At 40.1% G+C, this 59584-nt stretch overlaps 2 protein-coding genes across 5 annotated transcripts; both read right to left on the bottom strand.

The window, feature by feature from the left end:
• Positions 1-1071: 1071 nt before the first annotated feature.
• On the bottom strand, positions 1072-26888 carry LOC126651948 (ADP-ribosyl cyclase/cyclic ADP-ribose hydrolase 1-like). Its single transcript, XM_050338419.1, has 8 exons — positions 26598-26888; positions 12111-12240; positions 11307-11442; positions 10443-10525; positions 8652-8728; positions 7838-7930; positions 5362-5448; positions 1072-2761 (listed from the first exon to the last, which is right to left on the bottom strand). The coding sequence occupies exons 1-8, from the start codon at positions 26834-26836 to the stop codon at positions 2680-2682; spliced, it is 927 nt and encodes a 308-aa protein (XP_050194376.1). The 5' UTR covers positions 26837-26888; the 3' UTR covers positions 1072-2679.
• A 2336-nt stretch (positions 26889-29224) lies between these two features.
• BST1 (bone marrow stromal cell antigen 1) lies at positions 29225-58546 on the bottom strand. Of its 4 annotated transcripts, none has more exons than XM_050338415.1 (9): positions 57191-58546; positions 53344-53473; positions 52188-52323; positions 51631-51713; positions 50449-50525; positions 47171-47263; positions 45136-45222; positions 44588-44647; positions 29225-30664 (listed from the first exon to the last, which is right to left on the bottom strand). In XM_050338415.1, exons 1-9 carry the CDS (start codon positions 57358-57360, stop codon positions 30637-30639), a joined length of 864 nt encoding a protein of 287 aa, XP_050194372.1. In that variant the 5' UTR covers positions 57361-58546; the 3' UTR covers positions 29225-30636. The 4 variants fall into 4 exon arrangements, with proteins under 4 accessions (XP_050194372.1, XP_050194373.1, XP_050194371.1 ...); XM_050338416.1 differs by lacking the exon at positions 29225-30664 and adding an exon at positions 35826-36574 and having other exon boundaries at positions 57191-58545; XM_050338414.1 differs by lacking the exon at positions 29225-30664 and adding an exon at positions 38401-41704.
• Positions 58547-59584: the final 1038 nt, after the last annotated feature.

Below are 59584 nucleotides of genomic sequence, written 5' to 3'. Positions count from 1 at the left end.
TTCTATAATTATGTGCAATCAAACACAAGGGCAAGAGAGGGCTATCAGGGAGAACAAATATTTCTGTATTTCATTTGTTATCTAATCTCATAAATTTCATAATTGCGGGTTCTTGTCAGGTTAAGTGCATCAAAGACTTGGGGAGCAGCAATGCTGTCACAATAGGGTCATAGCTTCCCCGGTGCTGCGTGGTTATGGGAGTGCATAATGTTGATATCACCTTATCACACAGTAACTCAGATTCCTCCTGTGTTTCTGGGCAGTGCTCTTTGGTAGCATTTGCTGTGGGCCTGGGGAACAAACCAGTCCATTTACCTTGAGCAAATTATAGCAGAGTTAGCTTTCTTGGACTGAAAGCACATTTTCAAAACCCAGCCTTTATCAAACCATATTACAAAATATTTCTTCCCTTTAGGGGGGAAAAATGTATAGATTATTTTTCCTTTTATTTAGTTCTCTGTGAACTTGGGACAGTTTCTATTGGTTGGGGACGTTTTTTGGTTTATAAATTTTAAGCAGAGCAATAGGACTTGGAAGTATACTTGGCTGGTAGGGCATGTCTGCATAGCATTTCGAATGTGGGATCATGCATGATAAAGAAGTTTGTTGGAAAAGAGATCACTCATGTTCTGCCATGTATGTAATCTGAGCAGCACAGACTTGCCAGCCACCTGTGTCACAAAGCCATCACTTACCCCAGCACAGTTGCCTGTATTAAGTGTGCACCTCAGCTTCCAAAACCACAATAGGCTTCTTAGTATCTTACTACTTAACCACTGATAAGAACAATCATCTTTCTCCACTATTATGACCAAGAACAACATCGATATGTATATGGATGTCTGTAATCCAGATAAAGACTCAGGATGTTTCCCTTCCAGCCACCTACAAAGACCATGACAGATGAAGAGTACAGTCTGTGGAGGATGTGCTCTGTGACCTTCCTCTGCTTTCCTGGGCAAGTGTATGTGGTGTTTCACACACTGAATGAATTTCTGAGTTATTTTTAGGAAGTGGCTTATTTTGGTCTTCTGAGGATCCTTCTTTCTTAACTTCCAGAGTTTAAGTAGAATGTGAAACTGAATTAACAACATTTACTATCAGCAATTTTATTACAGATCTTGATTTTACAGTCAACATTTTGTATTACAAGAGAAGAGGTACGTACAAAAGTGAGCATGAAGACAAACTCTTCACTGATAGTCAGAAGTACCCTATTTAGAAGTATTGGTATGTATCTGTGTTGATGCCTCTAAGTAGTTACATAACAGAGTGCAAATAAAAATATATTTCACTTAATATAAAAATTATGGGTGAGGTCTTGGGTGTGGTCCAGCCATACTCAGTGCAGGCCCTCTATTGCTCTTTCAGAGAAGAGGTTTATGCAGAGATGTTCGAAATTACACCAGCTTGTGTAGCTCCATAAACATGCTGTGCACTCTGGGTAGTCACTAAAACATATGGCGTTATAACCCTCTGCCTGTGGGATCATGGAAACCTCAGTCTGCCTAATGGATTGGCAACTGCTGGTGACAACACTGGCACCTCAGCACTAGGAGCATCCCTGTAGCAAAGCCTGCTCTGTTCTCTTAGTGTCACTGGCACTGCACAAAGGCACTACAAAGGCGGCCACAAGTTGGCCTCAGGTATTTGTTTGGTTATAAACACCGCATCTGACTATGCACATGAGACTGCTAAAATAGAAATCAAAGGAAATCAGTGAAACCTGCTGCTTCAGTGTACTATAGCAAGTCTATGCTTGTGAATTATACACCACAAGGCATCACCTTTCACCTCAGAAACTGAGGTCAAGAGAGACTCCTTATTGTGGCAACTGTTTGATGTTTGTTTCTATTCCACTGGATGCCCAAGTTGTGGCCTGAGGGACCTTTTATCAAAGTTGGAAGGCTTGCACTTACTGCTATATTAAGAACAAAATGTAATCTGAACTGCAATGATGTTTCCAGCAGGATTTAATGGGGCTATCTGAATCAGTCTCACTATTTTCTCTCCCAGCTGCACACTCAGCAGTTCTTACAGATGCTGGCAACCCTTCGAGTAGTTTCTGGTATTTTCTTGGCTCACCTCAACCCAGCCATCTCTCCACCAGCTGCTTACTGTGATACCCATTAAAAGGCAAGAACACTCTGTAAACCGTTGCTTGTTTTACCTTCTCAGAGGTGCCATAGTTCCTGGGAGAATACCCTGTGCCGCTGGGCAATGTTCCCTTTGGGGAATGTTGCACCAGGGCATGTGTAGCATGCCCTGATTATTTCCTACCCAGCCTTCCAGCAGGGAGGAAGCTGAGTTTGATCTGGGCAAATTCTGCCTCTGCTGGAAAGCCTCTTTCTTCTCCGTGGATGCCCCACAGAATTCCTGCTCTCTGCCTCTGGAGAACTGTACAGGAGGGAGTAAACTAGGGCACAGCTAGCTCTGTTCAGCTCAGTTGCTAAACATGGCTCTGACCCTTCTGAAATAGTATATTTGAATGCGTGTGTGTACAGTATCACACCTTAAATATCATCTCCTGCTATTTGCCTGTTAGTATCACAGCAAGGATTTCTGGTTATGGACTCGGTACACACCACGCTACTATTTATCGCTCTAAGCTATGTAGTCACATCTTTTCCAGCTTTACACACAAATGATGAAAATCTTCATATCATGAAGGCCACCCTTTCATGGAACTGCCGTGCTATTGGTGCAAAGTCTGCAGTCTGTGTGGTCAGGGTTTTGCACACACTGAAGGAGCTGAACTGGCCTGAGATAAGACACAAAAACAAACAAATATTTAGTAATCACTTTGCAAGTACAACAGAATAACTTCACAGTTAAAAGCAATATGAAAGTCAAAGTGCAGGTTACACCTGTGTTTATCAAGCAGATATCTTTTCTTAGGGTAATTCTCTTTGATCTTGCTGCGGAAATGTAACTTTGGTGTTTATAGGGACAGGAGCAAGCTGGCACAAAACAAAGTAGGATCTGACCTCACAGCATGTCAGCTCTGCTGCAATATCAAACATAATTATGAAATAGAAGTAAGATCTTTGGCACAGACTGCAGACCTGCTGCCATTCTGGAAGTTCAGTTACTCACTGGTAACCCCTACTGATACAACATAAAGCTCTTGCTATCAATGTCAGATATTAGATTTTTTGCTAATACATCCAGTAAATCTTTTTTTGGGGTTACTTCTGGAAGACACTGTAGACATGGACAAAAGCAAGAGGACATGATCAGCATCAGTTGCCACGTGGCATGAAAAGCCAGATGCTGATACAGACCCACGCAGTTCTGTTTATGATGACTGCAGGGGACTGAAGCTAACTTGCATGATCTATCCTAGCTAGTTGATGTAATCTTTTTGGATTCTGGTAAAGCATTTTATATTGTCTCTCACAGGATTCTTGTGGACAGAATGTCCAGCACACAGCTGGATAAACACATCATGTGTGGGTGAGCAGTTGTTGCTCATGGGTCGAGCTCAGAGGGTAATTGTGAATGGGGGAACATCAGACTGGCCACCTGTCACTAGTGGGGTTCTGCAGGGCTCCATCTCAGGCCTGTGCCCTTCAGCATCTTCCTAAATGACTCGGACAGAGGACTGGAAGTGATACTAAGCAAGTTTGCAAATGACACAAAACTGGGAGCAGCTCTTGACTCCCTTGAAGGCAGGGAGGCCCAGTAGACAGATCTGGACAAATCAGAGGACTGGGCAATCCCCAACCATATGAAGTTCAACAAGAGAAAGTGTCAGATTCTGCACCTGGGATGGGGTAACCCCAGATGTTCGTATGGACTGGGTAATGAGAGGCTGGAAAACAGTGCCATGGAAAGGGACCTGGGGGTCCTGGTCAATGGCAAGTTGAATATGAGTCAGCAGTGCCCTGGTAGCCAGGAGAGCCAACTGTGTCCTGGGGGGCATCAGGCAAAGCATTGCCAGATGGTTGAGGGAGGGGATTGTCCCACTCTGCTCTGTGCTGGGGCGGCCTCACCTTGGATATTGTGGCAGTTATAAGAAATATATATGTAAGAAAGATATTCAGCTATTAGAGAGTGTCCAAAGGAGGACAAAAAGATGGTGAAGGGCTTCAAGGGGAAACTGTATGAGAAGAGGCTAAGGGCACTTGGTCTGTTCAGCCCGGAGAAGAGGAGACTGAGGGGAGACCTCATTGCAGTTACAACTTCCTTGTGAGGGGAAGAAGAGGGACAGGCACTGATCTTTTCTCTGTGGTGACCAGTGATAGGACTCAAGAGAATGGCCTGAAGTTGTGTCAGGGGAAGTTTTAGGTTGGATGTTAGAAAAAGGTTCTTCCCCCAGAGGGTGGTTGGGCACTGGAATAGGCTCCCCAGGCAAATGGTCACAGCACCAAGCCTGGCAAAGTTCAAAAAGTGTTTGGACAATACTTTCAGTGTGACTCCTGGGGGCGGTCTTGTGCAGGACCAGGAGCTGGACTCAATAACCCTTGTAGGTCACTTCCAACTCAGCACATTTTGTGATTCTGTCACTCTGTAATACCCAAACAGGAATATATTGCTCTGCCTCCAAAATTAAAGTCCTATCACTTGTTCACTTGTCTACTTTGCAGACCAATTTTTCCTTCCTTAAAACTATTGCCACAAACTCAGTCATTTACAGAAATATGTGTTTACTTTGGAAATGTTCTTATCCAAGTATGAGTCCTTGATACTGTAAAGCTGTTCCTGACCGATAAGACATAAGCAATATTGAATCTTTTCTGCTTTCCTAGTATCACTAAAGAACAATTTCAATCTCTGTGAAGGTCTCTGAATCCACACAGAGAGATAAAGGATCTTAGTATTTCCTCAGTAGGCCGATGGAGATTTCAGGCAAGTCAGGACTTGGGCTGCTGTTCCCCAGACTCCATTTTTCTTTTTCTCCTGACAATATTATAGTAATTAGTAATGCTTATCATGTCTCATGCCTCATTCTTTGACAAAGCAAATGGACAGAAACAAGCTCAAACTAAAGAGAAGGATGCCAACCTTGGTATCCTGCATTATCTGTATGCAGTAGGGAGGAAAGTTGCCTGTCTGTTTTGGATTATTTTAGGTAAAAGCCTGGTCAGATGAAAATCTGGAGGCTGGATTGGTCCTTCCTAAAAGCAAGTGAACATGCTCAGTGGGAGGTGCAGGACAGAGAGCAAGACCCAGACCCAGCAACACCAGGGCTGTAGCCCAGCTGGAAGGCCCTGAGAAGGACACAGCTACACTGGAGTGATGTCATGACAGTAAGGGGGAAGTCTGCTTTCACTTCTTGTAAACCTATATTAAGTCATGAGGTAGATGCAATGCTAATTTTATGTTAGGAAGTTGTCACAGGTAAGAGTGGCTAATTACCTGTAATTGTCTTCACAGATAATCTTAAAGTTTCGCTCTTCTAAGATGTTTTTCAGCCTCTGAATGGAATGACCTGAGCAGGATTCACTGCAAAGAGAAGACTTTTGTTAATTGTGTTCCTTGTGTGTACAAAAAGCTCAGCTAAATTCCACACTGTGTCACAGCTTTATTACAGGTAAGATTCTTTAAAGGCTTCCTCACTAATGTGCTGTAAAGCCCATTGGGTTCATGGAGTTACCACTGGGCCTTTGCTGGTAGGAAATATGTTTTGTTCAGCTGTGCATCTTGCAGGAAGACATCTGTGTGAAATAACTCAGTTCCATTCAGAGTTCAGTGTGTTTTACAACTGCTGTAGAGCTACAGATGGCTTCCATCCACAGGAGTACAATATAAGGCTCATTCAAATCTGTGGAAGAACAAAAGGATCAAGTCCTCTGTGTGATACAGCCAATCACAAAAATCAACAGCTAAGTCCTGGGTAGGAAATAAGATAGGTGGAAACAGATAGAAAACATGGGAGGAAGCAGGCTATGAGCACTGCTTGTTTGACTCAGTCTGTGGCTGCTGCTGCTTTGTTTTGACAAGGGGCTGTTTCAACCACTTTTGCAGTGGTAGGAGCTCTAACTTGTCTATTTCTTTCCCATCCCAAAGGTTACATGGAGCATATAGTCTTGTCATACCTTTGAGATCTTTATCTTTATGCTCAATTTGTGTGGAATAGCCCAAGGGGCCCTAAAGTTGTACTGAGAGAATTGACAAATGTCATAAGCACAGACAGAGACACTGCAAAAGAATTGTTACCTCAGGGTAAAAATCATCTCCTTATCCAGAGTACAGGACCCACTTCAGGGCAACAATACAATACTGGGGTAAATCCTGTTCCTAACATGTGACATTAGTGGAAAGCACAGACAGCTCTTTTTTGATCACTAGATTTGCTGGGTTATCAGTGATTCAACACAGAATACAAATCAGAAGACAAAAGGTATACATGTTATTGGAGTTACCCTCCATCTTTCTCCTTGAAAGTAAGTAGAAAATAAAGAGGAAACTGCTGTGAACTTGGTGCAGGAGGAGAATGTGTCAAGCAAGAGGGCACTGTCTTGTTGAAGCTGTTGATGGCTTTTCTGATGCTGGGAAATCATGGGACAAAGGATCCAGTGCTGTGTCTGGGAAAACTGATGTAAATATTACTCAGTGTGCTTTTCTTCAGCAAACCTCTGTGCAATGGACCACAGGAGTAAGCCTAGTGTACTGACCACAGCACAGGTGCACACCTGTGAGCTGTGACAGATATGTCAGCTTGTGTGACAACGAGACACTTCTGGGTGTTTGGGCTAGGGGAGTGGCTGCAGCACTGCAGCTGGTCCTGTGTCAGACAGAGAGGCTGGCTGAGCAAGGGTCCCTACTGGGCCCACACTCCTTCCTAAGTTGCACTGCATCATCACAACCTGATTCCTGACCCATGGCGCCAAAGCTGCTGTTTCTGCCATGGAGATCCTTAAGAATGGGAGAAACTGTGGCAGTGCATTACAACCATGAGAGCCAGAAAACAGGCTATGAAATTGGGGTCAAAGGCACTGAACTTTATGCTTAGTGCTTGAAATGTGGTAGATCTGCAAATGAATCTGATTGGGATGAAAAAGAGCACCGAGAAAGGCTCAGATGTGGTTTGAGGTCACTGTTCTGCTATGAAAAATTCCATGGCATTGGAATGGGCTGTCCAGGGAAGTGGTGGATTCTCCATCCCTGGAGGTATTTAAGAAGAGACTGGATGTGGCACTTAGTGCCATAGTCTAGTAACTGTGGTGGTAGTGGATCAAGGGTTGGACTTGATCTCAGAGGTCCTTTCCAACCCACCTGATTTTATGATTCTATGATTCTATTTAAGCTATAAATTTGTTATTAGAAATCACAAAATTATTTAGATTGGCAGGGATTGCTTGAGATCATCAAATTAGTTAAACCAATATCAGCTAGGGCAGTTGCCCAGGACCCAGTTATTTTTTGAGTATGTCCACAGATGGAGCCTCTACAGCATCTCTGAGAAACCTATTCCAGCATTCAAAATTATTTTCTCAAAAATGGCTGTGCTCAGCATAATTATACTATTCCTTTGGACAAACCTATTTTCCAGCTGTTCACCCTTGCAAACATAGCCTTCTCTCTGACTTCAGTGCTGCACCCACACCAAAGATCTGTAGAGCTCAGTGGGGTTGAAAAGAATTTAAAGGTCATGGGATCTCTTGAAAGCAAGGAAAATGTCACTGTGCCTTAGCCATAATTGTTCAGCAGTAGGTACAAAATAACCTAAAGAAAACAGCAGTACTAACGTTACTTTTTCCAGTAAAGCAAGCAGCTTAGGAGGGTAAATGTAGAGCAGGTTTCATGAGTTTAGGACAGTGCGACTGTCAGACCTAGGCTGTGCTGTCTACCTTTCACAAGCTGCACATCATTGCGTAGCATCGTGACTTACCTTTGAGGTCCACCGATGTCATGCATTAGCCAAATGTGTACTTCAGAGACTTTATCTGGATTTAGGTTAAAGATCTCAATACTTCCAAAGATGCTGTAAGGATGGGACATGAAACAGCAAAACACTCTTAGTTATCTGAGAAAGATGTACAGAGTGCGGTCCCCAAATAATAGTGATTATTAGTGCTGCTATTATTCTCAGTGAAAGAACATTATCTCACCAATGGATTTTCATAGACTATTTAATTGCCTTATGGTAAAATATTTTCTCCCAATTCTTATTTCACTTTCAGGAGAACTTTTGAAACTCTCTGCAGACAGAAACAAGCTGAAGTTTTGCCATTTTTAGTGCCTCTTCTCCTGTTCAGTTTCTTGGCTATTGCTTTGGCTTGGTGCCAGGGACACGAACGCAGCTGTTCCCCCAGCCAGCATATTCTTCATCTTTCAATATTATTCAAGACTGCACTTACAGCCAGGTAACCCAAGGATGCATCATCTGGCAGGGTAAAATCCAGTCAGTGCCATGAACCCTTAGAAATGTGTCATTCATGTTTAATGAATAAATAAACTGTAACAATAAAGGTACTTTGTGCAGTAAGAGCACACTGGATACCCCATCCACATACACTCTGAAAGATTTCAATTAAAGTTGCTGTACAGAAGGAGTTAAATGAATCAGCTCTACAACAACCAGTAGTTTAGACCCATATATGAGTTTTCCAAAATCCATTCTGCACAAGGACTCACTGGCAAAGGCACCCTCACCAGCATGCAGGCCCCACAGAGATATGCATGGTTGCATGGTGAGTCAATACCTGCTACTTCTGAAAGCTCCAGCTTCTATTGATCCATTGAGCATCACTTGAACCACACCACATGCTGCTTCTGCAAACTGAACAAAACCAATGGGAATTATACTCTGACACTGCATCCAGTGCTACATCAGACTTGGGGCTGGCAGAAATTACTGTGACTTCATTGATGTCATCAGAACTGTCTAATACAGGCAGCAGATCCAGCCAATATTTTTGCAAAAGTTTCTAAAGGCTACATCAAAACTGTGATAAAGCCTCATCAGCCAGCTGTGAATTGAATGAGGTTGAGTGGGACAAGTCAAGGAGACAAAGGAGTACAGCAACTTTGCTGTCACTGCTGGTTCCAGTTTTTATGGGGCTTTCCAGAGCCCCAGCAGCTACAGCTGTCTGTAGTAACTTAGAATAATCCTCAGACTGCTTTAGCTCAGTCCGTGAGGATGACCCAGAACAGAGATACTACTAGTTTAAGGACATACAAACCATCACATATTCATTTTCTTGTGACTCAGGTTCTGTGTTCTTTTGTGGCTTGGGATTTTTCTCCCTAGATATTTTAGCAAAACTCATCACAGTGTTTTGTTTGATTTGATTTTTAAATTACTGGGTCATATAATAACTGCTCTTTTATTCTTTAAAACTCATGCCCAAATATTTAAAGACTACTAAAGTCTATAAAGTATCTACTCTAGATATGTAATCTCTTGGTAAGACAAACAATTTTTAAAAAGCTTAATGCAAGTGACTGTACTTATCAGATCTTCCAAGTCCTCTTAAACAACGTGGCTCAAACTCAGATCTTGAGAGCTCAGAAGTTGCAGGGAAGTTTCATTATGTCTAACTTTCTAATGTAATGAGTTTTAGTAGATCTTAAATTTCTTTGGGTCAGGAAGCCTACAGTTGAGATACCTGACTCTGTATGGTGGTTTTATCCCTCCCAGACTTTGGAATTAGGGAGAATGAATGAGAACATAGAATCCATTTTAGCATTGGAAAAATTATGCACACTAGTTTCCTCACAAAGCAATTAATTATTTTACAGTGAGTAGACTTTTTCTTATGTACATGAGAACTGAAGCATGCAGAAATGCTTGTTTTCCACCTGGGCAGTCATCTACTGAACAGTCATACCAAGAGTGAAGCCTTGAGAGACATGTAAAATTAAAGTGATACAGGACATCAGGTTTTTCTCTGGCAGTTTCCTGTAAAGTGCTGATTTGACAAAGCCAGGCTAATTGCTTAACTGGAACTAGCAGGATCTTGTTCATGTGACAGGAGCTGGCATGATCATATGGGTGGGGACATTACAGGAACCTTGCCAGATACTGATGGGGGAGGATGTGCTCTTCAGGTTTATTCCAGGAACGTGTAAGGGGATTCTCAGCTGCTTCGAAAATTTTTATGCCAATCTGGGCACTGCTCTCCACATTAGCATGCTAAAATGTATTTCACTGTAGCAATTTCATTCCTGTGATTTAATTAAGGTGGTGATAGTTTTAATTACAAGCATTATTTGCAGAGCCTCAGCAGTCTGCCAAGGGTTGTTCTAGATGCTGGCACTCAGTCTCCATCCACAAATAAGAATGCCCAAACTGCAGTGACATTAAATATCGTACGTAAAATATGGAACATATTTCCAACACCATGATTTTTAGCACCCAGAGCTAAAGCTCTTGTGAACTTCTACAATTCTATTTTTTAAGTCCAATCTGCAAACTCACATTTTTTGGCAGTGTCAGGAACTTAATGCCTTTCAAGACTCTTGGGTTCATGAAGATTTATTCTAGATCTTACCATCTTGGATGCCATTTTCCAGAACACGGAGCTGGGGTTGCTCTCACATTCACTTCGTTTTGGACAAGATTCATAGTTGATTCCTGAGAAGATGTTTATAGAATAGCTAAGGTTAGAATAAATATTGTTGCAATGCTTATATGGCTTTGCCAGTTGATTAACAATGGCAAAAAGATTTGCCTACTACCAAAGAAAGAAGGCTACGTGAGGAAAGGGCTCTGGGGGAAAAGGAATTTGCATGTGTTCAAAGGTCTTCCCACTTCACACACGTTTCAGGGAGGGACCTGCAGACCCCATATGACAAATGATTCTCAGAAAACTGAGAAGGGAAAACACATAGTCCCAAATGTGAGAAACAGGCTGGCTCTTTGATAAACACTGATTGCTTTGAAAAATTAAACTTTGTCCAACATTTCCAGTAATTCCATCCCAGTTCAAAGGTTGTAGCCTTAAGCACCAACCAAGGATTCATGTGGGCAGCAATACCCCCAGGGAACCCGAATGCTGCCCTGACACTTTGACTGGCCTATGACCAGGTCCTTTTTGAATGACATTCCTGTTTTGCAATTTGTAACACTGAAGTCAAAGGGAGGAAGCAAGCAAACTAGGTAAAGAGGGTTAGATGTGACTGTTAGTCCAAGCAGCAATTTGGTGTTAAAATAATATCTAAAGTTGTAGTTTTTAAATTAGGTTGAGAAATCAGTATTATTTTCAGTTTTCCATAACATGGTGCATAACAGTCAAGGTTTTAAACGAACTCACCAGAAAATAATGTGAAAAGGATTGTGTTTAGGTGTAGATACACGAAAGAAAATCTATAATTCCAGTGTTTCTATTTGTTTTGCAAAAAATAAAACTTATTACCTGGGGCAGAGGGGTCTCCACACCATGAAATCCTATCAGCCATATAACCCAACAAGGTGTCTTCCAAGGTAAGGAAATTTTGATTGGATTTTGTATAACGATGAACAAGGTCATTCGTCTTGCTCCAAAACAGTGACTGTGAAATAAGGTACAATGTCTGATAAGTCATAGTTATACTAGAGCTGGTCAAAACCTTTTCCTGCAGAAAACCAAAAAGTTCATGATAATGAAGGAGCTTTAGTTTTTACTGAAATGGGGTGAGATCACCTTAGTGGGTCAGTTCTTACTTGTGCAGCCCATGCTCCCATATCCAAAATATTTTTGGGTGATTTTTTTTTGTGGACATGTTCAGCTTGTGAAGCATTTTGAAGGAAAGGTTTTGATTAGTTCTCACAGGATATATACCCAATTTGTTGTTTGTTTTTGAGTCGCGCATGGAAGAGCAGCTTCTTGGAAGCAGCGTCCCTCTAACAGCAAGATCCCATGCTCCTTACAGAGAGCCACATGCTCAGGGAACAGGGACATCTCTGTCACTTCACCAGGATGACCCTTGAGGCAAGCCTTATGCAGGGATGATTCCCAGAGATAGGAATGGACAGAGTTTGGAGTATGGACAGGGTTACTGGGGTCCAGAGGTGATAACTGCAGGACTGTCGCAATAAGTGCAAAAGCAAAATATCATCCTCATCAGCCTACAGACCCTCACAATTGTTATGGACATGATCCCATCACTCAGAGCACAACAGAGACATGGCATCCCACTGCAACTGAACTTTTCCAGCCCACCATGCATTGTGATGTTACCTTGTTACAGGGTATAGGATGACTTGCTAACTCCATTAAAGGCTGATAATCTTCTGATGTGATATTACAGGGATTCTTGTAAATGAACGCATCTTTTAATGATTCCCATATTTTTAGGCAATCCTTATCTCTGCCAAAAGATTAAAACATAGTTAACTAATGTTTATGAGTATTTGTGTCTGTGAAAGGTTCTCCTGTTATGGTCAAACACTATGGATCAGATATTAAAAGAATTCCAACTATGCTCAGGCATCAAATACTTCATCCATTACAAAAGCAGAGTATCTTTAGCAAATTAAGTATGAACTGAGGAATGAACAGTTCCAAAACATCTTTTTCTTTTTCCTGCATTTCAAATTACTATTTATTGCAATATCTGAATGTCATCTATGTTTTTATCTGTTAAAAAGAGCAATGCTTATATCACATAACCAAAAGACCAAATTTCTTGATTATTCATACCAAATCATGAGAAACAAATGGCTTCTCGGACTATAGCTTGTACATTTTAAAAGTATGGCCAAAGGATACTGTTCCTTCAGGTACAACAAGCCAAAAATATGCCACATGTCTCCCTGCAAAGAATTTGACCTTACAAAAATAATATCTATAATTTTATCTAACACAAAAGCAAGAGTCTAGCTGTTTTGGACCTGAGGTTATTTTTATTTATGCACTAATTTTCAGCTATTGACTTTGCTGGAGCCACAGCTGATTTGCACAGGTATATCCAAGAACCACATCAGATGCTTGGTTTCCGTGGGTCCTAATCCTTTTGCTCTCCCTGGCATTGAGTCAGAGGAATTCTGCTGAATTTACATGAGGGATCTGCTTCACACCCACAAGACTCTGTCACCTTAGCCTACACTTGTTTCTTAAGATGCTGCTTTGTCAGCCTAGGAAATAAAGCACCTCTCTGCTCACAGAAGTAGGACTCCTTTGGTACTACCAGGAGGAAATTTCAGCAAACAATCATATCTCTGTACTGAAGAAGTGCCATGGGGGTTGCACCATAAATAACATTTTGGATGGCTCAGGACATTTGCTTTGTTGTTCTTGAGGTAATGAGTGAAAACTCTGCACTTTTAGAATTCATAATTATTGTCTGTCTAGTATGTATTCTCAGGGCTGTCTCCCACATGTGCACTTCCCTTCCTATTTATGTTCCCAGAGTTTCAGTGGCACATGGAGAGCCTGCCCCTCACATTACAGCAGGGACAATAATGCAGTGATTCTGCATCCTTCTCTTCCCCATTTTTATGTAAATTTAAAAAGCCGACTGCATCATCCTAATGTCTGCATGTCTCTATAGAACTCTTTTGACTATCTTTGAGTCATCCACTCTTTCTTCACTGTTTGCAATCACCTCCCACTGTGTTCCCACTAAAAGCCATTTGAAGAATGGACTCTGTCTTGTGTGGAGAAACTGATGCCTTCAGAGCACTATAAAAATAGCACTGATCGATTAGTACTTGACAGACACACAGCTGCAGGCTTTGTTACCAGTTGGTACTCAGGTAACCTGTAGGATTTGGAATCTGATTAGTCTTGAAAATAGTCCTTGAGGAACTAAGAAAAACAGTAGTAACTCATCGAAGATTTCCAAACATTTCCAAGTTAATCACTTGTGTGATTTCATTCCTACTACTGAACTTGATCATGATTTTGACTGAGTGTCTACTTGAGGATCAGAGAGGAAACTGGAATGCAGAGAGCTGAGCTGCTTGTATTACATGGGTCACGCCCAGACTGTGGGACTCAGAACCACTTCCTCCCTGTCTGGACATAAATTGTCTCCTTCCCTTCCTATGTTTATGGAAAACAAGTATCACACAAAGAGGAGGCTAAACTCTGTCTGTGTCCAGAAGAAAGTGAGAGCACTTAACAGCACCACATATCAGAGGGGATTGCCTCTGTCAGACCCACTAAAGGGGCTTGGGGCAGTATCATATCAGGAGGGACCAGGCAATCCACAGGAAGATGTCCTAGACCTTTCCTCTCTTCTGCCTTTATTTAGGCAGTAAAAAATAATCTAATCTAGTGTTATATATGATATTGGTTATTGGGAGGTCATCCCACGAAGGTGTCTACAGAGCAAGTTCTCATGTTCCAGCTTTTTCGATGATTTTTTACAGGGCAATTGTCTTTTATCCAAGAGCCTAAATGCATTTTCAGTTACAGTCACTGCAGAAATAAGAAGCCAAACTGCAGGTGCTGTAGGAAGCAGTCATTGCTTTGCTGTTGCACTGTTGTGTCAGTGAGAATCCACGTTTTACTTAGCAGGATTTAACTTGGGTGTATTAAATTTTCTCCTGGAGGAACCTTTCTCTGGCTGCAGAGTGCAAATAACTAATAGAGACAATACTACAAACTTTGGTACTTTATTTTGGGGCTAGGAAGTTGTAAATACTTCTCCCTGCCAAAAAGGATTTTAACACAGCCACACTCAGTCAGCCAAAGGAGAAGGCTCTTGCTGATCAAGGGGTGACATTAGAGAATAGGCAGCTCTCCCCTTTGCTCTGCACAGTCAATGGTTATCATAAAGATGATTTGTAGGGCTTGGCTGTGAGCACAGGTACATCTCACAGACATTTATATGGTTCACACTTTCTAATCTATCAAATGATTTGTCCTCCTGGCAGAGCTCTTTTTTACTTTTTTTTTTAAGCTACTCCTGAAACCTGTTATGTGTAGCAGTGCTAACAGCCACAGGTGACAGCTGGGTACCTGTTGATCTATACTTTCATATTGCAAAGTTTTTTTTAAGATTGGTCTCAGAAGACAAAATATTTTTCAAGGAACCATAAATAAACCTGGTGGATTTGGGGTTTTTTTTTATTATTTCCAAGCAGAGAGGTAAGTGATAGACATTTAGATAGCACATTTCTGCTGCTGGACTTAAGTCATGGCCACGAGAGGCACAAAGTAACAACCAGTGAGGTGATTCACCATCCTGCTGAGACAGATTGCTGAGTCACAAATCCAAAGCATCAGTTTTCTAGCCTGTCAAGACACCAAACTCATCACTGGATGATTTTTGTCGATGTCACTAATATCTGAGAGAAGAGTCTTTATCCACAGTCCTGGTAGAGCTGAGCCAAACTGTATGTTTAATGTCATAGAAGTTGGTAGGGTTTGGCCTTCAAATGGAGGAAGCTCTTCTACAGCTGGTAATCAACAGGTACTGTTAATTGTACCACACAGAAGAATGATAAGGCATGAAGATGGGCTTTTATGGAAACCAGGCAATTTCAGCATTGTTTTAGAAATCAAAATACACATTCTCTGTAAAAAAATACATACAGAAGCTAAACAGTCATTTGCTTCTGCTGTCCTCACCTATCAACATACAATACTATCAACATGTATATTTTTACAACTGAATAAAAGTAATTCATTGATTTGCCATTGGAAAGCTATTTCTCAGATATGAAACACAAGTTTTGCCTCACATCCCAAAGAGATTACCAGTCACACAGAACTGTGATTTTAGTTTCTATATGAAAAAAAAAAAAGTACTGAAAAGGCTTTAGGACCTGCTAATCCCAACTCCAGGAAGATATGTAATTCTTTCCAGCCTCACTATTGAGGTAGACTCTCTTAATAAAGTTTCACCTGACCCTTTTTCCATCACAGAAAGAAAATATTTGCCTGGTGTACAACATTTAACTTACATGGAGCAGAGGTAAGGGCAGAAACCTATTGAATCTCTGGGCCTCCTGAAAACAATATGAGAAGTTTTCTGGCATGTGGTATGCTAAAAATTCCAGCAAGAACAGCTTCAGGTTGAAACAGGCCCATCTGCCTTGCCAAAAAAATGCCTGAGAAACAAACTGTCCTCTTAAGGCTGCTACCAACTTCTAAGTCACAAAATGTGCTGATTTCAGGTTTTTTCTGCATTTACAAAAGAAAGGCTGCAAAAGAGATCCTCAGTCTACCGGTTAATTAAATTTATCTAACTCAGATAATTCAGAGCCCATGGTGATTACTCTTATGTCCCACACTCTGGTTTTTGTTTGTGTATTTTGGGTTGTATACTAACTAATTCTGCATCCTATCTGCATATATTATCCCTTTATGCACAATGGATTTCTCCCTTTGAGGTTAACTTCATTTATGCGGAAATATTTAAGACCTTTTATTCTACTACAGACTCTGAAATATTTACTCCAGAATCAGTGATAAATAACATAAATATACTCTGTGGTTAATTTTTTCAATTTTTTTTTTTCTAATGAATAGAGTTTGGGGAATGCAAAATGATAGCAGACTTAGATTTAACATTGTGAAACCTGTTGTAAACTTGAAACGTGTAACTCTTTCTCTGGAAAACAAGGATTGAAGAACTTGCCTTAGAACCTTTTGGAGGCAGAGACTCTACCCTAAAGTCAGTATAGCATCAAATAAAGACTGGGATACAAAAAACCATTAAAATTACATTTCCTTGTTAAATCCAAATGTTATACACACTGCAAAGCATATCCTTCATTTGTCCTTACATTTGGGTAGAAGTTACATTTTCCAATAAATTTGAGTATTTCTATCCATTTGCTTTGTATATGAATATCACATTAATCTATCAAATGAAAGCTGGGGCCAAGAATATTTCCATTATCATCTATCCCAGCAGCCAAATTTTAATGTGCATATTAGAAAAATGGACAGTTTCTGCATCATTATTTCTTGCATATCTATACACTAGTTTGGCTAACCTTGAAAGAGCATCTTTACACTGAAAGGAATAAGATGGCATTGAGCTACCTGGTAACTACTGTTCTTACAAATCTTTTTTCTTTGTTTGTAATTTTCTTTCTTTTTCCTTAACTGGACATGACAGAACAAATTTATCCCCACTTGAAATCAATTTCATCTGTATAATATCAAGGATAAGTTTCATCCCTGCTAATTTCAGTTACACCATGAACTTGTTTTCAGTTCAGCACTGGACTGAGTGGATGCTTAAAACATCTTAAGAAAGGCTTTTCCTTGGGCTGTGTTGCCTCTAGTTTTCTACTCAGAAATTTGAGAGAAACGCTTGAAGTGTGGGACCCATTGCAAATTTACAAGTGAAGAACAACTTCCAGGCTTTATTCTGGAGAACTCAATCAACTCTGCCCATGTTTTTTTCAAATCACCCTACCAGTCAGAAATGCTTCCTTGGTGAGATCTGTTCTCCCCTGCAATCAATAATAGCTTTTCCAAGGTCCAGAGTTTTATTTGTAAAACATTACAATGTCTTTAGGCCACACTGAGATTTTAATTGTGGCCCTGTGGTGAGGCTCTGAAGTTACAGCTGGGACAGTTCTCTGAGCCCATGTACCTACCCTTTGCAGGGATCAAACCTCTGCACTTTGTAAAAGAAAATCCTTCTGGTTTGCTACCACCACTAGCCAAAACAGTGATGAACCTCAGCACTCAGACATCTGACTCTTTAGAAAAGTCAGTGAGATGTTTGTGGTTATAACAAAGCAACTTGAAAGCATAAAACCAGTTCACACTCTTCTGAGGGTCTAAGGCATGGTCTTCACCTGTAAAGGCCCAGACATCTGAGGAGAATGAATATCAAAGGAACTAAATGGTGTTGCAACATTTCTGCATTTAACAGACCCATCTTTGCCTGTATCAATTTATCCACTGCATTTAAGTAAACTGTGGTGGCTGCAGACAGTGATGCAATTTACACATCCATATTCAATCTGTTTTTTCATGTGAGTTTATGAGTACCGCTGTCTTCATGGTTTCAAAAGTTATGCAAGGAGCAGTAACTTTATGTCTGTGTTAAGAGGAAATACTCTGAAACCCAGAATACTTTTCCTAACTTTTTTACCCTAAATATTTCTGCTTTTTTCTTCAGCTTTCCTCCAGCCTTACCATGTGTTTGTTAGAGCATGGTGCTAGTAACACCAAGGTTGTGGGTTCAATCCCTGCATGGGCCATTCACTTAAGAGCTGGACTCCATGATCCTTGTGGGTCCCTTCCAACTCAGAATATTCTGTGATTCTGTGTCTCACTGCTGCTTTGGAGCAGGTTTTTTTGGAGCTTCTGCCAAGGATAGCCCAGGCAGCTGTGGTTGGAATTCTCTGCAATCAGCTTGAACTTCGAGCTAAAATCAAGGAGAACACTGCCATCTCGTGGGAGAGGGGACTTGTCAGGAGCAGGAGCTAAATTCAACCCCGAAGGTGAGCAACCCTTCATGCCAATTGACGGCCCAACCCGTCCCAGAGCAGGGAGTTCGAAAATGGGGATGTGCATACAACGGATCGGCTTCCTTCCTATTACTGTGGCACCTAAACCCTCCCATGAAGTATCTTTGTCCTAAAAATTGGACAGATGTGAATTAAGAAGGCCAGCCAAAACACTGTCATCACTGAGCATTTGAGGACACTACCATCTGCTGGTTTTAGCATTAGGATAACAGGGGAAAAATTAGCAAGGTAAAAGATGAGGGGAAGAAAACAGACCTGTCAATCTCAGAGTTTTCAATAAGCACTGGCCTCTCTCTACCCATTTAGTTTAATTATTGCAAATGCTATGGTCTACCACCGTAACATTTATGGTAACTGACTTTTTTTCAACATGAAAATGAAATTACATGCTTGATTTCTTTTGGCATCTTGATTTTGTAAGTATTCCTTTCTGCTAATTATATATTTCAAAAGCCAGTAAAGAAAGCACTGGTGGAACTGACTGGGAATAGAGACAGAGATACAGAACACTGCCTAAGAGAAAGGTAACCTCTGGGAGGTTGCCTGTAGGTAGAGTAATTAAATTCCACATGGCGAAGAGGGGGAGCCTGGAGGTCTGGAAAAAGAAGTACTAGGTGGATTGCTGCTGGGTGCACCTCGGAGCTCTGTATGTTCCTGTATGAGAATGACCTGGAACAAAAGAGAGCTCCTCATCACACAGGTCCTTCACCTTCACCTTCGGCAGAAACGAGAAGATTTTAAAGGCATGAGTAATTGTGGCTTTGGTTTATACCTCCTAGAGTATTTTATGTGAGTCAGGAAGTGATGCTCCAGGACAACACTAAGCCTTATCGCCCTTCCAGGAAGGGCTGAGCCAAGAGGTGGCAGCTATAAACCAGTGAAGAGTTCATCTACATAAGCAGATTTTTTTGCTGGCTGGATTTCAGCCTCCCTGGGTGAATAAACAAGCTGCTTAGCAGATGGTGTTTTCAGAGATGCTCTGCAAGTGGGACAGAGCCTCCAGAAGAGCAGAAGTCTCACCTGGACTGCATTTTGACAGAGGGTCATAGTTGGTCTACAGTTTAAGCTTCCAAGTGAGGGCTGTGTCATCAACAGATGCAGAGGGAACAAATTTAAGCTGGCATTCTACCCTTTGACTAGAAGCAGTATTTTTAGTAAAGTTTTAATGTTATTATTAAACTTGGAAAAACACTTAGACAGCAATGATTTAAATAAAAATATGTTACAGCAGGGAAATGCTCCATAGCTTAATGTAGCTTCATTTTTTTCTCTCATAACATGAATTTGCACAACATTTTGGTTTTTCTTCTTCTTATAGAACTAGAGCGGCTGCAATGTAGCATAAATGCAGTAAGTCAGGAGAAGCCTCTGCTTCAAGTGTGGTGTGTGTCAGCAGGACATGGACAAGGGAACAGATCAGAGATTTAACATAACTGTGAGTGAGCTCCTTGCTAATACCTTATTTTGGTGTCATCTCCTGGGAAGATAGACTGCATCTTTAGCATATTTTTACCCTTGGACACTTGAGATAGACTTTCATTTGACCCTAGAGGGAAAAAGGGTCTATTCCTCCTATCCCTATGGATAAGCAAAGTTATATTTCCCCAGGGTGCTCTGAGGTGTTAAACAGTTCTCGAGTTTTAAACATACCTTAGCAATGACAGCTGAACAACTCCACCTCTGAATATGGGTTTATTTCACTGACATCTCTAGAGATATTACAGGAGAACTGAAGCATGGAAAGATGAGAGGGAACAAGATCCCCCCCTTTGAGCAACAGGCTCATAAAGCCATTTAATAATTTCAGTCCTAGGGTGGTGCTATAATTTAGACAGCCACAAGACACTGCCCCATAGAGCCAATTCTATAAAATCAGTAAACAAGAGAGCAGGCAAAGAACAGAAAACTAACTGACTGTGCACGACTAAATAGCTGCAAAAAGTTGCAGTGGAAAACTAAGCTGGACAGTATTTCATCAGCAAATACTTCTGATTAATGTGTAGAAGGCCAGTGCAGACAAAATAATATTCTCTCTAGTATCTGGGATTAAATCCAAAGAAGACTTTCCCTGCAAGGAGATTTTAATATATAATGGTGGGGTAATGGTGATGGAGTATGTGTAGGCTAATCCAAATGTGAAATCTGGATTATCCAAATTTCAATCCTAATTATTTTAAATACTACAGAATCTTTCAGTAAGAACCATTAAATATCTAACCCCTGTAAAATAAGTGTAAGAAGTTTATGAGAAATATATAGTATTTGAATAATATTTTTATATGATAATAACTCATTATAGACAACTGACAGGTGAGTTCACATATGACTGCCAAAGTGAGAGAAAAATTCAGATCTCAACAGCATTTCCATTCCTCAGAAGTACATTGATCCATGGAGAATGGAGAAAAGACAACATATCTTTTGAAATCTCCTTCTTAAATTTGCAGGATGCTGAGACCTTTGGTTGCTGTTGTCAGTGGAGTTACAGTGTGGGAGGGTAGATTTTCTGCACAGAACTGAGTATGAGGTTTGCACAAAACTGAGTGGCTTTTCACAGCCTGGCATTGGTGTTTATACACCAGAAGAGCAGAAATAAATATGTTGGTGATTAATTGTCTCAAGAACAAATAAATGACAGCTACCCATCCCCATATGAACTTGTCTGTTGCTAAAGAGAAAATTAATTCTTTCTAATGAACTTCCTTTAGAAAGAGATGACAATAAAACCCAAATAGAGTCCTATCTTAAAACCCTGAGTAGTTATGGAAACTAGCTTTAAACAACATGAGGACTCATTTGAAGGATGAACCATAGAGCCAGTAGCCCTGTCTCTATATTCTCAAGTGTTAATAACTGTCCATTTGTGCCTACTAAACATTATATTCCATTTTCCCATTAAAGCTCAGTACAGCATATCTCAATAGAAGTGTACCTTTAAGTAAGACCCAAACAACTGTTAACATTTATAATCATCTTATCTTTGTTACCAAGAAATTAAAAGAGCAATCAAAGTTGTTTGTCAGTATGTTAGAGGAAAACAGTTGTAAAAGAAGACCTTGTTTGAAACATTGAAGAACAGAAAAAATGAGAAACAGAGCATATTTCATACAACAAAATCTAACACAGAAAAGGTATTAAAGTCAGAGCTCTGGCACATGAAATACGGAGGGGAGCATTAACAGCATGAACAAAGGTTCTGACTTGGGTGTTTTAATAAGCAGTGTGTTATTATGATGATACAATGTCCATCTTAACACTGAGAGGTAAAACAGAAGTAACAACAAGATATCAACACCATTTCCATTAGAGAAGAGGTAAAATACTTCTTCATTACTCCTTGTCTTCCTTTCCCAGTGCATTAGGTAGTAACACCATACTCTTAAGAAGACTGACAGTAAAGGCTTCTCTTATGTAAGGCATATTTTCATAATGAAAAAAACAAATCTTGGGTAAGTTTCACAAATGGCTACAAAAAATAAGGCTAGGATTATTTTGACACTGAATCAAGTCGTGGCTGTTGTTTAGTGCCATGTTTGATGTGAAAATGTTAACAATCGGTGAAGAAACAAAAGAAAATGTCTAGTAAAGCATGAAGGCAAAATGCAAAAGTAAGCATAACACAAACCCCAGATTTCTTTCTGGAAGAAATTATGCTATGAATGCAATAGTATCTCACACAAAATCATGTTCCATATGTTCTTTTTGACAAAATATATCTCCATCTCTACAGGCTGTAAAGGAATTGAATGGCAAAATGCATTCATGGTTCTGCAGTCAGAAGACAAAGCTCTCCCGAACATGCACCAACTCTAACTAAATTTAATGGAACAATAGACTGTTAAAATTTGTTATAACAGGATTTGCCACTAATGATAAAAACAACACTGGTTGTTGTTTAATATAAATATAAATATAAATTATATTTAAGGGGGAAATATAACTTGTGGGTCCATACAAGATTGCATGAAAGATGACTAAAGTTCTTTGCAGCTTCATCATCAGGTTTTTGCACTGCTTAGTCAGGCACAGTAGGATTGCTGGGCCTGGCAGTCACATTGAAATGTGATATTGAAACTGCTCCACCTGCGTCCTGGGTGCTCTCTCACCGACAGAAGCTAGACAAAAAGTGACTTCAATCATTTTCAAAAAGTAAGTCCTTGCAAGCTTGTCTGAACACATTCCTGTGCAATGTGCTCTAGGACAATCCTGTTTGAGCAGGGAAGTTGGACCAGATGACCCACTGTGGTCCCTTCCAATCTTACCCATTCTGTGATTCCGTGATTCCGTGATTCCATGATTCTGTGAATCAGAAACTGAGAAGTGATTGTAGATGTGAGGGGCGAGCAGTCACTATCTGGGAATGAAAATTCTCTTGATCTGAAAATGTAAAATCAGTTTATTTCTAGATCAAAAAAAAGAGCATTGTTTATGCTCTGGGATCCGTGACTATGATCTTTGAGATAATGTGCCTTCTCCCTTCCTTCCCCAGGTCACAAAAGTGGTCCCTGACCTCAGCCTGCCATTTCATACCTGGTGAAGAGGAAAACTAAACCAGTTAACTTTGCATAAGCAAATTTCATGCTACACCTCTTGCTACCTGTGCTCTCCCCGGCAGGTACCAAGGTGCAAAACCATCGTAAGCAGCATCCTCTGAGCAAGGGACAAATTATTCTGTTGCCACAACTAGTCTCGACCAGCACAGATCTTCTGACTACCCTGACCCGTGCAGGTGAGCCTGCAGCGCTGTGCATCCCACTGTGCGCCCATCTCTGATTGCAAGGGAGATAAATTCTTGTAAACTTAAGTCTGCATTGCCCGAGACCCGGAAATGAGACTTGCCAGCGGTTTGTTAGCCACAAGAGGGAGTCCGTATTACTGGGAAGTAGAAAACGAAGTCATTTGAGGTCAAATTGTTTCTTCAGACCAAACTGCCTTTGGCATTTATTCAGCCAAAGCTACAATAAATACCAATGGCCACGGCTGATGAGTATGGAATTTTTGCAAGACTAGTGAATACAGAATTCCAGCTTCAGTTAATACTGAAGAAAAGGTAAGACTACCGAGCGGGGACAAACTATTGTTTTGGAGCCAGTATTTTCCAGGGAAGCCAAAAAAGAAATACTGTTCTTTTCTGTTAGTATCTAGGTGCATGACGCTGCGTGCAGGGAACAAACCCCTAAAGCCTGCTGCTTTACCATCCCCATTTTTTCCTAAAAAGGGGGCTAATATTGAAAATGCATTAGTGAAGCATTTGGTATTCCTTGTCTCTTTCTCACGAACTCTGGCATGACAACAGTTTTGCGCAGGAAGACTGAGGAAACTGTATGTGTACAAATGATAAGAGTGATCCAGCCAGCTGCAGAAATAAACCTGAGGACTGTGCTGCCCTCAGCCAGTTAAACAAAATTGTTACTGCCAGATGCTGTATATAGTACAGTGAGCAAGTTCAGTGCAGTGCCTCAATGTTTTGATGGATTTGAAGATAAAGTAAATCAACAGGACAAAACCTGATTGCGTGAGGTGTTTATAAAACCTGACTGCAGACAGCAACAGCCTTTCAGTGGCCATGCTGGGCTTGGGTTCAGCCCACAGTTTGCATGGGAAAAGAGAAGAGCATGACCAGAGCAAGATGACTGCATGGTGTGTGGGGCTCCAGCAAGATGAGGGAGAGAGCAAGGAGGTATCCTCAAGGATTAAAGAGCCGTGATAGTGAAGGTGTGCACTATAATGTCCGAGGCCTTCTCACATGATTTACAGCACACACTTACAAAAGGGGGATGTAGACTTGTGACTTCTGTTAAATCCATCTGTGACAGCTAGAAACAGTAAAAAGTCCATATTCATATATCAACAATCCCCTTTTTTTTTTTTCAAAACATGCCAGTTATTCCAATTTGAATGGCAGTCCAAAATGTAGTAAACATCACACTAACTGCTGCAGTGAGTAGATTTTATGTTCAGAAAATATCACCAAAGGTGGAACTTTGTGGCTCTCATATTAAAAAAAAAAAAAAGTAAAAATATGAGGAACTGTCCACAAGTTTAGTAAAAGCAGAGCTTTTAAACAAATGCACATGTTGGTGTAAGATTAAAAGGGCAAGAACAGAACGCGGACAAATTTATGAGGAAGTGAGAAGATTTCTAACCAAGGCAGCAGGGTTCCCACGGTGGGAGTAGTGGCAACAAGAGTCCTAGCAGAGTACAGGACACAGCTCAGCTCATAAGCCTGCTCATGTTTCTGCAGTTCCCTGTTCCTACTCCTTTTCTTTGATTAAGTGCACCACAGATCTCACACAACACAAGATCCAAGGCCTACATTAATGATGAAAGAGTGCAGGATGAAAGATTTGGGGCTCTCTGATGTGTCTTAAAGGCACTCATGTCATTATCAGAAGTGCCAGGCACAGAAGTGACTGGTTACATGACAAACTGCACCGAGCTCAGTGGGATCACAAACGAGGAATCTCAGGTTGGATTCCCAGAAAAGAACCTACATTTAATTCTCTGTTCAGGAAACCTCTTGAACGTTTTAGATGTACATAAACAAGCATATTTTTCCTTTTTCTGTGCTCTATGTCTCAGATAAATTTACCTCTTCAATAACATAAAACAAAAAAGGGTCCTACTATACAGAAGTCATTTAATCTGAAAGAAAGTGAGCTCATAGTCATGAAGTTATTAAACACTGCTGGATTATGAATAGCACAAAATACTATGCCTTGTATTAACAACCTTTTTAGAAAATTTACAATCACGTATTTGTGATATTTTTAAAAGTATTCTTAAATAACTGCTTAAACAAATCATTCCCAGTGATATTTGTAGTCCAGATTCAGACTGTGTTGTCAGTGAAAACATATTTACACAAAAGTGGTTTCTACATCTTCAGCACTCCATTTTAATGAAACAAGCATATGTAATAAAGGCTGTTAGGCTTCAAAACAATCTCAGATTTGAGTGTATACTTATTTAATAAATTAATGTATGCTTTTAGAAACATGCATATGATTTTGCAAAAACTTCAGAAGCTTTTTAATTTTATTTGTAGAAGAATCCTCCTTCCCTTCATTAAAGCCACTTAGGTATTTAATGTAAAGCATGGGCTTAAGTCTCTGCATGCTCAGGTCATGATTTTCCACGTGATCATTTCCCCTCAAATGCTGCAAATCAGCTTTTTCATACAGCACTGGATATCCAAAGCCAAAAGAAACCCAAATGCAAGCAAACTACAAACAGCTTTGCTCTCATTAACTCAATGTCATGAAAACAAAAGGTGGCAATTGCCTTTTTTAGGACAAATGCCAGGATGGTTTTGTCACCTGGCCAAGGTGTGGGGCAGCCCCACGGCGCTCAGCCCAGAGCGCAGGAAAAGTCTGTCAGTGTGTCAGTGCAGACACAAAATTGGGAAGATGGTGCCACAGAAGTGATGGATGGTTCCCTACTGAGAGACCTTGGCTTCTATGGATTCCTTCCTGAGGGTCTGGATGTTCCCAGTACCTTCCAGGAGGCCCAGGGCATTTCTTATCTCATACTCTGCCTTCCTCTGCAGGAAAGGGATCAGAAAATCAATTCTCAGCCCTAATACATTATTGCAGACCTGGGCCCAGGGAATCTCTTCTGTAGCAGAGGAGCAGTGGGCTGCTCGGAGTGTTACACTGCCTGCTGCAATGGCCTGAGCAAGGACCACCACTGGAGCAAGGTTTTGCCTGGGCTGCTGAGCTGGTACTGTGATCCAACTCTGTTTCTCCATGCAAGCTGTCTGCGTCTCACGCTTATCGCAAAATCTTATTCACATGCTAAAAGCATGTTTTGGATAACGCCGAGATACTTCACAATGCTTTTCTAACGTCTTTGCCTCTTCTATAAATGTGTGCTGAACCTTTTCCTTTCCTTTCTCTCCTGTGTAGTTTTGGTTACACGAGTGCAGTGTCGTATGACAAGATTTTTGGCAGATCAGCTTTACAGCAAACTGCTTCACCTCCACGAACACCTGTTAGAACCCAGCTTTTATTTTAGCTTTAGGGAAGTTGCAAGATCCATTTATGATTATGTTTTGACCTAGGATTAGTGTCACTCATATTGGCTCTGCAGGTAGTTTCCTTAGAAAGCCACTACCAGGGCACTGATGGTTCCTGTCCGGATACTTTTCTACAAAACAGGGGTCTCGCTCCTCTGATTTCTCTCTGCCACTGCACACCCGGTGGAAACGGCCGAGTGCAGGTGAGACACAGCTCTCTTCTGTTCACCTGACACCTGAGGCACGACTGAGACCGCTACTCACCCCAGCTCCGGGTACCGCTCTGTGATGTAGTTGTAGCATCTTCCCACGATGACTTCTTGCAGGTTCCTCGTGGTCCCTCTGTCCTTCCACTTGAGCATTTTGGGGCTGTCCTGCTGTTTCCCGTGGGTCAGGAGAGAGGCCAGTACGACGGCGAGGACGAGGGCGGCCAGTAGGACCACGATGCCCACCAGGAGCACGGTGCGCTGCCGCGTCCGGGCAGAGCCCTGCTGGAACGGCATCGCTGAGGGGCGGCGGCAGCTGCTCCCGCCGCCGAGGGACAGCGGCTTCTGCGGGCACCCCGCCCCGGGCCGGCCCCGGCGGCAGCCCGGGAGGCCGGGCTGACCCCCGCCCGCCCCGGGTCACCGCCCGGGGAGGGCTCGTCTGCCCGCGGGGTCCGGCGGAGCCCGGCCGGGGGCGCAGGGAGCGCTCGGTGCGGCCGCTCCCGTCCCGCCGCCCCCGCCCCGACGGACCCCGCCGTGCCGATGGTTTCAAGAGCAAAACGAGGGCTTTTCGGGGCGGGAAGGTGAGAGCCTGCCCGCTGTTTGCCCTCTGTTGCTCACTTTGCCGTGACCTCCCCGAGTTACGCTTCGGGAAATTATCAGCGATAACGCGCACAAGTGAACCCCAGGAAATTATTCGTAAAGCTCCCGGAATCCTTGTTCAAATAACGATCCCTTTGCAGCGATGTGGTCTGGCTGATGTGTGAGTAAAAGATGAATTCAAGTCACCCCAAGTTTGTTTGTTCTAAATTTATTTGTTTGCAAATGACAGGTGTTGAATCTGACTTCGCTGAAGGCAAGAAGGCAATTACCAACTTTGCAGTAGCCATAGAAACGTAGTTCATCGGCACACAATGGGCTATTTTACTTCTCTCTCTTGCCCATAGGCTCGAATTAGTTGTCAAATTAATTCTAAGACAAGTGTGTACATTGTGGATGTTTGAGGCTACGTGAAATGGTCTAAGGAAGTATTAAGTGTTCTCTGCAAGAAGTTAGTTCCTTATTGTCCTCTCCAAATAGGGTGATTCTATTTCCTTAGTCAAAAAGCCAACACAAAATAAGACTCAAATCTCAAAATCTAAACAAAATACGGAGTGTTAGAATGTTGACTATAAATCATTAATAACTTTTTCATTATTGCTTACCAAGCATCTCTCTTTAGCAGACTGTCTGTAAAAAAAGGCTTTTGTGACACATCTCAGTCAGGCCTGAGAAGTTCTGAAAGAACTGAGAAATGCTGTGCTCTAACCAAAGCTTGCACTGGCAAGTGGTCTGCTAAGCACATGGTATGAATTTTTCTGATCCTGTTTTCCCAGAAATCATGCAAACTTTGCAGAATTGAAACCTCTGTTTTGAAGTGACATACCAAGCTGTCAGACCAGAAGTGGTCAGCCAGTTACAACAGTGTCATCTTTTCATAAGAGAAATAACAACTGTTCTCTCTTTATGACACTGCTTGTTGCAAGAAGATCTGTAGGAGACAGGTCAGAAAGAATTAGCTCATAAAGGAAGTTTTTCCCCATATTCCTTACAGTAAGCACATAGGTTTTGCCTTGGCAGGTTTGGTTGATTTTTCTTTATTTGTTCCTGGTTTCATCATCCTGTAAATATGAACGTAAGATATTTACAGCTGAACTTTGTAGTACTTTCTTATATACAAGAGAGGTTCTTTGGTTTATTTTTCAATTTATTTTTTTAAAGTGTTTTTGACTTGTGCTTTTTAGTTTCATTATCTAAGCAAATACCATGTTGGAAAAATCAGCTAGTTAACCTAAGCAGTTTATGCAGTAGTGCTGCAATCTCTTTGTGCTCTGGGCATTGATCATCTATAGCTTCAGTAAGCCCAGGAGTCACTTTTAGAGTGGAACAGTGGAATAATTAATTTAAAACTTTTAAACCCCACTAATTTTAAGTAGCCTGATTTGTGCAAACTTTTTTTCTTCTCATTGATTCACCAAGAATTAATAGCTAAATAAGGTGAGTGTGGACTCAGTGGCTCTGGAAGGTGTCCTCACTGCTGATTTGGTAACACCTCGAACTACATAAGGAGTGTCAAAGACAAGTAAATGTCAAGCCTCCTTTCAGCAATCCTTGGCAGCCTAATCAAGATGAATAAATAGGACAAGCAGACTTGAGCAAGCAGCAGAAACGACAGTAAAAACACATGCTCCCAGTGCTTCAGAAGATGGTATAGTTTCCCAATATGAATGTGAGCATGAAATCGCTCCTTGCAAACTTTCTGGCCCTAGAGTATTTCCCCGAGAGGCATAATTAAGATAATAACACTGCCTCAGCAAAGAATAGATGAAAGAGTATTCCCTAAATGGGATGTGAAGAACCAACAGAAGAAAAAGTGAAATGAGGCATGATGAAGGGAGGTGAAAAGCAGTGTGTTTTGCAAGGGTCTTGCATCCCCTTAGGTCTGTGGAGTGAGCTGGATTCCACTTTTTCCTAAGCAGATGACCTTAAGATGGCTGACTTTATTCCACAGGAATTTAGTACTGTAAACAGGACCCTATGGAAGCCCAAATTTAGGATTTCCCCTCCAACTGCAGTAAAGGGCTCATGGATCTGTATTCCTCTTGAACTGTTTTGCTAGGGCTTGTTATGTTTTCCGTAAGGAAATCACAGGTTTTGAAAGTCCTGTATCTCATAAACTGATAGCTAAGTTTTGGAGTCCTCTAAGCTGTGTGAATTTCCAAGATAACAAATCTAAACGAATCTTATCAAGGTGTGTACACTTTTTTTTACACTAAATCTTTGCTTGAGATGATTAGAAAGTGGGTATAAACGATAGAAGACAGAAATACTTCAGGAACCTAATTGCCACCCTCTTCTTTTACACCATGTATTTCAGCAGGGAACTTCAAAAGAATGGGCCTGTATTACACACAATTTATCAGACAGCATAGGAGTATTGTAAGAGAAAAGCAACAAGCTCCCACTGCTACCTGCAAGTTCTCTGGATGGTATTTTTGAGGCAACTAGGGATAACAGATTTTCCACCAGCTATTCCCAAGGCCTGATCACTCAAAAGTTTGATTTATCCTTTTCTTTTTTTACTGGCACCCAAAGCACGGCTGAGGACAGACAAAATCCTTCATGGTAGAAATTGCTGGTAAAAGGTGGTTTGCAGCTGGTGGGACTAATCTTTCCAAAACAACCACAATACTCACAGTGCCACTAAACACTCCCAGTCTTGTGGACACCTGTAATTACTGGCTGTCACTTCTAAGCAGAACTTACGAATGAGAGAATTTGAACTGAAAAGAGCAGAAGCTGTTATAATAATTAAAGAAATTATATCTTTCCCGGCTTTTCTTGGAATAGCAGTGACTTCTCATCAGTGACAGTCATCTTCTCATTGCTTCCCAATTTCACAGGCCAAATGCTGTTGTATAACATTTAGAGAAGGTTTGAGATGAACACTGAAAATAAAGTGATAAATAAGGAATAAGGAAACCAGCTAGCACAAAGTGACAGCTGTGAAGAGTGTGCCATTTCTAACCACACACACCAGCTCCTGTGAAAAAAGCCTTCTTAACTCACTGTGTGGGCATCCAGTTCAGCTCTTCTTTCTTTCACCTCCTCTGCAGGCACTGTAAAAATGTAAATTTTCCTGGTGAGCTGTGCCCTGAGCTCAGTGCATGAGCACCTGCAGGATACAGGAGTTATTCAACCTGTGAGGTTTACTGTGTTTTCCTGGTGGCAGCTCCCACTGCACCTAACCTAGAGCTACAGACACTGACAGACAATGCCTTAACTGTGAACCTGCACTAGTGACCATCTAAAGGACACGAAAAACGTCCCACTTGTGTCTTCTGCAGAGCTACATCTGCTGCTGTGAACACAGGCTGCATTATATCCTGTTTACCAAATGAGCTGCCTGGAGATGGTCTGAGCACCACCATTCCCTTCCCGACCCCAGACCTTTTCTTGCTCATCACCTCGTTGATGGTAGCCAGTTGTCTTCTTCAACAAGGTGGTGTTGTCTTGATCACTTTATTGTTACACTTACAACTCTTCAGACCTCTGAGATTTCAGTTCTGAACTCTTCTTCTAGTTATCCTGAAAAATTGTAGAGTAATTAGTTGTGCACCAGTCATCAAAACAAAGAATGCTTTCTATGTATGTGTGGGCATTTACACTGAGTCATTGCTACTGCGTTTTGTGTGAGGGGGCTCCTAAACTATTTTGTTGGAAAAATCAGTAATTCCTTAATTGCTCCCTGCCTCTGAGTCACTAATGGTCACTTCTGAACATGCTAACACACTCATGTTTAAGCACCCAGGACTTTTCAGTGCAAACAGAAACACCATTAGATCTTAGGCATCCTTACATTTAAGAATTATTGGATAGACAGTGGTGTGAAACTACTTTCTCAAGCCCAGATACCTATGTTATTCATAAATGTGACTTTGCACTCTCTGGGTGTTCTGAATATGGCCACTTTATTCTTATTTTTACTGTAAGTGAGGATATCATAATCAGGAGAGGTAGGGGGATGGACCATTGCCATTACCTGCTGTTGTACTTGTTACCACTTGGGTAGGAGATATACCATGTCTCATCACTGTTATCACTGTATCTAGTTGTGGATGTATGCACATTGCTCCATGCTGATGGCACATTTTGGGGTTAACCCCCCTTACAGCATGTAGGTTTGAAACTACAAAGTCATCTAGGCTGCTTTAAGCACAAGTTCTCTGTAGAGTGCTACAGGCAAGAGCAGACCCACCTGGCCTGTTAGGTTAATGGTTGGACTCAATGATCTCAGAGGTCTTTTCCAACCTAAATGTGATCTTATGACCACAGGGCAAAAGGCTTGAGCTGCCAGATCTGGGGTGCAGGAAATCATCCTGGAAAATGGCACTGATGAGTCATTATTTGTAGTTTACCCACTACAGGCTGCTGGGGCTTTCCATCTCTTTCATTTGTATCACTTGTAAGCAGCCTGCTTTTCCACGTGGAAGTGAATTCATTTTGTTTCAGCAACCCGGTTGCTGAGGGGTTTGGGTGGGGAGAGTGCTAGATAAGCCCATGCTGACAAGCACAATGCCTGTCTCCTCTCAATAATGCAGCCTGCTCTCTCAACTGGAAAGTACTATTCTTTCCCTATGCATTCTCATACAAGGAGAGTGTGGGAGGACCAAATGTCACCACTGTGCCTCGTAGCTTTTGTCGGTGACCTTTTTACTGCCCTACATGCGCACCTCTGGCTATATGTGGTGAGGCTGCTTCTTATCTCAAGACCTGTACAGGAAGTGGAGCATTATATAAGAAAGAAATAATGATACAGACAAAATCTATCAAATATGATTGTGTTTCTGCTTTCTGTGTAAATAATGTGGAGAAATACACATATAAAGAGCTTAATGCTGGGCTGCACCCCAAGGCTGATGCACCAGTTATTAATTTTAGAGCCAGAAAGACCCAGCATGGCAGCATATGACAAAGTAACATCTAAAATGAGAAGTCTTTATTCAAGACAAAACCCTCCCGTATTTCCAGAGGCTCATGCCAGTCTCCCTCCCCCATCCCTTTTGCCTCCTGCTTCTCACACAAAATACTTGTGCACTGCTGAAGGGCAGTGTGGGGGATGACATAAGGCCCCAGCACAAAGCTGTTTCATTCCTGTGTGAGTCACTGGTCCATCCGTTTATCTGCAAATGGGAATAAGCTTAGACAGGCATGGGACAGGGCCCAGCAGACCTGCTTGAGTTGCTCTGGGAGATCCCCCCTCCATGCTCTCAGCTTCTTTTGACATCTTCTGCAGGTCTTTGCCTCAGCCCCACTTTTTCACTTAGTATATATAAAGGGCAGATCAGTCCAGTGCTCTGGTCCTTGTCTTTCAGTGACCTGTTGCAGTAGAGAAGTGGTGCTTCACTGTGTTTTACTGGAGATGAATTGATCCAGTAGCAGTTTTATCAAAACCTATGGACTCAGGGAGCCATTTGTGACTGCATGACTGTGGTTTCCCCAGAGATGTCGTGGTGTGACCCCAGGAGCCACTGAACATCAAAGGAGGTCAAGAGAGCAAGTTGATTCAAGGACAATCTTAAAGCAGAAGAGTAGCCAATCCCAAGGGGTAGGAAGTTGAAGCTGTGGCAGGAGGCCAGCTTGGCCAAATCAGGAATTCTTGACTGAGTTTAAATGTTGGAAGAAAGAGTAAGGGGAGAGCAGAAGCAGGGATGGGCTGGTCTGTCTGGAAGGGATATAGAAGTATTGCCCAGATTGTTAAGTTATGTGGTAAAGCTTATCTGCACACCCACAAAGGAGCTCAGAGATCACAATGACAGGATAAGGAAATCAAATAATATCCTGCCCAGGATATATTGTGGGATGCAGGAGAAATGCAGTTCATGATCACAGAAGACATATTATAGGATGTTCTGGAGGGGTAGCAAAGGTGGGACAAGAGAGGGGCTTAGGTAATTTGTGAGGAACAAGAGTGGTTAAATAGAGGGGTAAGGGAATAAAAGGGGCTACTGCATGTGAATAGTTGGCAGGTCAGTTTGCTTGGCTGGCCATGCTCTGTACCTAACCAGGGCAGTCTGTCCTGACTTTTTCAATTCCTTCCCAGCTCTTCCCTGGGTAATGGTTTTCAATTCTGTGTGTGCATGTGTGTGTACAGGGGTGTGGGTGCAGACCATGGGTTGGAGGGTCCGTGCCCCTGGAGCTGGTGGTTGGAGTGAGTGTGGGTGTGTAGTGATTGTGTGAGTGCTAGTGGAGACCAAGCTGGAGGAGCCAGTGAGCAGGTGACATGAGTTGGGAGCAAGGGGAGTGAATGGATCTCTAAAGACCAGCTCTGGATGTGAGCTGGGTGCCTCTAAAGTCAGGAGCTGTGGGACCAGGAATGTCCTAGCTGGCTCTGTGCGTGTGACAGACATGCAGAGAAGGAATTAAGAAAGCCAAACCTGAACCAAAGTTAAAATTATTGAGGTGTGGAAGGGCACCAAGAAGGGCTTTAACAGGCCCATGCAAAGCAGGACAAACACCAAGGAAAAGATGGAGCCACTGCTGAATGGTGTAGGTAGCTCTGTCTCAAAGAACAGTGATAAACCAGAGGGGATTCAAAAACTTCACATGCTCTTTGTTGGCAAGGTCTGTTCTCAGGTCTCCCAGGGTCTTTGTGCCTACAACACCCAGGTAGGAGTTTTGGGGAGCAAATTACTACCCATAGTAGAGAAAGACTGAGTTATGGACCACTGAAGCACACTGGTTGAATACAAGTCTCTGTGTCCAGATCAGATACATCTGAGGGTAATAAGGACAAGCTGACTTACATCACTGCAAAGCTACTCTTGTCTTTGAGAGATGGCTCAACCTGTATAATTCTCTGGAGCTATAATTTTGTGATAATGATTTGCAGAATGCTTTTTAATGAATAACTAATGGAACTAAAGAACTTTATCAGACAGGTCCCCAAAGATACTGGGTTTTTATAGAATTGAAGACAGATGGAAATCTAGCTAATCTTTCCTTGAAGACAATAGCTGAAGTAAACTACATATAAGAGCAAATCTCCAGGTAGCCTAAGGTAGACTGTGAATCCAACATGCTGTGGAATATTATTTGTGCTGCCTAAATTAGAATTTTAAATGTCCTTGGTAAAACATGTTACCCCTCAGGTTTTAAAATAAATGCACTCAGTATGACTGACTGCTAAAACTTTATAGACAGCTAAAGATGTTATAAAAATAAAGTTGCCTTTCCAGTTATGCATTAACATTATGGAATGAAAAAAGGGGACAGTACTATGTATGACAGGCCCTTCCAGAAAGAAAACATTTAGTCATTGTCATTCTTGGAGTACTCACAGTATCACTGAATGATGTAGGGATGTCTGCAGGTTATTTGGTCCCACCACCAAATCATTGCTCAAATCCTGGCTAACTTCAAGATTAGATTAAGTTGCTCAAGATTTTCTTCAGCAGAGTTTTGGAAACCTCTATGGATGAAGAAACCAGAACCTCTCTGGGAAGCCACACTCATGGTGCCTTTTTTTTTTTTTTAATGTTTAGGCAGAATTTCACTTGCTTCACTTTTTGACCATTGCCCCTAGTCTTTTCACTGTGCATTCCTGAAAGAGTATGGCTTCATCTTCTTGACAGTGCCCTCTAGACAGTAGAAGAAACTATCCCTTCTGGATAACTTTCTGGATATTCTTTTTGGGAGATCTGTTGCTATAGCATACAGAAGTGTCTCATGGAGACCTGTGGTGTTCAGGCTTTTACAACAAGGTTTCTGACACTCATCCACTAGTTATTTCAGAAAGACTTTATGAAATGCTTCCTCTTAGACTAGTATTTTTGAAAGCAATAGATGAGATTAAGAGAAGCTGGGGTAAAGAGTTACAACATGGCTGTGTCTGAATCAATTACTTTTTCTGTGGGTTTTTTCCCGAAATTACTTCCATTAGGGATTTGGTAAAACTAAAAAAGTTGTGGACTCTTCAGTTCCCCTGAGTCCTTGAGTCCTAGAGCACAATCTCTATCTCACCTTATTTTATCCTTCCAAATGTCCTTACTTTCAAATGGGAGATCACAACTGGAGAACAAAAGGAAGCAAAGTGTCTTTTCTCTCTTCAAGCACTCTGTTTTAGCACAGAGGGGAAATCTTTTATCAGTAAGTGCTACATTTTCCTGATCAGTAAATTAACTTACAAAATATTTCTGATTGCCTGGATAGGTAAGATTTATTTGTCTTTGTATGGATCATTATTTCTATTTGCCTATTTTCCCATGAAGTTCTTCTTTAAGTAATGATTTAGGGATGTTTTGAAAGGCTTTTTCCTTTGTATGTATGTATAAATAAATCAATTTATATATATATATATATATATGTTAATTTTTCTAAAAACTTTTCTGATCAGGAAGCTCCTGTTAAACATCCCATAGAAAACTAGCTCAAATCTTTTATATGTCATTGTTTCACACCAGGCTATGGAGACAGCATAAGGGATGAGAGCTTTTCAAGACCCACACCAGACCTTAATATCCTTGAATTAATGACTTGCTTTTTCTATCAGTGTTGCACTCTGCTGAAATGTCTCTGGAATCACTAGATTTTAAGCTGCTTCTTTCTAGGTTATTTCAGTAGGATAAAGTAACTGGTAAGATACACTGACAAGAGCACAGATGTACCCTGAGCATTCTCAGAAGTCGTGACATCTGTCCTTCAGCTGAGATGTTTCAAACTGTTCTGCAGTTTTGACTGCCTTACAAATGAATAACCATACGATTGGATGTGCACTTAAAGCTCATGTCCAGGGAAGGGGTGTTTGGGAACAGCTATTCCTTAATCATTCTCCATACAGAAATGCACAGTCTAATTCTTGTCTGTCTGATCAGCACTTGCTTCCCTGCTTGTTGCTGTGCGAGCTCACTTGTAGCCAGCTGGAGTCACGACAGCACTGACGGTGCTGTTCAGTGTGAGACAGGGTAACAGACACCAATTACTGATTTTTTTCTTTGTTTATTGTAAACAAAGATCCCAAAGGGTCCAAAACATTCTCTCTCTTTAGATCAAGCATCTTCCTCCCATTTCCGTGCTTGTTTCCCTTGAGTGTCAGTCCATCTGCTCCTTCCCCTTTGCTTGGAAAGTCTGGCACTTCTACAGGTGCATCCTAAGCTTTGCTGTTCCTGAAGAATTTCCTGCTGGCACCAGTGCTGCTTTTTGTGTTTTTCAGTTCCCAATTTCTTTTTTTTTTTTATCCAAAGTGGTGGGTTCATAACAAAACGAAGACATAACTGGGGTTTGTGCATTGATTTTTTCATGGAACAAGGCAACGTGCCAATAGATCCCCTACATACAAAAACACTGCTGGTGGGGAAGGAGATGAAGTGGGGACGCAATCTGTGGAGTAGCTCCAGAACAGCTTGGGGAAACAGATTGCTTCATTCTTCTGTATGACCTTCACCACTTCTTGCTATGCCTTTCTGTTTAGACATGTCAGAAAATTATGTCCTAGGCAAACTAAATAAAAACACATTCAAAAACACATTTACAAACACATTGTTTAAAGCACTGCTCTGCAGAGTGGGAGACCCGTGTTTAATGAATCATGCATTCAGCATGAATCAGGCTCTGAAGAAAGTATTTTTTACTTGAGATATATGTAATTTATAAAAAATGGAACAGCTAGGAGAAATGAGAGCTATACCAAAGCTGCATCCTGTCAGTGGGGGATCTTACCGTGATTTCTGATGAGGCTGCTGCACTTTTCTTGTGCAAAACATTTTTCAAAGTTTAGTTTTAGTGCAGAGAAAAAGCAACTGCAGTAACCTCACCAACTTTCATGAAACTGAGTGCTTGTTTTCTGGCCAGTACTAATTACTATGCTGCTCACACATTCTGAAGAAAAATACCCTTCAGGCTCCTATCCCACTGAGACAGCCAAGGAAACAAAGTTGATACAGAAGTATGGTCTCCGACTCCCATAGTGTGTAACTAGCACAATTACTCCTGGAAGAACTATACAGGGTAGATATGCCACTTGGATCCCTGTGATGGTTCAAAGGTCAAAAAATAAGAAACTTGACAAAGAAGATTTTTTTTAGATCTATTCTCTTGACTTTGCCTGTCGCAAATGGGGGAGAAAAGAAGGTCTTCCTGCAGTTTAGTGGTCGAGCATTTGCCAAAGTCTTCATTTATAATTCTGATTTCTGCCTACAGACTACAATACTTATATTCCTTGTTAATTATTTATCCAAGCAGCCATGCTTGATGCCAGACTATATTAGGTGCAATCACTAAGAGATGTCCAAGCAAATACAGTTACTTAATTAAAAAATGCTATTTCTTTGTTCAGTATTGTAACTAAGGGTTTAACTCAAGGTACTCCAAACATCCTAGAGGAGTTTTGGAGGATCATCTCTGTCTGCACTTAGGGAACTTACCACACTTACTGTTTACAGAGCCCAGAGGTATTCCTAGTCAAACAGTCACAAATAAAGGACTACTTACTTGACTTCACTGCCTGCTACTGAAAGGAAATGTTTACTTTAATTTCCTCCTTCATTTTTCTCCTATTGAACTTCCAACATAATAATTTTCACATATTCTGCTAATATAACAAAGTAACTCATCCAAACTGAGACCAGGTTCACTTTTGCTGGAGCTGCAGAGAAATGGAGAAGGTGGGTGAGGAAGGGCTGCCCAGGCAGCAAGGACACCCTGGCACAGTGCGAGGGTACATTTGTGCCACTCTACCAGGCTCCAATTTCCTGCACCTCTCTCCCTGCCAGCCTGCACTGGAACTGCACTGCCGCAGTAAGGGAATGAGGGTCTCCTCCGAGCTTGCCCTCATAATTTGTAGGAAACTGTAGGAAATCAGATGCCTGCACATTCTAAACAAAATTTGGAAGACTCTATTCTTCGCCTCTTACATAAAATGGTAAGCAAGTAAATTTAGACTGGGCAGAAGCTGGAATTAGGAAAAACCTGAAAATCAAAAAAAACTTGTGAAGTGTTTGAGCCACCCTAACATTTGGCTAAATTAAGATACTGTGCCTCCCCATTCTGAGCTATTTTAAACAAAACTTCTTGGCTCTGCTAAAAGCACCCTTCTTACACTTCACACTGTTGTTGAAGCAAAATACATCAAAATTATTTCTAGCTAATTCAATTGAGAAAGAGCTAGCTTATAGGGAACAATAAGTACTATGAAAATTCTTGAAGTTTCAGCTCATGTTTCACTACATTTAAGATTGCTCATTGAAAACATATTCATGTCAGCTGGATATCACATCAAGGCCAATATGACAAAAATAAACACCAGCAGTATAAAAAGGGCAGAGGAGTGATCAAGTTGTCCTTCCTTTATTTTCATAACTTCTTACTCCAGAATGCTCAAGAGTTTGCATTTAAAAATAGACAGAGCAGGTATGAGCAGATGTATACATATGCATGCACATACATACTGTAGAAAGGAATTACTTTGAGCTCAGCTTTTGTCAGATACAGTGACTGAAACACATGTAGCAGAAAAAAAAAGTAAATTAGTAGGAGGACTGACTATATATTATATTATATAGGAATGAAGAACACAACATAACTGAGTTCTTAAATGATCCACAAAAAGGCACAGCAGGAAATACTACTGTAATCTCAGTAGCTTCCACAGGTCTGTCTGCGGAAATGCAGAGCACCTTGTACTGCTCCTGTACATGATGTTTTCATTGGCCATAAATAGTTGCATACTAGCAGATCTACACAGGTGGCATCCAATCAGATTCAAAATGAAGTGATACAGATATTGTTTTCATCTGAAACATTTTCTCCCTCAAATTCAGGTCTGGGAACTGCTGTTTTTGCAGTACGTCTAGTACAAGTATGAATGATTGAAACAATATGAAGCACCCTGGTGAATGCTACCAAGCTTGCTTGAGTTTACAGAGAAGGGCAGGTGCCTTTTGGACGGTATGATTTCTCCAAATTTGACACAGTTGTTGCATGAGACATTGCTAATCAGAGCATTTACTGGGTGTGCAAGACACAGCACAGGCACACCTACCTGATTGTCACCACTTAAGTGTAACATATATGTGTAAACAGTACTATTCACATCCTTTGTAGATGTAGAAATAAAAAAGACTTGTTCCTGTCTCTCCCTCTCTCTGGGAGCAACAAATGACCTTATTGTTTCTTGCTTTGCTGACACTTCTGCTTCTCTGCTTCTGAGATGCCAGCCACACTGTTCTTTCACACAGATTAAAAACATTATATTAAATGCAGAAAAACCGATTCACATTCAGCTTGAAATGTGCTGCCTCTAAGATCTCAGGAAACCTATGCATCTAGAACTTCATTTTTTCCCCTTCTCCCATCTATATTAGTTGGTTAGCTAAAAACCTTTACAGATCTTCCCAATTTTTTCCTGCAACTTTGAGACGTATTACTGAACAGGAGAAAAAAAACTGCTGTCTTTGCTACCAAGTTGAAGTAATAGGAAAAGAGGCAAGAACATTAGAAAGGAGAAAAAACTGCAAGAAATACTGAGTGTGTTGTTCTTGATACAAGGTTATGCAGTAAATAACCTCGGTTGTTTGATCATAGCTATCCTACTTTGTATTTTAATTTTTTTTTTAACAGAATTAAATAGCACTTCTTACAGTGTATTTGGTACCACATGTAATGGCCAGAACTGACTGTGCTGCTGGAGTGGATTGCAGTGGAGGGTAAAAAGCTTTCATAAGCTGGAAAGCAAAAGTTGGCCAGCTGGGATGCTTGGCATGTGGATGGAAGTTGCCTAAGAGGCACATGGCTGGTTAATGGCTTTAAGCGGTTCTCTGAATCCCACACACACTATCATGTCCAGGTCAATAGGTAGGCCAACACTAGCCCTGATGATGGCTTAGACACCTAACTGTGAGCCTCATATGCATCATCTCTATAGTCCGTGGCTCAAAATGTGTCATGATGTGACCTGCTGTGGGCAAATAGAAGATTGATTGAAATTGCTTGTGTTTAGTTATCTGAGATGTGACTGCATTACAAACAGATACCTCTCTTATTATTTTGGCAGCTGCTGTTAAGGACAGCAACAAACAAGCAATAAAAGTGAAGAGGATGTTGAAAGAACTAATCAAAAGACTAATGTTACAGCATAGACAGGGAACAATTTTGAGGCACACTGCAGCTCAGATTTTCAAAGGTCTGTAACTTCTGATTTCAGTACTTTTTGTGTTTGAAACAGACACAAAAATCCTTCAAGCTGGAGACTAAACCCAGCTGTGACACAGGCAAACCCAACTACGTGTGTAACAAAAAGAGATTTGCATTAAAACCAAATTAAAGATTATTGCAAGAATGGACGCAAGACAAATAAGCAACAACAACATATTTTAGATACAACATGATATACTTGTATCAGGGATGATAGGATGTAACAGGGAGTGAAAGGATGTAAATGATACTACTACGGAGTCCTAAATCAGATTCACTCAGATAACAGGAATATCCTATCCCAGTTTCCTGGCAACCACCTAATATAAACACAAATAAATAATACAGAAGCCAGCACAGAATGTGCAACAAAATTCTACATAAAATTATTTTCTAGCAGAACAAATATTTTTTTTCTGAAGACTTATGTGTCATCTTGGTAGCTGGATGTTTAGCTGGTGGTTTAGAAGCGTATCTATCTGGAACACTAAGATAATTCACGAAAGTAACTCAAGAAACCTTCAGGATGGCATCTGCTCTCTCCTCAGTATATTCTGAAGCATGCTAACTGAGTTCACTGCAAGCAGGCCAATGTCTGACTTGGCACGTTCTTGTCTGAATATGATATACCATAAATCACATCATGGTGGAAAAAATGTGGAACTTTCTAGAGCTGGTATTTCTGACTATCTGCTACCCAGTGGCCAGGAACAGCTGTGTGGATGACAAAGCAATCAATATCATGGGGTAAAACACTGTATGCAAGTATGCAAGCCAGAATCTTGTTGTACGATAGTTTCAGGTAAGTTTGGCCCAAGTGCTGGACCACTTATGAAAATTAGTTTCATTTTTCACTGTGTTACCTATTGTATCTTCTGTCAAGTGAGAAATCTAAGATCTCTCCTATCTGAATTCATATTACCGTTTCCCAAAACATGATAGTCAGTCACTTAAGTTTTCAAGGCCAGATGCTAGGATGTTTTTATAAACAAGTTGTCGGTGTGGGTGATGTACAACAGGCATAGTTTCCCTTTTCTTTATGAAATATGTGAACAGAACGTATTATTCTTGTTTAATTCTGGAGAATAAAGATAAGAGGAAATAGCAATATATTTCTTCTAATCAAGAGAAGGAAATAAAGGGTGAGGCTTTCTAGCATCCGCAGGTTAATTTTTGATACTAAAAGAAGTTGGTATCTAGTATGCAAGGTTTTAATATGCAGGTTTGCCAGTCCCAGATGCAGGATGAAACTGCAGTTAGAAATTAGCTGAAGGCAAATTTATAGCCAGCAAGGCAAACAGAGGATATGGATTCATTTGATTAACTTAGTACACTAAAGCAAATCTGAACAAAAAGCCTACAAAAGAAACAAACATAAGCTTGTTCCAGCTGCCTCCTCTGTCTGAAGATATAGGTCCTCTTTGTGCTGCTGGTGCAGATCTGAAGAAGAGAAAACAAACAGGATGTTCACAGCACAGAGCTGAGTTAGGATTCTTTTAAATATCAGGGGTTTGTTGCCAAGGATGAAGTTCACGGTCCAAGTGCTAAGCTAGAAGTTTCTTTACGTGAGCTTGCCAACAGATTCCCTATGGCTGTCATGATTTTATAAACGAAGTATCTTTGGAATATCTTGGGAACAGTCCTTTCTACCTTTACACCTGAGCCTTCTTATCTCTCCCCCTTTTTTTACTGTCTCTGGCCTTATGCTTGTGATTTTATAGAGCCCTTCTAGGCAGCAGTGGTCCTGTAGGACTGTTTTTTCACAGCACTTGATACAGCAGTATCCAGATCCATTTCTAAGTCTCTCTGACATTGCAATAATGCAAGTAATAAATACCACTACTAATAGGTCGCATCTGGCTTCCTTCCTGCTTATGTTTATAAGCCGTCTATGCCATCTAGTGGTTAGTGTTTACTTACAAGTTTTCTTCAAAAGTCAGAGTGTAAACTAAACAAGCCAAAGTCCAAACTTAACTCAGCAGAAACATAATTCAGTTCTGGAAAGGAGTTACGGGCACTACCAATACCCAAGAAGCCCCAAATACCTTAAAGCACCTTCTAGGTCAACCCTCTGCTACCCTGACCCATCCCTCTCCTTTGCTATGCCCCCGTTAACAGGAGTTATGGTGACATAAAAAATTACTTGCCCAGCTCTGGTAGTTTTGGGCTTGGGACATTATTCTCTGCAGGCTAACAAGGCAGCTATTAGCCTTGTAACAGCAAACACCTCTCATGAAAGGGGATGCAGCAGAGCCTGCATGCCTGTTTCTCAGTTTATTATGGAAGCATGAACACAGTGTACACTGAGTGCACATACTCTGCAAAAGGAAACATTTTCCTAACAGATACATGCTGATACCCCTACTGTCCAGACTGCTCCCATGTCAGTTAATGAACCATCAGAGAGTGGGGATCCATCCACAGAAAAAACATACATAAAAAGATAGTCATCAAATAATTTCTATGCATTTGCTTAAGACTCTTTGTGAAAGGGCAGTTAATTTCAATGAAGATGTTATTTATTGCAGAGAAGTAAGTGATTTGGGGAAGAGTGTAAGTATTCATTGGCTTGAAGCACTTTAGTTACTTAAATTTCAGGGAGAGGCAATGATACTTTAGCATTCTGATTGGGAAGCTCTGTCTTGATTTGGGATAGCACAGATATGAAGTAAATCAAACTTATTACAGTGCCATGCATACAGGAGGGCATAGAATGTTCAGGAAGGAAGCAAGCAAGGAAACGTTTCTGAAGGATCACATCGTTGGTTAATTGGTGCTTAGAAAATGCCAGTTATTATGTTACTTTAAATATCGGCATGGATGGAAGGGAAGGGGTGGCTGCTCCCCTGCTGACATACTACAAGCACGATGTGGTAATACTGCAGAACTGGTATGCTCATCCCTTAGCTGAAAGAAAAAGACATCAATGTTTTCTATAAGCCTTCTCATCCAGGTTTTCTCAGTTGAGGAGCATACACTACAAAACTTTGAGGGAAGCCTGGGAGAGGAGAAAACTCTTCTGTTTAAAGATCACAATATTATATTTCTTTTAAGTCCTGTAAAGTGCTTTTTCCTCCAGTTTGCTAATATTGTCACTACATTCACAGCTATGATTTTTCATGGGATAAATATACTTTCCTTTGACATGTGAACAAAAGCCTTACCATTCAGTGGCAGAACAAGGAAACCCTATTTTAATCCACTGTGCAAGTGGTATTTCATAACAAATAAAAACCTTAACAGGATTGGAAGCCTGTCCTATGATCTACTGCCTAGAAGGAATCTGTTTTCATAATATTTATAGGTTGATGCTAGGATATGATTTGGATGTGAGAATAAACGCTGTTGCATGACAAGATGAGTAAAAGTTTTCAGTGACCAGCAACAACAGGGAGTACTCACTTTCTCTGTAAGGGTGTATTAAAATATGCTAGAGAGAGTGATATACACCTAATTTTCTGTACTGCATGAAGCACTACTGCCCCTCCCCAGAGGGAGGCAAGCAGGAGTTGCACCTCTCTGCTGCCATAACCGGGGACAGCAAGTAAGATCTTTCATAGCAGGAGTTGACGTATCTTATGTGTACCTAAACAGGCAACAGCATATAGATTGAGAAAACTAGCCACAACTGAAAACAGTAATCTTTACTGTAAATCACTGAAATACATAATAAATTAATTCTCTTTATATAATAAATTAAAATAAGGATGAAGATGGGAAAATATTAAAAGCTAGTTTTGGAGTGATGATTGTTAGTTAAAAAAGTTGTGTCTTGGATGTCATCTGCACCTTTGCAGATACTCTACTAAGTAAGGCCCAAGGTAAGGCATTCAGCCCAAGGTAAATACACTGAAATATGGAAATTGAGTTTCACACAAAATGGAAGATGAAAAAGAAACTTCCTCAAAATTTAGAAATTTAGTTCCAGTAGCTGGAGAAATGTGCTGCCATTTGACCTACAATTTCGTTATTCAAGGAACAATGTTAATAAAGTGATTTCAAATTTGTAATAGATTTTGCACCAGAACAGTGATATGTACAAACTTCATTCTTACTGTGAATCATATATAGTGTTACTGTGTGATTGATGAGAACCCATTAATACCTAATTTTGAACAGCAGGTGCTCACAGACAGTTGTGCACAATTTGTAAACAGAGACAGCTTACTCAAAGCACAGCAAGTAATAAATCAAAGAATACTGTATATTTCATATGGATGATATATAATAGGTGGTAGGGGTTGGATCTGTTGAACTCTTGACTTCTGCATTGTTTATTCGGTTGTAAGGACACTGAGGATGGATGGAACTTCTTTTACTTACGATAGAAGGGCACACTTAGAATTATCAGGATAATCCAAGCAGAGTAAGAACACTACAGACCTGTGAAGATATCAATTTATTTAGCATCATTCAGGCAGAAAACTGAGGAAAACCAATGAAAAAATGAAACAAACTCACAGTATTGTCATGTCTAAAGCTTCCCTTCAATTAAATTTTCTTAAAATCTACTGGGCATAACTAGAGCTGTGAATCCTACTGCAAATATCTAATAATTCTGCAGACATTCAATAGTGATTTTAACTGTTGCTTAGATTTTCAATCCAAAGAAAGATTTGACAGTGAAGTGGAATATGAGGCCATCTTCTGTGTCTTGAGTACAATGTTCCGTCTAATTATACAATACAATGTATTGTTTTGCTCAATTCACAGCCAAAAAAACCCAAGTCTAAAAAATGTGGCATCATCCCTCCAACGTATCAGTCTCTCCTGAAGATACAACATTCATGTATTAAAGTATTGAAAAGTAAGAATCAAATAGACAAGGCACTTCTGCAAATACACCATAATAACAAAGGATTTTCACTTACTTGTAATTGTCAGTGCAAGTGACTTTATAACCAAGGGTTTTCAGCCTGGTTTCTAATGTCTTTACACTGTGGATTCCACAGGAATCTCTGTGAGAAAGGATTTCAATATTATTGTAAGTCTTTTGTTATTTAATTTCCCTCCACTGAACTTGATGGAATTAGTAAAGTAAATCCCCATTACTTTGCCTCTTCTGTATTCCATAACACCTCCAGAAGAATGGTGTACATTGCTATTTATAATGCTTTATTTGCTTATATTACAGTCATCTCACATTTATACTTAGTTTGCAGTCTAGGAGATTAGTTTCAGCCAGTGTAGCATTTTCAGGTTCTATTAACCAATAATCCCACCTTTAACATTTGACTAGACTGAAAAAGAGTTAAATACTTTCGTAAAATATTAAATGTTTCATTTGTCATATTCTTTGGCAACTATTTAGGTAGTGCTAAAGTTGATTCTGCCTGTCTTTATAATTGGTTATAATAAAACAGAATTATAACCTGTTGGTTGTAATAAAACAGAAGACTATTTTTGTTAGAAGCTTGTTCTCTCTCTTGAATATTGAACAATAGAAAAACAGAGAGAGAAAAAAAACCAGAACCAATCCTAAATACAGCTTCTGTTTCTAGCACTGATTTTTTAATTTGTGGTCCAATTAGCATAAGAAAGTTTAGCATAGTACAGAACCTGCTGAGACCTCTAAATTTGCACCAGCATAAAATATTAAGGCCAGTGCTACTTATCCACTGGTATGCAGGCTGCAGAAAATATATGGAGACCAACAAAATAATTGTAGAAAGCAATTTATAAAACCCCACAAAATTCCCATGCATCCATTAACTGAAAAATAAATTAATATTCAGTGCTTGTCTTTTCTTTGTAGTATGGGCAACTTTTGGAAAAATGAGGGTTTTTTCCTCCCAAAGGGTTTCATTCTTTGATTTAGAGAGAAAGCCTGAACTGTGGTAAAATATGTTGTCTGAGTTGGCCATGCCAAAATTAAATGAAAAAGAAGCAAAAGGAGATAGCAAAGAGGGAGATGAGACGTGAAAGGGAAATGACACAAAATGAATGGACGCAACTAAAAACCATTGAACAGCAAGAACGGGAGCCTCATGCTCCCGAGAATGCAGAGGACACCTGGGATTCAGACACATGGGGTGGGTATGGTAACATCTGAGTCCATTTCTCTGGCCTTCTTCAGACAGGGCACTTTTAAGACCAATGAAGTGTCCCCATGTTAAATTGCAGGGACCCTGCAAAACTGAGTTCCTCTGTTCTGTACCCCCAATTCATCTATGCACATTTGCAGTGACTCCCACAAAAGCTATAATGAATTTAATTCTTCCTTTAATCAATGCCAAACAAGGCCTAATTTCCAGCCTAATGATTTAATTTTTTTTTAACTTCAGAGTCTATTTTCCATTAGGTTTCAATTGAAAATTGTCACTCAGTCTTTGGCTATTTACCAACAGACAATTCTGTTCTGACTGATTTGTTTTATGTGTTTATTATTTATTCATTTGTTTTAATTAAATTACCCGCAAAATCAGACATTGTTAAAGCCTACATTTTATTACTGGATTAATTATTGAGAGAAAAGGAGCCTCTTGTTGGTATTTATCTGCTTCTACAAATTTTTCAAATACTTAAGATAGGTGAAAATGAAAAGAATGCATATGGCAAGGTGAAGGAAATATCTCTTGTCAGCACTTAATCTGAAATTCAGGTTGACTCTTAGTAATACTATACAAGCTATATCTTCACTCAAGGTCTGAGATCCAGAGATCCACATACATAGATCTAACCAAGAGTTGCCTACGGATCTAATATTAGAATTTATTTATATTTTGTTTAATTCTGGTATTTCTATACTCTTTAGGAATGGCAGGTTGTGCCTTTTGTGTTCATGAAAACATCTAAAATACTGTAGTCTAAGTGCTATGCAAATATCATCAAACAGAAAGATAAGGTGAAATTTTAAAGACAGGTCCCAAAGGGCGAAATTAATTTTTTTTTGAAAATGTAACTTACAGATCTGGTCCTTCAATATCATCCACAACCCAAATAACAATTTGTGAGATTTTGTCTTTCTGGAGATTAGGTATTTCATAATCTGCAAAAAAACTGATTAAAAAAAAAATTAGAACTATAAAGAACATGAACATTAATTAGTCTTTTCTACTTTACACTAATGAAGGCTCTGATACTGCTGTAGGATATGGGTTTGCTTGGCTTTATATCTTCTGATTACAATGAGACTCAACACAGACTAGAAAAATCTGATTCATATTCTAAATGTCCTCAAAGGTCAAAGGCATTTAAAGACTTATTTTCCTATTCATCTTAGAGGGGGTCAGCTGAAAAAAATTACAGCTTTGAAGTGAATCAGAAAGAAATGATCATTTAAAAATGCAAAACAAAACAAGCATTTGATACGTAGTAAAAAAAAAGTAAAAGGTCATTATTGTAGCTATTGCTTTTAGACAAAATACAATTTTGCTTTAAATGAAAAAAATAATACCAGCCACAAGATAAGTATATTTTAAGGTAGACAATGAGAGCAACAGTAACATGAAGTATTTGTCTAGAATATATAAGACCAAAAAAGGAAAAACTTCTAGACGTCCCTGAGCTATGGAATCCTCCACTTTATTTCTTTGTGTAAATTGACTCAAATAACAATTAAAACAAGATAACAAAATGGAAACTAAATCGTAGAGTCATAGAATGGTTTGGATTTGAAGGGACTTAAAGATCATCTAGTTCCAACCCTCCAGCTGTGGGCAGGGACACCTTCCACTACAGCAGGTTATCAAAGCCCCATCCAACCTGGTCTTGAACACTTCCAGGGATGGGGAATTCACAGCTTCTCTGGGCAACCTGTTCCATCTCACACACCTCACACCTCATCACCCTCATAGTAACGATTTTCTTCATAAAATCTAATCTAAAGATGCCAAGACCAAAGGATTATTTCCATGTCTGTAAATTGAATTTTTTGTGACATGCAGGCATTTCAAACACACAGATTTCTAACCCTTTCAGCAAGATGTACTGCAATTTATAAACCTTAAATTTTTTTCTTTTTTTTCCTCAGAAAGCTTATAAGGGCTGTGTCTGCACTGAATGCTCGTTCCAAGTTTGAGCCTAGCTGTGTCCTCTAATTTGCCTATCAGAGGTCTTCTTAAATGTCTGTATCAGGACTGCAGTGTCTCTCAGCCACTTTAAATGCTCTGAGACTCCCCCTGAGAAGAAAGGACTGTTAGTTGTCACTCCCTGGATGAGATCAGCAGTGACAATGTGACCACTTCCTTGTCCTCCTGGTGCCTTCAGGCAAACAAGTAGGGCTCTGCTGTGGAAGCAGAAGACGTGGTGGTTGCCAGCGTCTGCTGGCAGCCAGCTGAGACCAGCTCATGAAGTTAGCAAGTTATTTAAAATTCTGGAGAAGTGGAACATGAGGAGGAAGACACCAACAGTTGCCTTCTCTGGTCAAGGCTGGTATGGCAGTGGCTAACCAGAGACCAGTAGCAGCAAAAGCAGGTTTGCCTATCTGTCCAAGGTGCCCAAACCTGTCAAACACATAGTGAAAATATAAGAAAAAATAAAAATTCCAACTACTTCTAATTCATTTGCTCATTCCTGCATATGCTATTGCCAGAAAAAAAGAAGCTTACCCCAAATTTGGAGAAATCATTAACTAGAGGAGTCAGAAATTGTGGAGGAACAATGTTCAACTGACTTCAGTACAACCAATTTTTGGACTAGCTAATTATTAAAGAAGTCTGCCAACTAAATTCATACTATGTGAATGAGCGAAGTTATTTTGCCGTGAAGTAAGAAATAAATCTTAACTGAAGCAGTGTCAGGTGACTTAATGACAATTTAAGTGTTCAAACTTTAACACTGGATAAATTTTGAAACTGGCTTTAAAATAGTTGAAAACAGAGCAGAGAGACGTTTAGGAAGACAGGCAGATCTTTCAGATTACCTTCTGCTATTAATTATTCAAAATTAAGCCTCTTTCAAACTCGATCTCTTAAACAAATTCAGTTATAAATGGACCAGAAGATACGCAGCAAAGAAAGCAGATGGAGTAACTGGCTTTGTTTTTTTCTTGGCAGACTGTGTTCTAGTGGTGATTTCACCGGTTAAGATACCACCAGACAGGCAACCCAAAAAGCTGGTGGAACTAATTTATGTGTAAGAGGTTTCTGAAATAAGGAATCTGTAAATTAACAGAAATAAGGAGTCTATTTCTGAAATCTGGAATCTTTACTGGATTCTGGGCATTGGTCTGCTGTCAGATATTATCATCTGCAGAAGACTTGATCCCAGCTGACCACCAGACCAACCCAAGGAGACTGTGTAAGTCTTTATGATTTGCTGAAAGCTGTGTGGAGAGATGGACCTTTCGGAGGACAGAGGTAAGTAGGTAGTGGGGTTTTGGGACAGACGGTTCTTGTTTCTCTCCTATGCAGAGATAATTTTTAGTCCTCAGTGAACACACAGGAGGAGGATCTGTTCTATTGGTTTTTGAAAGAGGTATTTTTTTGACCTGCCTTGGACAGGACAGTTGCTGAGGTAAGGAAAGATGTATTTTTCATCACAGGTAAGCAGTCACTACAGCCACATACTCAGTAAAAGCTCTTAAGGGTGTACTTTTGCAACAAATTTTAAATGTAAGCTTAGATGAACTGCTGCACAGTGATACACTTGAGGATGAGGGAAAATATACATGTCAATATACAAGGAACTAAGGAGAAGAGGAAGCTGATCTTTGCTATTATCCTTCTCGATAAGGTTTTTTTTTTCTTTCTTAAACCATGATAGATATCAAATTATTTCCACTCTTGGTCCTGGAGAAATAGCAGGACAAAGAACTTTCCCTATAGAAATTACCAAGTTTGCTCCTAGGCCTGACAGAAATTACAGTCCTTGTAACAATACCCTCTCCTTGGACACGTTACTGGAAGGAAATTTTGTAATGCTCATCTTTTTGAAGACATAAACATTTTGCCACAGTGTGTTGACTGACTTGAAGGTAGCTTTCAAAGAGCATTCATCCTGCTTGCCACAGCAGTTTGTAAAATGCAGGAGTCAAAAGGATTATTTCCACTAATTTCATACTAATTCCTTCAGCTAAGGACAAGTAGGAGTTGTCCCCACAACTGAGCAGACTTTGATGCACTAGGCTCTTTCAGCTACATTTCCCATACTTTGTGTAGCAGAAGACCCAAACAACTGGTTGACCTTTTTTTTTTTTTTTTTTGTAGTTACTAGACTTTCTACACATAAATTAGTTTTCTTACCTTGGCTGTGGATAAGCTCCTCCAACTGCAGAACCATTCAACAAGACATGTATCTCCCCTGAACTGTGCTTCGCATACTGCAATACATAACAATGTTTTCCAGAACTCATCTTGCAGACTTGTTACAAAATCACAGAATCACAGAATATGCTGAGTTGGAAGGCACACACAAGGATCATCAAGTCCAGCTCTTAGCCCTGCACAGGACCATCCCCAAGAGTCACACCCTGTGCCTAAGAGTGTCAGTCAAACACTTCTTGAACTCTGTCAGGCTTGGTGCTGTGACCACCTCCCTGGGGAGTCTGTTCCAGTGCCCAAACACCCTCTGGGGGAAGAATCTTCTAATATCCAACCTCGACCTGCCCTGACACAGCTTCAGGCCATTCCCTTGGGTTCTGTCACTGGACACCACAGAGAAGAGAGCAGTGCCTGCCTCTCCTCTCCCCTCAAAAGGAAGCTGTAACTGCAATGAGGTCTCCCCTCAGTCTCCTCCAGGCTGAACAGACCAAGTGACCTCATCTCTCCTCATATGGCTTTCCCTGTAGGCTCTTCACCATCTTTGTTGCCCTCCTTAGGACTCTCTCTAATAGCTTAATATCTTTCTTATATTGGGGTGTTCAAAACTGCACACAATATGACTTGCTATTTTATTGCAAGCAATAATGACTAAAGAAAGAACTTTACCAAGAAGAATATCAGAACTGCAAAAATAATACTACATTAGCACCCTAGCAGGTCACTGCAGGAGAAATGACAGGAACTGAACAGCCAGTGGATTAATTCAGTGAATTAAGCTATTTTCTCACTTGTAAATAGTTTCTCCAGCACAGGAAGAAAGCATTTTAGCAATCTGTGTTGGGTTTGATCTGTGAATAAAGGGTTTCCAGCAAAGCTGTCAAATGTCACTTAGGACCTGCAATTAGTAGACAACTAGTGTGCTTATTGTGCTTAGTCTATGATTTATATTAATAACGTTAACACAGAATTTTAATACATTATCTAGCTAAGGTGAAAAGTACCTCTTGCTAAAACACTGTACCCAGTCTAAAATGGTGTATTTGTGTCAGAGGAAATAATCTAGCAGAGTTATAGGTTTAAAGCTGTTTTGAACTGGCAATGTTTTCCTGAGCCACCCAGGACACGCTGGCTAATGTATGAAGTCAGCACTAATGCACTATTTACAGTGATTGAGGCCATCCTCCAGAAAGAATCCACTGCATTGTTTTCACATTCCATCATAGTAGGGCAGGATTCGTAGTCCAGTCCTGTAGGAAGGCATATGATTTGTGCTATTAGAGAGATGATAACGACTGTAAAAAGGGACTTTAGAAAGCAATTAAATTTATGTGCTCATTACTCACTGAACATACAACACAGTTTGACATGACACTGAAATTTGACTGTTATATTTTTTCAATAATTTTTCATCCTTTGCAGTTTACACAAACAGTGATATTTTGTGGATTCAGTAATTTGTTTGAAATGGATCTAACTCTGTTCCTGGGATGCAGAGAGCTCCAGGTTCAGAGAACTGAGAAGAAGGTTTATCGCCATTGCAGCACTGTTTAGATTTCACTGTGTGCTCCCTGACTGCAATGTTAAATATTCAAATGATACAGGAGTGAAGCTATCCCTAATTTTTTACCAGGTAAGAGCAAAATTAGCTTTTTCAGAACACAACAGTTAGTCTCCATTATGGTTTTACAGACAAATGTTTAATATAGCACTCACTGTCTTACCAGAGCTGTTTGCCTGCCCACACCAGTTTAGGAAATCTCCAAAGAAGCCAAAGAGGGTATCACCCACAGACATGAAGCGACGTCCTCTGTCAGCAAAGCTATTGACTAGTAGCTGATTATTTTCCCAGAAGAGAGACTATATGGAAAAAAAAAGAAAGAAGATATGTACTGACACTTGGGCGTTGACACAACGAGATTATGGGGTGTCAAAACCAGTTTAAAACACGTTTTGGTATTTCTTTCAAAATCAACTAATAACCAGAAATGTTAGCTGTCTTTAGAGGAACAAAGTTTTTTATTTTATAGAGGTGTAAATTCTGATCTCTAGAGACTTGAGGGACACTCAGACCTTGATGGGAAGGGATATAGACCTATTTTAAATACAGTTAGGCCAAGCTTTGCCTGCCTCAGCAGGCAGGTTTAGGAAAAAGAAGGAAAAAGGGAAGACAGATATTTATAAGCCAGATATATGTTGCCAGAATTCTCTCACATTGCTGTGTTGGCTTATGATGTGAAAAAATCATACATCTTGCTGTTATTTCTGTGTTTGTGAAACTCTTCACGAATTAAGCTATGTTGAAGGAGTATTTGTTGGTTTAGCTTGTATTATTTAGAGATGAGGAATAATTGTGCTGGAGGAAAACCTGCTTTAAAGCCCAACCTGTCTTTTGCACTTTCACAGTTCTCTGCAACTGCCAGCACATCAAACCCTTACTGTTTTCTGGCATGTAACAACATCCTATCTCATTTCTGCTTATGTTTGTTTAGTATGTCAATGTTTAACATGTTATTGCCACAAGACTTGGTTGTGAGGAGTAGAAGCAAAAGATGACAGCAGGCACAGCCTTTGTAGGCAGAGCACCTAACTTGAGGAAAAGTAGAAGTTCAGGGACTATGTCAGAGCTCCCAGCATGGCAGGAAAAATGGGGGATCTTTGTAGTATGAAAAGAGAGAGGTTGCTGAGAAGCTACTGCATAAAATAAGTGGAGCCAAACACATTGCAAAATGCTATCAAGTCTGAGTCTAGTTTTTAGCTACAGATAGGCTGGAAAGAATGACTCAAAAGTCAGACAGATAATGAGTCTTGGTCAATTTCGAACTGTGTCACAGGAAATCTGTTGGATGTCTAAGGACAGTTAACATAAATAATCATTACCTTATTAGGGGGAATTGTGTGCAATGACAGGTTGATAAATAATTCATAGTCCTCAGGTAGAATGCTGCAAGGATCCTTGTTAATAAATGCACTTTTAAATGCTTCCCATATCTCTGAACAATTCTTCTCACTGTAATCATTGAAACAAACAAACAGGAGAATTGTTTTTTCAAAGCAGAGCAAGAAAGTAATTTGTTCTCAACTTCTTCAGATTCCCACATTAAAAAATCTGTAAGGTTAAGGTAGAAAACTGAAGTCAGAGTGGTGAAAAATTGTAGGTCAGGAAGAGCTTACAGATCTTGTCTTTTTCTGACTCATTACTGCAGCAGATTAGGAGGAAGTAGCATGGAAAATATTATCATTTACAGGGTGGAATTAGAAATGCATAGTAATTCAAGAAAAATCTTCATAGGTAGAGTATATTCAGCAAGCTTGCTATCCAGAACTTTAGTAATATCTTTCTTTGAAATTTTTCAGATTTAAAAGAGCAATTTCAACTAAATATGTAAAACTACTGGAATGCACTATTACTCTTAAAATGTCAGATTCGAGTGCAGGAGGAGTTACTAAAAAAGTTTCAGTGGTAGAATAATGGTTTTGACAAAGAGATGCCTTGTGTGTACAGGCCCTAGGACTATGCAGCTTTACCTTGCTGGAATGAGAACAGTGACCAGTGTGGAACTGTGTGGAACACACTGTCACTATGCAGTAGCTACAGGAATATTGTTAGCATTCAGCATTTAAAGTGCTCATTAAAGGAGGCCTGAAATAAAAAGCTGCACACTCCAGCAGTTCCCTTCTGCCAGCTCTGCCTTGGGGACAATAATTCCCCATGGAAGAACAGAACAGGCTATCCAGGGGTGAAAGTGTCCTATATCTCTGGATTTTCAGGATCTCATCTGTCACAGATCTGGGCCTGCCTGTAAGTAATTAAAAGGGAATTCCTGTTCTCACCACTTTGCCACAGTACCTTCCCCATGTAATGCTGGGACAAGGTTTATGCCAGGAACACTTTGCACAACAGAATAATTATTTTAAGTGCATTCAGCACTCCTAACATGAACAGCTGTAATTTCAAAACTCTAGCTTAAACAACAGTAGTCCAGATAAGTATATCAAACTTGGCCATTAGAGAGTTTTGCTCATTTAATGTCATCCATAGACATCAGGGGTTTGGCTGGTGCAGATCCTTTAAGGATCTGCTTTGTGACACTGGATGTCGCAGACACTTAAAAGGACCCCTTGTGATGAGTTATGCAGCTCCCATGAAGGAAACAGACCACAGATTCTCTTACAGTAATCTCTGGTCATGCTTCCAGTAGCTAGATAATAATTCCCTATATATCGTAAGTAGATATGGATTTGATCCAAAACTATTCAGTGATGCAATATGATCCTTGATCATTTGCTTCAAGGTTTAAATAGATTTACTTGACAAAAGGATTTGTGCCCTATTTCTGATTCCAAGCTGTTACACTTCAGCTTCTGACAATTGTATATATTTCTGTCTCATTTTGCTGAAGAGCTTTCTGCTGTAAGCACTCACTTATTCATGCCAGTACTTGTAAGTTATGATCAACAGAACTTTCAATATCTTTCTTGACAGTTGAATCTTGCAGTAAATTCCTGGTTAATTCACATACTGCTTTTTTTTTTTCTTCAAAATCAAAAGGATTATTCTGTTCTCATACTCAAAAGTTCTTAGCTGGCAAAAATACTTTTTGAAATGACAGGGTGGAGAAGGACTTCAATTCAGGACCATTTCTTCTAATCTCAGTGACATTAATGAGTCATGTTAGGCTTATTTCACACTAGTCAGCTAAAAAAATTGTTTTCAAAACTTCCATGATATACTACAAATAAACAAGTATGGAGAAAAAGCACTACAGGAACAATTGTGTTATACAGCATGCTCCTATCAGAAAATTTCAAATATGATCTTTGTTCAAATTCCTCACTTTTACACGACCATAGCACTTTGTAACATACATCCTATACCTGCCATTTTGCATGTTATAATGGAAGAGAAAGTTTTTCTTATGTTTCTATAAACATCTTCACGTTTTAACTATGTTGCAGTGTAAAGACATGCCTTGCTAGCTTCCTTTATGTTAGCAAAGTATTTTTATAAAATTATTGTATTTGCAAATAAATTCAGAAGCAAAACATATCCAGGTGGTCGTGCCTCTGTAAAAGCCAGCCTGGGGGCAGCTAAGAAACAGACAGTGAACAGAAAGGGCTATAAATAAATAGAGTATCTGCTTTGCACCTGTGCAATATGAAATTTCCATTTTGTTTGGATTACATTATTTGCTTATAGACCTTACAGAAAGAGAAAAACCCTCCAAGTCATATGAAATTAATTGTGTAGCTTTTCTTTTTATAATGCCATTTTGGGTCTTAATTCAAGAAAGTGGTCCTAATGTCCTGCCTGGCTTCATGCTAACCTGAACAAAAAGACTTTGAAGAATGTGTTCAGACTTCTCACTTTTAAAACTATGTTGTGAAAATTTCACAGGAATTAATTAGATCACAAAACTATCATAAACATGAGACATATAGAAATACTTTCAAGAATATTGTATTTAAAAGTCAAAATCACTTAACGATAAAGTCAGTATTTCTACAGTAACTATCCTTTATGTTGCTCATTTTAGCATATTTTTTATTATTAGTCATGTTCTGTTTCAGATATAAATGAAATGACATCTGTTAAGTCCAGCAGGAATTCTACCTGTGTAGAGTCTACTGCAAGACCAGACTATCTACACAACTGTTAACTAAATTTACACATTTTATATTATATATATTATATATATATTATATTGTAGGTGTGTAGAAATCTATAGTTAAAGTTTATTTGCACCTTTCACTGTGACATATTTATAAATCTGCCAAGCTTGAACTGTTCTGCTGAAATTCTAGTACCATATTATCTACATTAAGGGTGATTTCTTCTTTCATGAGGAACTTGAAACAAAATGCTTCTGATAAGTTAATAATGTTATTGGGCAGAAACATGCAGTTTTGCCTTTGTTAAAAGCCACAAACCTGTTTTCAGTCCTATATCATCCTCTTTTGCAAAGGAAACTGAAAAAGGGAAGTTGGGGGAAGGAAGTGATATTTGCAATATAATCTAGCCCTGTTTAAGACAGCAGCAATTCAATGTGTAACCCAGCCAGGACCCCTCTGCAATTACCTCTTCAAACTATTAGTACAAAATTTTAGTTACAGAATAAAGGGCTGAACTCCAGGAAACTGCCCTTCCTAATTTTTTTTTTCCCTTTTTACAGAAGCCCTTACAAGGCAAGGAAGACAGAAAAAGTGCTCAAAGTGTGTGATTTACCTCCAGTTCTGTATAACTGACACACCTATTTAAAGCTACTTGAGCAGTTGGTTACTACTTAATTTTTCAGGTGGATGAGCTAAACAGTCTCCTTCAGTACCACAGGATAGCTGTACAGTGAGGTGCTTCCCTTCTTACATGACCTGACATACAAGGCATGCAAGGCAAAGCTGATCTTCCCAGGAGCAATGTCAGATTTGATACTTCAGAAACATCATCCCTGCCATCTCTGTGTGGTGTTCTCCTTACAGAACAGTAAGGGGGGGGGAGTGAGAAATGTGAAATAAAAAATTGCAGGATGAAAAATCTTACCTTAATTACACTACTTTATTTAAAATATGACATCAGTCAAAATTCATGTTTTGTTTACAGACAGCTACAAGCATGTTTGCTGCAACAGGATCACTTTCATGGCTAGAAGCATATCAGGCTTATGATTAATAACAAAAAATAATTTTGTGCAGAACATAGAAAACTTACCCAGAAACAATCAAAACTTACCCAACAGCAGGATTCACAGTTCTAATATAATCATAGCATCTTCCAATGGCAATACTTTCCAGGTTTTGAGTTGTACCTTCACCTTTCCATTTCCTTCCCTGCACTTCTGAGAAGCTGTTCATAAACAGAACAGAGACAAGTAAAAGAGGCAAAAAAAGGCTCTTCATCATGATTCTTAGCAATCCAAGTTCTTAGGAAAAAAAAAAGTGAGGGAATAAAAAAAAGAGGAGAGTTAAATAATACAATCTAAAAGGAAGTTGGCACACTTAACATTTAAGATTGTCAATACTATCTCTCGCTCTATCTCTGTACACAAAAGTTTGGAGGAAAACTAAACCTTGCTGGGAACTGTAACTCAACTGTTTCCTGGAATGATTGCAGCATAGGGATACATCACTTCCTCATATCTGCACTGCTCCCTACTTCAGAAAAAAGGAGACTTTTAAGGCCATCTGGTGATAACTGAGGAGAATTGCAATATATTTCAGTAAAGGGAGGAAGAAAACCCTTACCACTTTGGTACTTTGGATGCCTTTGTTTCACTTAATTGTCATTGCTGTTCTACATCTTCCTAAACCATCACAAGTGCTTGCAAGCAACATATTTTAAACAGTTCCTTTTAATTTTAAAAGGACTATACTTTTTGCACATATTTCTCTAATGGCTGGAAAAAATGCTGAAATTCATATCAAGAACAAAAAAAAAAAAAGTCTAAAATATGCTGGTACAGCAATGATAGCATAAATACTCAAGTCCTCATGTGATCTTGTATCACACAAAAGGGTAAGATTAGTCAGCTTTTTTTTCCATCTTTCCCCTGGATACTGGCAGCGACATTTTGGTGTGATGATACCAGTATCAATTCTTCATGAACAAAACTGCCTTGCAGTCATGAATCAATCATAACAAGAAATAAAAGGATTAAGACTTATGTCCTGCGCACTGAACAGATCTCTTCGACTTTTGCTTACTGTTATTCTCCTCCAGGTTCTTTTCCCAAAGTACTTCGTTAGATCAAGAAATGACATCAATTAATCTAATCTTCAGAGTAAATATTCTGTGGTATGCAAATATAACACTATTTTTTTTCCCTTAAAAAACCAAAAAATTTTCAACCTTCGAGTAATTTGCCTAGGGACTCAGATTTCTGAGGCAGGTCTGGCAATTCATGCTGTATGCAGATCACTGCCCCTTGCTCTCTGCCCCTCTCTCTTAGAAGAAGTTATTGCCCATGAATCAGAGTCAGCCAAATTGGCTGCATATCTGCTCTGGAGATACTCTGGTTCACAATCTGAATATTAACCCAAACAACCATGAAACTCAGCATATGTTTATATTCTAAAGCCCGCGAAGATGAGGAACCTACCTATTCTTGTTGTTTCTATCAGAGAGGAGTGGTAACTTTCAGCAGAAGGAATGTGGGAGCGTTAATCCTCTATTATTACTCAGGCATGAATTGCTGGCAGAATAACCTCAATTCTATATGACTATATGGTTTAGGCCTGGAAATATGACATTGAAACTACTCATATTCCCGAGCTCCTCTGTAAGCCTTGAACTTCAAACATTGTTTCTTAAGGGTTCATGTCTTTAGTGCATGGTTCTACCTCCAGCAGTAACACCAGTCTCACTTGCTCCCTTATGTGCCATGACACAATCTCTGTGAAAGACATGCTCAAGCCCCAACCCAGAGCTGTGCTTACTAGCCAAGCAGTAAATAAAACCATGCACTGGCTAGCCAACTGCATAACACCTGTGCTTTGCCTTCCTTTTCTTGTGTAACTGCTGACGTGTGTAACTGTAACCCCCCCCCTCAGGTTGTACAAATTCAGCCTCCCAAGGTTCGTACATGTCTGCAGATATGATTAAGTTGGCCAGCATGTTCAAAAGTCCGTTGAGGTGGAAAGCATGCATGGAAAAGGAAACGCCCAAGACTTCAATTGCTTAAGCCTCATTTTATTAGATAAAGAGATAAAAAGATTATGATGCACATGTAAGCGAGGTAACCCTCATAACATGATCTCTCCTTCTCTGGTCACTATTTACTACTTTTACCAGCATTTTATTCTCAGGCATTAGTACACTGAGCAACACCAGACTAAAAACTCATGTGCCTTTGCTCAGAATATTTCAATGTGTTTACAATTAACTGCTTACATCTATAAACTAGCTAGGTCTAACACATTTATTATCTGCAACATAGATTTTGTAGAGTAATAGTTTTTAGTCAGATAGGCCTGATGCAACTATTTTATGTTTGACAATGTATTTTTGGGACATTCAGTACACATTGCAACACTGGTGGACAGTTTTAGTACATTGCCACATTGCTTGACAGTTCTCAATTCTGCCAAGTGTTCCTGCTTATTTCGAAATGTTGCACGGGCAGATGAG

Source organism: Myiozetetes cayanensis, unplaced genomic scaffold (genome assembly GCF_022539395.1).
Source record: "Myiozetetes cayanensis isolate MyiCay16 unplaced genomic scaffold, myiCay2020 scf7, whole genome shotgun sequence".
Taxonomy (NCBI): Eukaryota; Metazoa; Chordata; class Aves; order Passeriformes; family Tyrannidae; genus Myiozetetes; species Myiozetetes cayanensis.
This window is presented reverse-complemented; position numbering and strand designations above follow the sequence as displayed.

Coding starts and splice junctions, on each gene's coding strand:
- LOC126651948 (XM_050338419.1), bottom strand. CDS start 26,836: ATGCCGTTCCAGCAGGGCTCTGCCCGGACGCGGCAGCGCACCGTGCTC. Junction 11,443..12,110: donor ATCCTATACCCTGTAACAAG/GTAACATCACAA, acceptor CTTATTTCACAG/TCACTGTTTTGGAGCAAGAC. Junction 2,762..5,361: donor ATCTGTGAAGACAATTACAG/GTAATTAGCCAC, acceptor GTCTTATCTCAG/GCCAGTTCAGCTCCTTCAGT.
- BST1 (XM_050338414.1), bottom strand. CDS start 57,360: ATGATGAAGAGCCTTTTTTTGCCTCTTTTACTTGTCTCTGTTCTGTTT. Junction 52,324..53,343: donor ACACAATTCCCCCTAATAAG/GTAATGATTATT, acceptor TTTTCCATATAG/TCTCTCTTCTGGGAAAATAA. Junction 41,705..44,587: donor TCTAAGTGTGCCCTTCTATC/GTAAGTAAAAGA, acceptor TCTCTTCTTCAG/ATCTGCACCAGCAGCACAAA.